This window comes from Vulpes lagopus, chromosome 9, assembly GCF_018345385.1.
Source record: "Vulpes lagopus strain Blue_001 chromosome 9, ASM1834538v1, whole genome shotgun sequence".
In the NCBI taxonomy this organism is placed as follows: Eukaryota; Metazoa; Chordata; class Mammalia; order Carnivora; family Canidae; genus Vulpes; species Vulpes lagopus.
The window spans coordinates 27,694,119-27,766,207 of NC_054832.1; the positions used below are offsets into that span (position 1 = coordinate 27,694,119).

The 72,089-nt window shown below is 34.3% G+C and overlaps 1 long non-coding RNA gene across 1 annotated transcript; it reads left to right on the plus strand.

Annotated features, from left to right (window-relative positions):
- Positions 1–28,170: 28,170 nt before the first annotated feature.
- LOC121498752 lies at positions 28,171–47,028 on the plus strand. The gene is made up of 3 exons (XR_005989879.1): positions 28,171–28,213; positions 36,262–36,484; positions 46,881–47,028. It is a non-coding gene; the product is annotated as an uncharacterized LOC121498752 (long non-coding RNA).
- The last annotated feature ends 25,061 nt before the right edge of the window (positions 47,029–72,089 follow it).

Below are 72,089 nucleotides of genomic sequence, written 5' to 3' on the forward strand. Positions count from 1 at the left end.
TGTCTCTCTGAGGCTATATAATGGTAAGATGAACTAATCACTCCCAAAGATATCCAGATCCTGATCTCTGAAATCTGTGAATATTACTATAAAAATGAACTTTACAGATATGACTCAGTTAAGGATTTTGGGATGCAGAGATTTTCCTGAATTAACCCGTGGAACTTAAATATAATAAAAACAAAACAGAGGGGGAAATACTCCTACAGAAGAGAAAAGGTGATGAGATAACCTCAGCAGAGAGACAGAGATTTGAAGATATGCTATTAGCTTTAATGGGGGAAGGGACCACAAGCCAAGAACCGCAAGGAGCAAACTGCGGAAGCTGGAAAAAGCAAGGCAAACTCTAGAAACTCCAGGGGGACCAGAGCCCTTCTGACCCCTCTATTTAGGCTCACTGAAACTAATTGGGACTTCTGGCCTCCAGTACTGTAAGAAAATAGATTTGTGCTATTTCAATGCACAAAGGTTGAGATAATGTGTTACCACGACCCTAGTAAATGAATATGGTATCTGTCAAGATAGGTTCAGGCAACTTTCAAACGGTAAATCTATGAAGAAAGTGTTAAAAGAAGTCAAATATATTTACCTTTTAGTCAATAAAACAAGAAACTTGTGAAGAATTGACAAAACAAAGAATTTGGGGCTTGGGGCAGTTAAGTTAGTAAAGAATTAACAAGTTTGGTTTATTTGACCTTCTCAGCCTTGGATTCCCTGTCTCCTTTTCTCCTGGTACAGAGAGGGCACCTTTCACATATGAGATTTATTGCCTGGGACGCCTGAGTGGCTCAGTGATTGAGCATCTGTCTTGGCTCAGGGTGTGATCCCGGAGTCCTGGGATACTCCCACATCAGGCTTCCCACAGGGAGCCTGCTTCTCCTTCTGCCTATGTCTCTTCCTCTCTCTATGAGTCTCCCATGAATAAATTAATAAATTCTTAAAAGAGAGAGAGAGTGAGAGACTTCTTTCCTGCCTTTAGGGAGACAAAGGTCATCAGTGTCCTTCTTGCACAGGCTGCTTCTTATGTAACTTTAATTCAAAATAATAAATATGCCAAGGTGGCATATTTTGGAGGAGCATTCCCTGACCCTCATCAAAGCATATGAAAGATGGTAAGGAATTTTAGAAATAACATGTTGTGTTTTTAATAGCTCTCTGTGGTGTTATCTCTACTTTTAAGATGGATTGTGTCTTTAACGTGCCAACGTTATATTCATGAAAAGTCATACATACCTCTGGTGAAGCTAGACCTTGTTATCCATTATTTACTAATCTTGTTCCTTCAAGCCTAATTAATGGCAGAAGAAAGTTTGGAAATTAAAGGTTGCCCTTGTGACATAGTCACCAGTTTTTGAAAGATTTGGAAATCAATATCCTTTATTAATTAGTAGTGATTTTGCTTTCAACTAAGCAGATAATAAAAATGGGCATGTCTGCCTCACATGACATAAAATTAATAAGTAACACCAAGGCAACCAATTCTGCCCTTACATACAAATCTTGGCTATGAGACTTTGTGCCATTGATCAAGGACCTAGATATCCTACTTCACCTTATGTAATAATGGCTGATTGGAATGATGGAAATGATGAAAAAATGATGGAAAAAATATTCCAAATATCCTCAAATGCTTTTGGGTTTTTTTTGTTTTGTTTTTATTTTTTTTTTCCTCAAATGCTTTTGAACAGTACTTCCTATCTTCTGCACTTCAGTGTATCCAATCTGAAGAGATAAAGCCAGAAAAGAGTATAATGTTGAAAAAAAAAAGGCACAAAAAATAGTGCCAAAACCAAGAATGGTAAAATTGATTCCACCTTTTCTGCCAAATCTAATGTAGCACTGAATAACCTAGACTGATTGAAAGATTTGTAAATCAATGCACTTTACTATTAGTGTCTCTCCTTTTCAGTTTATCTGCTAATAAATGTATCACAAGAAAATGCATTTTTTTTTCTTTTTCTGCTCTAGCTCCTTTGTAGCAACTGTACATCAGAGGTCCTGAAGAGCCTCAATTATTTATGTAAACAGATTTTCCATTTGCATCTCAAGAACTGGTTGAGCCCCAGGTTAACTTCTCAATAATATTAAAATTGATATATATTTAAACTAGAATTGTCTTGACTGTTAACTCCACATTAGAGCCTCATAAAAACAATGAGCAAAGTTGAGAGGGGTGTGCAGTTTTCCAGGAAATCTTTAACGTGGGGTATGGGAGGGCTGATAAAATCCATCTGGGTTTACAGAGTGAAAGCATGTCAGAAAGAGGAAATTGGGATGAAAAGGACTGGGGCTGGTGCTGAGAGGAGTGTTTCAAACATGCTAAGTTGATAATTTGATGCAAACAAAAAACCCATGCAGGGAGGGAGGAATCATGTTCCAAGCAAATTTGTATTAACAATGATCTCCTTATCCATTCCTTGCCTCAAATATGATCTTTCCACAAGATTTTCTTCTCATCCCTCTTAGTTATCTCATCTACCACAATAAACTCAGCCATCATCCTTTTGAGAGCTTCCTGAATTATTGTATGGTGGTTCTGAATTACATAGAAATGGGTCTGAGGGCAGCCCTGGCGGCTCAGTGGTTTGGCGCCACCTTCAGCTGGGGGTGTGATCCTGGAGACCCAGGACCAAGTCCCACATCGGGCTCCCTGCATGGAGCCTGCTTCTCCCTCTGCCTGTGTCTCTGCCTCTCTCTTTCTCTGTATCTCTCATGAATAAATAAATAAAATCTTAAAAAAAAAAAAAAAGAAATGGGTCTGAATTTTGCCATGTCAACTTTCTAAAGCAATCCTGTTGCAAGATAATACAACTCTTGTCTGTATAATGGATAGAATATTGGCCTTAACCATATAAGTTCATTGTGAGAATTAAATAGGATAGAGAATTAAAAAAGGGTATTTTAAATGTTTAATAAAATTTCAACCAGAGTAAGTAATCAAAAAATATTGAAAATTGTAATGATTATACCTACGAAAATTTGCTCTTCTATTTCCATTTGAATCAACACACTGATTCATCCCTTTATTACTTTACATCTAAATACCTACAATTGCTTTTTCTTTTTACCAATGTCTTTTTGAATTCTTCTCCATGGTCAGTATTTTAATAAAGAATATTTAAAAAGGGAAAAGAAGAAGGCACTACTAATATCACTATAACATTTTCTGTGCATGTTTTAAATAATTTAGTTTTTAGTTTTTACTGCAAATTATATTATATAATCTTTAATTTTACATAGCAATTTAAATATGGTATTTCCCTCATTATTAAATAAACATTGCATAAAGATTGCTTTAATGGTTTCATAGTATTATTTTATGTGAACGTATTAGAATTTATTTAACCAATTATTTTGTTTTTATTATTTAAAGAATACTGCAGTGACTGTGTATAAGAATTTTTCTTGTTTGAGGATTCTGTGCAGCTCTTTTTCCCTCTTAATGCAAATTCCTTGAACTGATATTTCTGAGACAAATAAAATAAGCTTATACATTATACATTTTTAGTAAATTTTCTTTCCAAAGAATTCACAGCAATGTTCACTCTCAGCAGCCATATATATTTTACTCTATTCTCATATTACTGAGTGACACTGTCTAAAAATATTTGATAATTTTGTAATGATGAAACTGCCTTTTATCTCATATTCCTCACTTCAGTTTTCCTTTCAACCTATCCAGCTTACCACCACCAGATTAGTATTCACAATCACTGACTTTATAAAGTAGTTCCTATACAAAACATCCAATAACTCCCCCTTGCCATGCAAGCTCAGTTTTTACCTTAGAATTGAATACTTCCACAGTGTGATCATGACTATTTTTCATGTCTTATCTACTTAACTATACATAAAATTGTCATTTCAGTCCCCTTTGGGACCAACCTTCAAAGTTCATTCTATATTCTCTGAAGAATCCCTCACTTACATGAGGTCTCTTCATATCTCCAGTTCTTGTACTTAGCTGACTTCTTAATATCAACCGTTGGATGTTTCAAAGCCACCTAGCCCTAACACACCCAAAACAGTACTAACTAAAACATATCCCCATATCTTTCCCATTTCTAAACATGGCAACACCATCCATACAGTTGCTCAGGTCAGACACTCTCTTCATCAAAATCACCATCTGAACTACCAGCAAACCTGTTGTCTCTATCTGTATGATATTAAGTCCTAGCATGTTTCTCCATGCCCACTGCAGCCACCTGGCCCAACCTACTTGCACACTATCTGAGTAATGCTGCAGCCTATTGGCACATCATCCTAACTCCATGCTAAACTTCTCTCCCCTTCTCCTCATATTGGCCAGACTAACAGAAAAGTTTAAAGAAAAGACCAGTTGAATTCTACCAAATCATTTTTTTTTAAATTTTTATTTATTTATGATAGTCACACACAGAGAGAGAGAGAGGCAGAGACACAGGCAGAGGGAGAAGCAGGCTCCATGCACCGGGAGCCCGACGCGGGACTCGATCCCGGGTCTCCAGGATCGCGCCCTGGGCCAAAGGCAGGCGCCAAACCGCTGTGCCACCCAGGGATCCCCCAAATCATTTTTCTATGCATGTTTTTACTTATTTCAGTTTGTGCTGTAAGAATTTTATATTGTCTTTTTAAAATTCATCATTAAAAGATTATTATAACATTATAACATATAAAAATTATGTCATTCCATAAATAAATTTTTCAGTGGCTTCTTAGTATACATGCAATAAAATGCAACCTCTTAATCATGATTTATTAGGTCTTGAGCAATCTGGTCTTGCCAATCTCTCCAGCAACATTGTGTGCTACTCTACTTCATACAGTGTGCTCCAGGTATATTAGCCACCTCTCACACCCTCAAATGCCAAGTCCTTTCTTGTGGTAGGAATTCTGCATATGTTGTTTCTATATGAAAAACCCAAGTCAGCCTTTTCTTTGATTTTGAATTGTATGCTTGTTTTTACAAGGGAAATATGGCTGTATGCCACCCCTATCTAATAGAATTACTCAAGGGGATTCAAGGGCTCTCCGCTTATCAAGGCAAAAATAACCACACAAAAATAGTAGCACACACAAGCTTTCTTTGTAGAAACCGACAGATCTGCATACAAGGTAAGTCTCTCACAGCATGGAATCACCCAAGGTTATAGTCCTAGGGAGGGGATACCATCCAGAAGAGGAATACAAAGGGACTCTTAAGGGAAAGAGAGATTGGCTACAGACCTTAATGTGTCTTGATGGATGTTGCTCAACAACATGGTGTGAAGTTTCCAGGTTAGAGAGCTTGGAAGGGCAGAGTATTTTGAGCCACATTACCTAGATTTATCTAATGTATGACTAGTAGATGTTAAGCATAGTTTCCCTAGATAAGAAAATCAGACAGCCCTAATGGCTAAAACTCTGCTTATTTGGACTCTGTTCAAAACAATTGTATGTATAAAATTTTTATTTTGGCAGAGAGATTATGAACTAACAGCTCTCATCCTGTTATAAAGTAAACAGCTTAAGGACCAACATACAAAGACTATCTTTGGTTCATTTCTATAGAAGGTATTTCTTTGAAAATTTTAGTATAGCATAGGGAATTATTACGAATTCCTCCATTGAGATTCTCCTATATATATGATTACCCAAACTTTTGAGTCCAAAATAACCCATAAAGTCTATATTTTTAATAAATGTAAAAAAATCTTTTTTTTTTTTTGAGAGAGAGAGAGAGAAGGAAAGGTGGGTTGAGGGTCAGAGAGATAATCTTAAGCAGACTTCATGCCCAGTAGGGAACCTGACACAGGGCTTGATCTCACAATCCTGAGATCATGACCTGAATGGAAATCAAGAGGTGGATGCTTAACAGACTGAGCTGCCCAGGCACCCCCTAAGTAAGCTTAGCAGGAACTATATCACATTGAAGTTTTCAGTTTTCCCTAAATCAATTTTCTGGTTTTATTTTTTTAAGATCTGATTTATTCATGAGAGAAACAGAGAGAGAGAGAGAGAGAGGCAGAGACACAGGCAGAGGGAGAAGCAGGCTCCATGCAGGGAGCCTGATGTGGGACTCCATCTGGGGAACTCCAGGATCATGCCCCAGGCTGAAGGCAGACACTAAACTGCTGAGCCACCCAGGGATGCCCAATTTTCTAGTTTTAAAACCAAAGTCATGGGACTGAGAGAATGTAGGAATTATGATTATTAATCATCTACTTGATATTAATGATCCTCCTAAAATTACTCTCCCACAATCTTTACTTTTTAGAATATTTCTTATCTATCCTGACCTCAGTTTGGTAAATGTCAGTAATATTGCCTTACTTAGAATTTTATAGCTATCCATTACAACACTAAATATATGCTAGATTTTCTGACATTTCTTCATTTTTGACAAAACTTTAGTTAGGTGAGGCAAAAAAGGGAGAAGACACAAATAACTAAAGTGAGAAATAAAAGTGGGGGTAAACCTCTGATCTTACTCAAATAAAGAGGAGTATGAAAGAATACAATGAGCAGGGTTATGCCTCCAAAATTAGATGAATCAAATGAAGTGGAAAAAAATTCCTGGAAATATGCAAATTAACTAACCTGACTCAAGAAGAAATAGAAAAACTTAATAGATCTATAAGAAGTGAAGAGATTGAATCAGTAATCAAAAACTTCCCAAACAAAAAACATTCAGGGCCAAGAAGTCTAGGACCAGATGGATGGTTTCACTGGTGAATTCTACAAAACATTTAAGAAGTAACACCAATCTTTCTCAAACTCTTCCAAAACACAGAAAAGGAAGGAACACTTTCTAACTCATTCTATGAGGCCAGCATTACCCTGATACTGATACTGAAGCCAAATAAAGACATCACAAGAAAAGAAAACTGCAGACCAAAATCTCTTAGGCAAACAGTTATAAAAATTCTCAACAAAATGCTAGCAAACCAAATCCAAGAATGTATCAAAAAGATTATATAACCCAACCTTGTGGGTTTTATCCAAGGAATGCAAGGATGATTCAACACACAAAAATCAATTAATGTAATATACCACCTTGATAAAATGAAGGAAAACAATGACATGATCTTTTCAATAGACACAGAAATGGCATTTGTCAAACTCCAACACTCTTTAATGATTATAAAACACTCAGAAAACTAGGAATTGAAGGGAATTTCTCCAATATGATTAAAAGATATTTATTTTAAAAACTCAAAGTTAACATCAATTCAGCTTTCCCCTCCTAAAACCAAATTCAAAAAGGTGAGAGGATGGGAAGTTGGGAAGTGGTTGCTGAATAGGTACAGAGTTTCTGTCAGGGGTGATGGAAAAATTATTTTAAATGGTGCTTGCACAACACTGTGGATGCAATTATGTCACTTGTATATTTAAAAAATGGTTAGAATCACATATTGTACGCTATATATCATTTTACCAGAGTAACATTTAAAAATGCATTACTAAAATTAATTAAACCAAATATATATAAAAGATACTTAAATACTCAAACTTTAAAATGATTTTTAGTGAGTTTGTAGCATTTATTGGAAGTTACTAATGCTTAAAACCACAAAGAAGAGTATATATTTAGTACAATGCATATTAGAAAAATATAACTAGGGGCACCTGTCTGGCTCAGTCAAAATAATAGTATAGATTGTATGGACATATGACAAAAAATTAGTTTCTAGCTAACACAAAACTATCTAAAATGCAAGGTATGATAACTTTATAAGGCATAAAAGACAGGAATTATAATTCCTATTTTGCAAATAAGAAGAAAAGAGACTAGATAAGTAACTAGAAATGTACGTTTATTGTATCCCTGGCACACTGAATAATACCTAGAACAGAGAAAGCACCCAGTGAATATTTTTGAATCAACAAACACTGACTCAGTATCAAATGGATCCAACATTAAAAAATATATATATATGATGCCAAAACCACATCAGGTATTTAAGACCAAGAATAAATCACTAAGATTGAAAAGAGTAGGCAGATAGTTTGGGAAAGCAACTTCGAAGTCATTCTCCCTTTAACTAAAATCATAGCTTATTGGCAGCAATCTATCCTTCCATGGCCATCAATTTTGCATGTGGCTAGATGCTGTTTTAAGTATTAAAGACACTTATTATGAATATGCTTTATCCTGCCACAAGCAGCTTCCATATAATTATAAAAGGTATCTCCATCCCACTGGTTCTGTAAAGCTTTCCATAATGACTTCAGACCTCATTGATCATGTCTTGTTGAATGGGAATCTATCACACTGATTGGCTCACTTTTATTGTTATTTTTCTGAATACTAGGTCATGATAAAATAGGAGCTATAGTATTTTGGTTTGCTTTGATCCCTAGCAACTAGAATTTTGTCCATCAAACAGTAGCTTCAAATTATTTGGGAAAAAAAGATAGTTGAGGTTGGAAGAAATATAACTGAGAAGAGCGTGGTTTTTACTCTTTTTTCCCTCAAAACAGAGAGCAATAGATTCAAAGAAGAAAGATAATTAGTAGTCACACTGTGCTTTTAAGACGATGGTTTTTCTGGCAGACGTCTTACACAAAACACTAGAACATTGGTAAGTGACTAAATATGTCCAGCTACAAAAGCAGTCTTCATGCTACACAGAAAAGAGGAGAAAAATTCTATAATTTACTGTTTATTATTAGTAGAATAATAATACGAAATCAATTTTGTACTCAAGATTGTTGGACTGAAAACAAAATCCAGAGAAGAAGCATCAGGGCTAAGTTCTTGGTTTTTGTTTCCATGTATAGCAGTATGGCCTCTTAAAGGCAAAAATAGAAATGGAATGAGCCTGTAACCATAGAAACTGCATGTGGCAGTTAGGGGGAAATGCACTTAAGATGTAAAAACACCAAGTGAATATACAGTACATAACAAAAACATATTCATAGTTGTCAAACTGAAGTATAAGTGTGAATATTGTTCACAATAGTTTGGGCTAGTAATCTTACTTCTTAAGGACACACCTGCTAAAAACATAAATTTTACTGTCTAACTCCAAAGATTAAAAGGGAGGGAAAAATCCTCTTTTCTGATAGTTGTAGTCTTTGAGTATGCTAGAAAGAGATTAATGGGAAACATATAGGACTTAATTAGGTTAAATTTTACTTAAAGATATATTATAGTCTTTAATCAATGATCAAAGACTGTTTATTATGTAACAGTCGCAGTGAAAAACTAGTGCTGTACTTAACTTTCTAGAAAAATAAATGATAGCATTTATTTCTCAAGCCAAACTAACGAAGACCTGGGCATTAGGAAGAAGAGTACTAATAAGGGGAGTATAAAAAGGATCAAGGGTAGAGAATTGATTAACAGGGAAAGGAACATGCCAAAATTGCATAGAATTTACATTTTAAAAATTATTAGTATACGTATACACTATGCTTTTCGATTGTAGACCTTACTAGAATAACATTTAACAATCAGAATAGTCTTCTGCTTACTGTCTAACTCCCCAAGCAGACAGTAAACTCCTTGAGACTGAGAATCACACCTGTTCATCCCTATATCCTTAGTGCCTAGCACTGGAGTAGGGACTTCTGCCAAATTACTAAAAGAATAAAAAGACTTTCTAAAAATCAAACAAAGTGGTTATGCTCCAGGGAAGAAAGGTGGTAAACTGGGGGGAAAGAAGGTAAGAGACAAAACTAAAGATACTAGAAAGTCGTTAGAGTTCCCAGTCAAAGAAGAACAACAACCACATATAGGCATGTCTGAAACTATCTGGAGATGTATATACAAGAAGCCTTTTGGTATTTGTATTGCCAAAGGAACCACAAAGCCTGTGACTGCCCCCAAAAATCCTAAGTCCTTAAAATGCATTGACAGAAAGCAAATGAAAGCTCAACAGCCCACAAAAAGTGAATTCTCTCCAATGGACATGTACAGGGGACAAATAGTAACCTTGTATAATGTGAAGCAGGCCAGGAAAGAAGGCAGACAATATATAAAAGGCACCATTTTTACCTGTAACACAGACCCAGAGAGCATCAGATCTGACAACTGAGGCTGTTATTCCATTTCTGGAGTAGGCAGAGAAGATGATTTTTGCAATTTCTGCTCAATGGGATTTGTAAATTTCCATGAACTAGTGACTAATGTCTGTCTTCATTCTTTCCACTTATCAGTAGCAGTTTTATGGCAACTGTCCTGTTCTTAATCTGTCATCCCATAGTAAGGGTATGCTAGCTATGGGTGGGGATCCACAGATAATTTATGTTTTATCTTATGGTGGGTGAGACCATGATGATCAATATTGAGACATAATGGAAAGAATGACAACTTATTCCTGGACTTTGAACTAGATACACTCTGATTGTTACTGGGTAAGAGATGAATAAATTCTGTGTGTTGGAAGAAAGGTACATAGACATTTGACCCATCACAGTAATTTTCTTTAGAAGAGATGACTGAGTACTCAACAGTATCTGTTCTCCAGTTCTTCACTCATAGTTTTTGCTAAGAACACAGTCATCCAGCTAAAGGCTATGTTTCCAGCCTCCCTTGCTTCTTGGTATGGACATGTTTCTATAGGCTGGACAGTGGAGTGTAAGCGGATCTAAAGTAAGCAAGTGATTGATCATGTTCTTAAAAGGAGGATGTTCTGCATTCCTTCTTCCTTTCATCCCACTGGTGGAACTCAGATACAATGGCAAGTGCTACAGCTGCCACATTATGCTACAGGACAGATGTGTAGAGAAAAAAGAGAGAAGAAGCAGTTTCAGGTATGGTGGGGGTCACCATATCATCAGCCCTGAACTTCTATTTTCTAGTTCTTGTTATAGAAGTTCAACCACTATTTCAATTATTAAGTAACAATGAGCTATTTACATAATTTTCCCAACCTTAAGTTTCTTCATAACTGAAATGGAGATAATAATGCAGCTGTTTCTCAAGGTTGTTGAGAGGAATAAACAAGATAATTCGGTGAAAACAGTATGGTCTCTGGCACATGGTAAGGTTTCAAAAAATGATAGCTAGTATAACGAACTTGGTTCTACTTTAATTTAAACTCCTTGGAATACAGGAATGACTACAATTTTTAAAAAATATTTTATTTATTTATTCAGGAGATACACTGAGAAAGAGGCAGAGAAAGGCATAGGCAGAGGAAGAAGCAGGCTCCCTGTGGGGAGCCTGATGTGGGACTCACCCCAGGACCCCAGGATCATGCCCTGAGCAACTGAGCCACCCAGGTGCCCCTAAGAATGACTACAATTAACAGTGGCTTTCTGCCTCCTTCATACCTGGTTCTTCTCACTCGCCAAGCTACTCTTCAACATTTTAAAAGATGATTGATTTTTAGTAAAATGAATAAAAATTTACATTGACTCTTAATTACCAATCATGTTATTACTCCACACACATCCCTCCACACTAGTGAAAATCTCACAGAGCTAAATTAGCCATTGGCTCCACATTCAGATTGTATACAAAGTAAGACTTTTTTTACTTCTTTGTAGGCCAATTTTATTTCTGAAAAATCCTTCATTCTATGTTTTGGGTAAATATCTAGGAGTAAATTATTTTCCTATATAAACCAATAGTAATCATGTCACTTAACATTGCCTAGAATTTATCCTTTTGTGACTGGCTTATTCACTGAGCATAATGTCCTCAAATTTCATCCATGTTGCATACTACAAGATTTCCTTCTCTTTTAAGACTGAATAATATTCCAATAATATTCCACTGAATAATATTCCAGCTTACACTCCACTGTCCAGCCTATAGAAATATGTACATGCCACATTTTTTATTAATTTATCTTTCAATGGACATTTTAGTTGTTTTCCACAACCTAGCTACAGTACACTTAAAAATCTGTTAAGAAGGCAAATCTCATGTAAAATGTTCTTAAGCACAATAAATTCTTTCTTAAATTGTCTTATTAGCTGGCCTTTTTTTTTTTCCAAATATCAAAATTTGCATTTAAATAGACCACCATATCTCCAGACGGGGAACTATTTCCCTTCTTCCCACATTCAGCATGTATTTTCAAAGCTTTATATCAACTAATTCAAACATGCTTTAGTAGCCATTATGTATTTTAACAGAACATTTCATTAATATAAAGTAAAAACAGATCAGACAAGAATTATTTTGAGAGAAAGCTTCACAAATGTTTTCTGATAGTAAATATCATTTACTGACTTTATGGGAAGAGCTATATCTCACCACAAACTTCAGCACATAAACTTTGAAGAATCAACTTCAGTAAATAATACTGGTGGTGATGTAGCATTATATAGTGGTCTATATAATGGATATCAAATTAGTCACTGAGAAGACTCTTCTACTTGACTATCTCCTTCTCAGTAAGCTATTTAACTACTCAACATATAATTTTCCTTACTTGTAAAAGAAAAATGGGAATAGTTTAACTCAAACTGATGTAAAGATTAAAAATTATAATGCATATGTGGTGCTCATTGGATGCTGGAAAACAGTAAGTCCCTGCACATTCCACCTAATATCATACTTTTTAACTTTTTATTTTAAAATAATTATAGATCTATGTGCAGTTACAAAGACATGTACAAATAAATGCCATGTATCCTTTACCCAGCACCCTTCTATGTTTACATGCTGCATGTAATGTTGTAATTACAGTACTAATACCAGAAAATTGACATTGGTAGATTCCACAGAGCCTACACAGGCTAACACAGTTAAACACACAATTATTTGTGCGGTATGTGTGTATACGTGTGTATGTGTTTATAATTTGTATACATGTAGCTCTATGCAATTTTACTCACATGCACAGCTTCCTCACATCACCAAAATCAAGATATTGAGTTGTGCTATCACCACAAGCGTCCTTCATGTTACTCCTTTGTAGCCACACCCACACCCGATCAGGCTTCCCACCCCTAACTTCTGGCAAGCAATGATCTATTCTCTATCTTTAATTTTTTGTTTCATGTTTTAATGTCATGTGAATAATAGAATAAGAAGAGCTACATGCCAATTGTTTCTTTAACCAACAGTTGTGTTTCCTAAAATATGATAGAAGACCCTCATGTTGTAATATAGCTGAAATGTTTACACTTTGTTCTTCATACTTCTGGTCATTTCTTGAAGAACTCTTTTCCATAACTATCAAACACAAAAATATAAATGAAGAAATAGTGCATGCAGTAGGATACCACTTATTTCAAGGTTTTATTTTTAGTTCCTATTATTTTGAAGGTCTTATGCTTAGTCTAGGATTTTAGAGTCCAAGGCTTACAAAAAATTAGCTAAAGCTCTTAGCTAATTTCCACAGCTAAAGAAAAAAGAAGAGTCTGTGTTAACATCTTTCATTTCAATATTGATTGTTTATACTGAGGAAAGAAGACTAACATGCTACTAAGTTCCAAAAGTGTACTAAGTACTGTGCTGGGGAACACTGTATGCATACTTTTGCTTTAGTCTTTGTAATACTTCTAAAAGGGAATTATTATCATCCTAATTTTAAAGCTCAAGAATCTAAGTCTCCAGGAAATTAAATATTCATATTATGTTTTTTTGATGTCACATTAAATTCACATTAATATTCATCTTAATATTTATACATTATGTCCTCTACAGGCAATAAAATCTTTATATTTCTATTAGTTTTACCTATAAAATTCTCAACCAATGATTACTTAAACAAAAACATGTTTATTGTGTTTAATAAAGTAGTTGCTCATTAGAGCAGGAATACTATATGAGTCTCAGTTTCTGATTATCTAGATTATCAGTCTCTTACCTCCTGCCACAGATTTTAGTCATTTGATGGATAAGGTTATAAGGACATATAGAGATCAATAATTCCACATTTGACAGCTCCTACAGTTTCTTAGTTTGACAAATTTATAGAATCTGCAGAATCTTATGGCTGTTACACTGACATCTGCCCACTTATTCATTAGTCAGTACAAATATTGCCCCTATTATTGCTATCAGTAAAAAAAGGTAGTAGTGTAAACTGCATTTCAGGCTGTAAGAAATGGTGAGCATAGATTACCACCATTTGCAACTCCCATAAGTACTACAAGAAGGTACGAATGGCAAAACTTTAAGACTGATACAACAATAAAGAATTTTTAGAGAAAAGATGTATCTCTGATGTTCAAAATTTCCTTGGACTGAAAAATTTGTCTAAGTACAAAGTCAGGGTGAAAGTGTCTATCTGTAAATCTATTATGGTAGGTGATGGGCTTCTGGATGCTTGGTGGAGAGTGTGTATGTGAGCATTTGAAACAGGCTTTGCCACTAAATTGCATTCAAGATCAAGCAACAGTCAGTTGCTGAGTTCAGTGCGTAACAATTCTGTCAAACTCTGAAAGCCTTTCACTTGGCTTGAGAACCATGCTCAGTAGTATTCACTTCCTATCATAATATAGGAAATTCAAATCATTTCTCAGAATACCAAGTAATTATCCATGTTAAGAGATTTACATGTCAACAATAAAAAAATTGTTTTTTTCACTAACTTAATCTTATAGTCTTGATACCTATCAATAAGTTAAAAAAATTTTTTATATGCAAGATTTTAGGTTTGTTTCTAGCAAGTCAATATCCCATAAGTCTCTTGGTATGTCTTATTACATGGTGGATAAAGAGAGAGACTTTTTCTAGATCCAGATGATCTGAGTTTAAATCATGGGTCCAGTATTCACTGTCATATAACTCTGGACAAGTCAGTCCACCTTTCTGACTCTTTTTTTCCAATCACTGAAGTGCGGGTGAGTAATGCCCATTTCTCAGGGATCCTATATTAAACAAAGTCAATCACCTAAAGGGTACAGTGTCTTTCCTGGTCCATAGTAAGCACTATTAAAATGGAAATATTACTATTACAATAGTGAAAGTATATCAGACATTCTATTAATCCTCAAAGACTTAACATGAATCAAATATGATCCTGACTGCAATAAGCTCACTGTTTAGTAGGTGTCAATTTCTAAAACAGAAGTTTACACAAGATATAGCTGTTAACAGAGCAGAATAGCCAACTATATCCAAGGAAATTAGCCATGGATTTCTCGAAGAGGTGTCATTTGATCTGAACTTTAAAGAATAAACAGGAGATTAACAAGAAAGGAGATGAGTCAGGTATCCTGGCAGGTAGGAACACCACCTGCAAAGTCAAAGAAACAAGTAATTGCCAGAGAAAATGTGGTGCAGTTCTGCTCAGCAATCAAGTATCAGAGGAAATTGATGGGAGCTGGGGCTAGAGAGACTTGGGATCCTGGTAATGCATTCTGTATTAAGGGGTATAAACATTTTGATTAGAAAATTGGAGGAAATTGGTATTTAAAAGGTTTTTAGTAAGAAAGAGACATATCCCTTGAGGGTCAGTGAAAGAATTAATTACAGGAAGGCTTAACAAGAGAATTAAGGGAAACTAATCTCATGAAAATAATCACAATAATTGAGGTAGAACTAATGTTTCTGAAGTTTTATATCCCCATTTTATTCTCATTGAAAAAAACTTATCTACAGATTGTAGCTTCTAGGAAAGTTATTAAAACAAAATCTAAATATAATGAACACACTGAATTAGCAAACCAGGTGGTGTGGAGGAGTGATTTAGGCATGTCTCAACCACCAAACAGAAATTAATCTATTTATATGTGTTATTATCGTTATTAAACAGAAAAAAAGGGACAGGATGTTAAGTGTGCATTTTACAGATTAAAATATATATATATATATATATATATATATATATATATATATATATATATATATATTTAAGTATCCTAGAAAGTTGCAAAGAGAAATATAGACTACATTTGACTGAGATATTTTTGAGAATTCTAAGAGAAAATAAAAATGTGAAGTTTCAATAGAAATTCGTTTTAAATGAAAAACATTCAAAAGGTTGCTGAAAAGATAATAGAAGTGCTACCACTGCCATCTTTAGAATGACAAAATTGGTTTTCATGGATACAATAAAATATTTCAAAGTATTTTATCTAATTCTATTTACTGGCTAAATAAAATTTATTATTCTACTAAAACAGCTAGGCTTCTTATAAGATATATTAAACTAGATATACATTTCTGATATTCTATTGACAATTCAATGACTGATTCTTTTTTTTTTTTCCAATGACTGGTTCTTATAAGAATTTTCCAATGTTTTAAGGAACTCCTTTATAGAAATATTAACCAAATAGTTTAGCTCTTAATCCACATACACAAAAACTCCCATGTGCATTATTGTAAACTACTTTTTAAAAAGCAGATCCATTATTTTGAAATATCAAAAATACCAATAAATATTAAGACTAGAATGGTAAAATTGCTTCCCTGGTCATTTTAGGAAGAATTTTCTAAAAAGTAATACATCAATAACAAATTAGTTGAAAATACAGATGGCAGGCTCATTTATCAGTTTTCATTTGCACATAAATGCCATATTTGTTTATTCTATTCTATCAGAAATGAAAGTCAAGACATTTTGTCAGTTCTCATAAAAAATAATAAAATTTGTTTTTGAAAGTGATTAATTCTATTTTTAAAAAAAGCGAGTATAGATAAAAAGCTGGTTTGTCTGTATGGGACCAGGAGGGTTCATCCTAGCCACAACATCTCAGTATCATGGCAGGTGGCATAGTTTAAGTGGGCACAAGCCTTCTGCTAGGGTCTGACTCTATTGCAGATGCTACCTTGCGTACTGTCACTTCAGGTTCCATGATTTGGGCAAATTAATTGACCTCTCTGCTCTCATGGTTTTTTATCAAAAGAAAAATGGAAATAAAAATAGTAGCTAAGCCATAGGGTTGTTATGAAAATCAAATAAGTTCATATTTTAAAGCACTTAGAAAAGTTTCAAGAATGGAGTCAGCACTATATAACTATTAGCTATTATTATTTATAAAAAATAACTGTTTTGCCCCCACCTTTGTACCCAGGTATGTACACACACACAAACATACACATCAAGAAAGCAGAAACAATACAAGCAAAGATAAAGATACAAGGCATTTTCAGACACAATGTAGTTTGATTCTATGAGAATCAAGCATAATAGGGAAAATGATAGGAACTGTGACCAGACAAGAAACTGAGATACAGGTAACATATGTAAGAAGAGCTATCATTCTCAGTAATTATTGATCTTGCTTCACTTCCCCCAAAAGACAACACTAATTTACACCTTTATTTCAAAAATAAACATAAGCATTTTTCAAGCAACAACTAAGTATGTGAGTTAGAAGGTAGGTGCCACAGCACATCCCATAATAAAACGATAAAAGAAAATGGTTATAGTTTCAAAAACTTTAATCTATTAGAGTGCATGAAATAAAAAGAACACCAGTCCCTCAAATAAAAGGTTGAATATGAATAATGTCATAACACAATTACAAAATATTCTCAATATTTACTCTTCAGAGGAAAAGGAAAATGGGAGAGAAAGGGAGCAGTTGTAGGAAGTCGAGGTATTCAAGGATGTGCACAAAAGAGGGGTTGGACTTTAGTGTCTGGAAATGTAATGTACAGCATCCTTCCGTGTTTTAAGTGGAATATCACTATATCTCCCTCTTCAGCAACATAAAGCCATAAATCCGCAGTTATGCAATTTCCACCAGAGGTTTGGTTAGGATTGTTAACACAGTTCAAGTTGTTTTTCTCAAAATCCTCTTTAAGAGCTACCTTTAAATTAAATTAATAATATGATTGAAATATCTTCTAACTTCCTGATATCAGAAGCCTACACCAAATGTGGCCTTAGCTGGCAGGGATCCCTGATCTTTCTTGGGCAGAGACAACAAAGTCTAACCTCACATTAAATATTTACCCACACATTTTGAAAAATTTATGACTAAATTACTTGATGCAATTAAAAAATTGAAAGGATACATAAGATACATAAATTTGTTTTGATGGTATTTCCACAATTCCTATTAAAATTGCATATTACGATGCATGAATTTAAAATGTCATTTGTAAATAAAAATGAAAAGCAAATGTTTACCAAAAAACTCTTCAGTTTGACTTGAATGCTATAAACTTTTCAATATAAAAGATGCTAACCAGCAGATAAGGTCATTTTCTGGGCCAAACATACATTATTCAAAAGGATAGCACTAGCAGACCATGGTGACCTCAAGAAAGCTAGAAAGTGCAGCCTTGCATACTGCATTCCAAATGCAGGAGCAGAGAAAAAGTAACCCTGATGTTTGATTCTAGAGAGATGTATTTTCCTTAACCTTTGGCGCTCTGCTCAATATTAAGGGTTTCATTCTCTAGCAATCTTATTTCCCCTAGCTTCTCTTGCTCAGAATATCTTCAGATAACAAGATATAAAAGATTTTAATAGCAAAGAAGGGCAACTATGAGGCTAAGACCTGGCAGGAATTTGGGGAATGCAGCATGATGTAGGAACAAAAACACAAGATTTTGAGAAGAACAGAACTGGGTTCCATCCCAGCTCTGCCATTTATTCGAAGGGTGACCTTCCCAGGTAACTTGACTTCCTGATAAGCATCATCATTAAAGTGGCTGACAATGCCCTCTCTGAATTTATAGAGATGGTTAAATGTGTTAAGATATTTGGTCTTAGTTTACCACTGTACGAAGAGTCAGTAATATCAGTTCTTTCACTTTCTATGGAAATACAAATGTAGAAATCACACGTATGCAACTGATTTTTTAAAATAAAACAAGTGATCTAATTACCAACTTTTAATCTCCCTTTTTAGTTCTCATGCTTGTTGATCCTCCATTCCCTTACATAAAATTTCTTCCTTTAGGTACTTTCCCTTCAGTCTCTTATCCTACATCTCATATAATTATTTCTCTCTCCCTATTTTTTTTTGCTCTTCTCCTTATGGAATATCATTAAATATTAGATATGTTGGTATTCCTGAGGGTTCCATCCCAGTTCTCCTTCTCTATTTTACTGAACGACTTCATTTGTTCATATGGATTAACTTCAACATTTACATCAATAGCTCCAAAACCTTAGCTCCTGTGATTCATATATTATTTGAAAATATCTAAATTGTCTCCAAGTTAATATATAAATCCAAACTCATCATCTTTTATGCCAAACTTAATCTTCCGTAGCAGTCAACCAAAGTAAAACCTCAGCTGTTTTATTTTTTCTATTCCTTCACCTACAATACTCAATCCATTACCGTGTTCTGTTGATTCCATTTTGGTTTTCTTTCTCACTATTTTCATTGCTATTACACTAGCTTTAATCCTCAACAGCCATCTCTTCTATTAAAAAAAAATGTATCCATTCATCTCCACATCTTTAATTCTTTTTCCTTCATTATCCAGTATGGAAGCCGCTAAACACATGTGGTTCTTGAGCACTTAAAATTTCATGACTAGTCCATATTCAAATATGCTATACATGTAAAATATACACTAGATTTTGATGACATAATATGGAAAAGAAAGTATAAAATATCACATTAATACGGTTTGTATTGATTATACATTAAAATCACAACATTTGGGGTAAATTGGATTAAATAGAACCTTAAAACTAAATTTATTTTTATTTCTACTAGAAAAAAAATTAAGTACGTATGTGGATTACATAAAATTTTTTTAAAGATCTTACTTATTTATTCATGAGAGACAAAGAGAAAGAGACAGAGACATAAGCAGAGGGAGAAACAGGCTCCTTGCAGGAGCCCAATGCAGACTCATCCCTGGAAACCTGGGATCATACCACTGAGCCACCTAGGCGTCCCTGGATTACATTCTTTTTTTTTTTTTTTTAAGATTTATTCATGAGAGACAAAGAGAGATAGAGACATAGGCAGAGGGAGAAGCAGGCTCCTCATAAGAAGCCCAATGTAGGACTCAATCCCAGGACCCCAGGATCACAACCTGAGCCAAAGGCAGATGTTCAACCTCTGAGCCATCCAGAAGCCCGTATATTCTATTTACATTAGACAGCACTGTCTAATCCACTTATCCATTTTCTTGCCAGAGTCATCTTTCTAAGATACAAAATGGATTGTGTCATTCCTATTATAATCCTCTTGGGTAGGTTTTCAGTATCTCTGAGGCAGGGCTGCCTCATTATGCAATTCTAGAATACAATGAGAATGGTGCTACTTCCGGTGTATAACTCCACCTGTAAAACAAGCTTAAATTCTCTACCATGCCTTCAGAGTCCTCTAAACTTTATTTCACCATCTTTGTCCCCATCATACCCTGCCCCAACATCAAACTCTGACCATTTTACCCACACTTGGCTACTTCAAGTTCTGAGCAATCTATTCACTTTTATGACCCTATGCCATTTAATATGCCGTTTTTAAAGATTGGAAATGCTCTTATCTAAGTAATCACTTACATTATCACAGTGCAACTGAGGCTTCCACTCTCTGTAAAGGCTTTTCCTTCAAACCCCCTCCCCGGAAAAAACTGATTAAATTCTTTTGTTCTCAGTAACACTTAGCACATGACTATAATTTGTGCTTATTACTTACAAGGATTGATTTATATCAATGTCTCATATTACTATACCAAATGGCTCTGTTGTGAAACTGTGATATATTTGCTAAGCCCATTTTTTTGTCTCTACTTATATTCCACTCTGCAGTAGTGTAATTACTCTTTTTTAACAGAAAGAAAAAGACTTGGCTATACCCAGAAGACATTGGGTATTTTGGCTTTAATTGGAAAACTAGGGATACCTGGATGGCTCAGTGGTTGAGCGTCAGCCTTTGGCTCAGGGCATGATCCTGAGGTCACCGGATCGAGTCCCACATCAGCCTTCCTGCATGGAACCTGCTTCTCCCTCTGCCTATGTCTCTGCTCTCTCTCTCTATGTGTCTCTCATGGATAAATAAATAAAATCTTAAAAAAAAATAAATTAAAAAACTATAAATTCTTCAAAAGAAAAAAATTTTGCAAGTTTTCATCTAACAACATAACAATATCTCCCCTTCCTTTTTAGAAAATTATAATTTCATTCATAAAAAATACAATATGCATTGGAAATACTATTTAAAATTAGAAAATTATGTTTAATCAAAATGGGCACACAATATTTTCTATAACATACTAAACTAGATATTGTGTTGGAAAGTCCCTCTCGTCTAAGGACAGCGGGAAATAATCAGTGAGAACTTCTCAACCTTGTTTCTGGCTTGCGAAGACGTATCTAAAGAGAAAATGCATTCGTGAGCCAAAAAGGAACCCAAACTATCTTTAAGGGGTTTCTAATTAACTCAGAGTTCATGTGGTTTACAACAAAGCAGTTAATCTACCTTACCTGCCTTTGAGCTTCAGACTAGAAAGATGGAGACAAATGTTATTCTGAGCAGAGTGGCTGAGAATGGTTCCATCAAGACATGCAGCTGCCAGTTACTTAAGGACAGATTGTAGTCTCTCACAGTTCCACAAGCTTTTAGGCCTATATCCTTCTGGTCCAGTGCCAATTTTTAAAGTTTATTGGACAATGAAAAAGGCACTGAGGGACTCAATCAAATTAGACTTCTTGAACTAAGTATATACACCTTGGAATTCTAACTGGGGTAAAAGATGGTGACTTAAATTTCTACTATGTGAAAATACTTGAGTTTTGTTGAACATAACAAAATACCAATTGTCATTTCCATTATTCTATTGCTTATAAAAATTTATAACACATTTAATCATTACTTTTCATATTTCATGTATTATGTGAAGACTTTACATGAATTCTTTCACATGGTTTTCCTTCATTTCCCATGAACCATATAGACATCAGTTAGAGTTCTTGGGTAAAAGGGGTAAAAGTTACTACTGCCTAATTAAGTAAAATTAAATTTAATAAAAGACATTTGGATCATCTCAGATTTCATTGGAGCTGAAGAATCATCAATATTGGAAACAGAAAAACTGACATCCTGAGATTGAGAAGTCAGAAAGACAGAATCTGGACATTTGCAAAATGGTCTACTGAGGATACCACTGCTACAGTGCATGACCTCCAATGATCCCCTTCATCCACTTACTCACTCCCTCACTCCAGGGCTCACATCTGAGAATAGAGTATCTTCTGACTATGTAGGTCATGTAGTCTTACCCATGGGAGCAGAGGGAGGATCTGTCTCCTTCATCTTCCCATACTTCTTACAGAAATTACCTTCGCACCAAAACTACACACTGTTAGGGCATGGGAGGTATCCCCAAACAGAAAATTAAGATGCTATTGCAAAGTATATAAAAATGCAGAGAAATCAGAAATTACAAAGATGCATTATACTGTATCCTCTTTGCTGCCCAGAATTCACATTTATATCTCATACTTTCAAAAGTGCTCCAACAAGACAAAGTAAAATTATCCCCTATAAAACTGAAAATGAGCTCAGCCTTTTCCTCCAAACATTAACTTTGGTTTTCCAGTATCTTACTTAGTACTATGACTCCAAGATAACAAAGGGTCCTTAAGCATAATCAGTAAAAGTACCTGATTTTCAGTCTGTGTATACTATACAAAAATAGAAATTTGAATTTATCATTGTTTTTCTTTAGTCCATTCAGAATCATCAATGATACTACCCCAGCTGCAGTTCCTGAATTCTCCCCAGCCTTCATAATATTATCTATGGAAGCTGCATGTTATCAGAGAGACTTACCTTCCAAATATGCTCTGTTGTAGGGGAAAATATATTTGTTTTTTCTATCACAGAGAACAAAGTTGACAGATTCTCCTCCCAAAATGCAAATAGAAATTTTTGCACCTTATAACCCCATCTTGGTTAGATAAAGAATAAAAAATTACCCAAATTTGCCTGAGGGTCTTTGGCCCAGCATCCAATTTTTCAATAGCTCTTCTGATTCCACAAAACAATAGCTAGAACAAAATTATGGCTGAGTTTTAAAAAGATGAAGAACAGAATTAGAAGGTTTTTAGAGGTCTGCAGAATTCATGGGAATTGAAATAATTTGTTTGAGAATAAACAGGAACTACCAAATCTCCATATTGCTAATAAGCAGGGAACTCTATCCCTCCTTGGTTGCAATGACTTACCACAGCTGCATAAGGTGTCTCTAGAGGTCTTCAGAGAACTCAACTGAGAATCTAGAGGGCTTGCTCTTTTGTTAACATGGAGCCTTTGTCTCTTCAACACCTCATGACCACTGAAATCTCTGCTTAATTCCTTAGTTTTTCAGCAACTACTTTCTGCTTGCCACTGGCGTCTTGTCCATGCATGAGTACTAAGAAGTTGGCCTTAAAGAAAAATTGTGAGAGAAGTGCCAGGTTTACTATTCTTCAACTTCTCTCTCTTGCTCTCTCTGGGTTACTGACATTTTGAACCCTGGCTGCTTTGTACAGTTAAACTGTGGCAAGTTTCAGAATTTATGACTTTTAGCTTATTGTGTCTATAGCAAAAATAGGCAAATGTCTCAGGAGCAAAATGGAGGCAAATATAAGCCTCACCTCAAAGTTCTATCCCTTATTCTGGAATCTTAGCTCCTTTGTTTATCTGCCTTGGTTGTCCTCTGATGCTTTCATCAGTTGATTTTATATCTTGTCCAGATTTCAAAAATATTGTTTCCAAGAGGATTAGTCTTAAGAAGTTGCCCCTTTACCAAAAGGTGAAGACCTTCCAGTTGCTGAGTTTTATTTAGTTGTCTTTGAGAAAAAGGAAATAATTCAGACTTTTGAATTGGGTTACATTATGGATGATAGAATCATCCACCAAGATAGCAGATATAGAAGGAAGAAAAGGTATATAAGAAGGCATGTAGGGAGTGCTAACTAATAACAAGAACTGGTATTTTGGTTCCTTTCTTTGGTAGAAAGCTAAGTCATACATGTGGATCACGTACACACACTTTTAAGGAAACATAATGATATACTTTCTTTATGTGGACACCTGATCACATAATTGCAAATACTAGGATTTGCCACCACGAATCTCTGTATCTTGAAAATTGTCAAGATTTCTGGGCAGTTATCCTGAAATACTCTTCTCAATCAAACTTGCAAACTCAAGCATTTTCGTAAAATTATACCTAGTCTAAAATTGTAACTTCACAGTCCTTCTAGGGCAACTCTTTATGTGCTTTGGTTCAAGGTACTGAAATAGGTTTATATTCTAAGAGAAAAAAAGGTAAATGACATCTCTGATGGCTTATCTATGTTATTTGTTCTTGGTAGTTTATGTTTGGTCAAATTGATATGGCAGAACAGATAGCTCATAGAGCCTGGGAACACAGATTTTTGAGCCTATTTGCTGTTGCCTAATCCATGATCTTATTTTTATTTTGCTTATTAGATAATAAATTTAAAAATGTACTGATACCTTCAGAACTCAGGCTGCTTTCTCAGGCTATCTGTAGTCTTCCCAATCTAAGTACTATCTTCTATCTTTTGACCAAAACTTTAATAAAAAAAAATAGTGAGTCTGGAAAGATTTTATGTATTAAATTTGTCATATACTGAAAAGAGTTCACAGAGGTCTAAGGGGCAAAAATCTTTTCAAATGGATAACTGTTCGAAAGGTCATAAGGTATACACAGAGCCTTTAAACTAATTAGATTGAAAAGCTTGATTCAGCAAATGCAGTTTACTTACTACAAACCACATTTGACCTCCCCAAGTTTAGAAATGATTTCCATTACTTGTGACATTAGTATGATGCCTCTATAACTTTTCATCAATGTAAGAGGGCAAACCTTCAACCCTGGAAATGATCTATTGTACATCTCTTTACAATCATTAGCAAATGCATAAAATTTCTGAGTGCTTTATAGTAGCATGTACTTACCTTTAAACTTGCTTTTGTAAAAGGGAGAATTTCTCTTCCTTAATATGTTAGGGCACTTTTCAGCCTTGAGGACAAACAACATCTTTGTGGAAATTACAAGCAAAGGAATCCATTTGTTTTCCTATTTTCCTATTTTAATCTTAAGTAAGAGTCACACTGCGTATATCCTATATGGAACTTGGAAATTCAATTAATTGAATAGTTAACTGTATAACTCTGGGAAACGAACTAGGGGTGGTGGAAGGGGAGGTGGGCGGGGGTGGGGGTGACTGGGTGATGAACACTGAGGTGGGCACTTGACGTGATGAGCACTGGGTGTTATTCTATATGTTGGCAAATTGAACACCAATAAAAAATAAATTTATAAAAAATATATAAATAAAAAAAAATAAAAAAAAAATAAAAAAAAAATAAAAAATATATAAATAAATAAAAATAAATTATTTTTGTCAATATTGAAGCTGCTGCCTTGGCTCCTCCAGCTGACTTAGTAGTCTTTAAATTGTAGCAAGCACCTCTAGCCCACATGATTGACTAACTAAAACATTCTTTCTATATCTGTAGATCATTCACTGTTTTATAGAAAAACTCAGAATCAAATCCTCTTGTATTACCGCCCCACACCCCAGGGCACCAATATACACCCTCTAAGCACCACCATAATCTGTAGCTGGCATCACTGAGTTTACATGCAATCAAGAAGTGTTGCAGGCCAATGTGATCACCTTTTACTGATTAACTACCCTAAAGTTGCTTTAAAACTCTTTGGGACAAGCAGAAACCTTGGAGTTGGTTTTTGGACAGGAGTCTGTCTTCTCTCCAGGTGGCTGGCCTCCTGAATGAAGTTTATATTCCTTTCCAATCAAATCTTGTCTCTTGATTATTGGTTTTTTGAGTGATGACCAGCCAAACTTGGGTTTTTCAGTAACAATATTACATAGATCTCATTTATCTTAAATATGTGACTAGGTAAGATGCAAAGATAAGAGAGGTAAAATTAAGAAGGGGTAGGTAAATAGAAAAGCAATTTGTCTTAATGTATCTATGGTTTAACTATATTTTATTTCTGTTCATATTCCAACATATTACCACATAAGCCAGAAAGGTACATTATATATTGTGAGAATACAAACCAAGTTAGGTGGCTGCCTGGCTCCCTGTGGAGCCTGCTTAGGATCTTCTCTGCCTCTCCTCCCACTCTCTCTCTTTCATAAATAATAAATAATAAAAAAAACAGAGAGGAAGGCAAACATAAGAGACTCTTAAGTATAGAGAACAAACTCAGGGTTGCTGGAGGGGAGGTGGATTGGGGGATGGGCTAAATGGTTGATGGACATTAAGGAGGGCACTTGTTGGGATGAGCACTGGATGTTATATGTAAGTGATGAATCACTAAATCCTACTCCTGAAATCAATACTACACCATATGTTAACTAACTTGAACTTAAAATAATTCTGATAAAAATAAATATATAAATTTCAATGGAAAAAGCAATTTGATCTGAAGTCGGTGGAGTTGAGTCACTTGCATTCAAGAAAGAAGAGGTCCCTGAATCCCACTAGCATAGTCCCAAAAGAACCTTATGTGTTTGTTTTGAACAGTTCTTCAATTCTATTAGCTACTCCAATATACTTGCTATAAATTATTCACTTTTTCCAAAGCCTTCTGTGAAACTAACAAGAATTCAACTATGAAGCTGATAGTAGGCTGTCATTTACCCACTTCATTTACCCACTTTCATACATGTATCACTCATTCATAGAGAGGCAGGATAGGGTATGATAAAGATAGTGGCAAAGAGATTTCTGTGATCTACTCTCAACTCCAAAATTTGTTAACAATACAACCCTCAACAATATATAATTTTTCTGCATCTCGGTTTTCTCATTTGTAAAATAGGACAATAATTCCATATACCTGATACAATTGTTGGAATTAAATAAGCTACCATAACTAAAGTGTTAATTTTAAAATCGCCATATAGAAAACAATCTAAGAGCGTTATCACTGTTTCATAGTCATTGAATCATAGACTTTGCAGTACTGAGAAAAAAAAGAGGATTCAGAGCTAACAGTAAAACCAAAAGCAAAAATCCCAGCACAGGAACACTAAATGTTAGGGTTCTGGGACAGATAATGCAAAGAAATTTCCATAGATAAGTGGCTTTAATGGCTGAACCTCTTTTGAAAACTCATGTATTTGTTTCCTAAAGTAGCCCGGCTTTTAAAGAATATGCAGTCTAAAAATCATATGCTTTTCTCATGATGTGACACTGGCAGAGATAAACATACTGTTTTATACTGAATGGGAATTAAGCCTGTAAATTACCAAAAATCAAATGACACCATGCTTGTCTTGGCTATTTAAGTTCCTTCATTTTCTTAAAGAAGATGAAGTAGAGGCAGATATATTTGAAAGAATTTCTACATTAAGATTGCAGCATGATGAAATTATGCCAAATAACAGAAAAAAATTCCTTAACTAAAACATTAATAGAAGGAAAAATAGCCAATAACCCAGGAAACATAAAGCTGTAGATAGGTAGCTAGCAACATGAATGCTTTATGAAATGAAGAATTATTTTAAAACTTTAAAAAATCATTTAATTAAATATTCATAAAATATTTCACTTTATGCTCTGTGGTTAAAACTTAAGATAAAATACCTGTTAGTCATTATTAGCAAAACATAGATCATCATTTGATGCATGGCTATGTTGGATAAGCTTTCTAACATTAGTACAAATTAATCTTTATAATATAAATTAAAATAATGAAAAGATATGTAAAAGTAAGACTCCTATCCTCAACCAACTTAAACATTTTGGAGTGATAGATGTGTATAAATGGACAATTAAATCCAAGTACTGAGTTATAATGTAGATAGAAAGAAGATAAAATGTACACAAAGAAAAGAGTCCCTGAGTCTTCCTATGGGAGTTTTGAGAGGAAGAATTTTCTCTACACTCCAAGGTCCTTCTAGCCTGACTAAGAATCAAATTAGCATGAGACAGATTAGCAAGAAGAAATCGAATTTAATTTCATACATATGTGAGATCCACACAGACATGAAATTCTAAAGACAGGCAAAATGAGTTATAAGTGTCATCCTGAACTAGGAAGAAGGGGAGAGGGGTCTGGGACTTCAAAAGGAAGGAATGTAACTTATAGGAAGATGAAAAAAAGTTAAAATTTAGTAAACAAATATTTTCAGGGCCATCCTGAAGCAATGGGACACAGAGGCCTTTGATCAAATAAGCCTTGCTAGATTCCTCCCTGTCCACCATACCTACTTCATGTAATAATGTAGTTCTCTCAGTAATAGCTCTCTTTCTGGAGACTTTCTTCCTCTATCTAAATTCTTTTTAGGCAGTTGAGGGAGATGTAAAGAGCTTTTCCAGGATCTGCTGGGTTTTTATTGCTTTTAACTCAAAAATTATCTTTTTACCAAGGTGGTCCATGTTGGGGCAGCCTGTCTTTGGCTCCTACAGGAGTCAGGTAAGTCCACAGAGAGTGAGACTGTAATTTATGTCAAATGAAGAGCAATACGTGAAAACATGACTGAACATTTCAACTTTAAAAAGCTAAAAATTATATGATATCTCTGAAACTATCAAACAGAATTCCTGAGGAGAAAAACTGGACAAGTAAGCAGAGACCAAATAATGAAGGCTGTTGCTAAGCCCAGTGTCAGCATCATACCTTACAATGAAGATACATAAAACCACTTTATGAAAAAAAATTTAATATATTTAAAGGCAAATTACTCTACCTATACTTAGTATAATCAGAAAGGATCCTGGATTAAGAAGAAAGTGACCTTAGTTCTAGAGCACTGGTTATTTTTATTCTCTAACTACCTATTAATAGAATATGACTTAAAATCTAGTAATAGAAGTGCTGATTATTGCATTCTCTATTCTTCTGTTGAAACATTATGTGAGCATCCGAGAGAACATTTCTGAGTAGCAATAAAATTTAGGATGTCATATTCTTATTTATGTTATTAACATTAACATTTTATTAAGACCATAAAATATCTGGATTTAAAGTTTGTAATTTGTATTTTACTATCCAGACCATCTGTTTCTATGTATTTGGAACTTAATTTGAACGACAGTAATAGATAAGTAAATTTCACTTTCTATATCTCCTGACTAATGACAACTGAAAACCATTTTCATGGTAAATTATATAAATATATATATAATTTATATATAAATATTTGTAAAATTTATATAGAAGTTTAAATATTTTATATATAAATATGTATATAATTTATTCCTGATTTCACTTTATTTTTTTTTAATTTTTTTTTTAATTTATTTATGATAGTCACAGAGAGATAGAGAGAGAGGCAGAGACACAGGCAGAGGGAGAAGCAGGCTCCATGCACCGGGAGCCCGACGTGGGATTCGATCCCGGGTCTCCAGGATTGCGCCCTGGGCCAAAGGCAGGCGCCAAACCGCTGCGCCACCCAGGGATCCCCTGATTTCACTTTAGATGGGGAATAATTGGTAAATGAGAAATGAGATACAGAAGTTACCTCATTAATAAGAGCACAGTCTATTAGCTAAACAGCTATAAATTAGGCTATGGCTTTGATTACTCCAGTAGAAACCTAAAATAACAGTTGATTCAACAAGATAGAATTTTAGCTCTTTGGGTACAAATATTCCATCATTAAAGTGATGATTTCATGATGCCAGGAATACAGTATCTTTTATTTCTTTGTACCATTATGGAATGTTGTTCTCATTTTTGTGATTTGAAATCACTCAACTACATGTAAATATTCTGGCCAATAAGAAAGGAGAAAGCAGAAGAAGTAGTATGCTTCTGTTTGTATCTTCCTGGCCAGCATTTAATCGCATGAGCATTCTTAGTTTCAATAGACACTTGTAAGTTTAATTTTTATTATGAGTATCCATGAATCTAGTAAAAAACTGGAGTTTCTTTTCCTAAGGAGAATGGATAGCAGGAGTAATCCCATATATGTCACATTATATGCTCATTGCATCATTATCTACAGTAGCCAAGATACGGAAGCAACCTAAGTGTCCATCAGTAGATAAATGGATAAAGAATATATGGTACACTCATGCTCACACACACACACACACACACACACACACACACAGATACACACACACACAATGGACTATTACTAAACCATTAAAAAGAATGAGATCTTGCTATTTGCAGCAATAGGATGGACCTAGAGAGTATTATGCTAAGTGAAATAAGCCAAAGACAAATATCATGTAATTTCACTTCTTAGTGGAATCCAAAAAAAACAAAACAAATGAACAAAGAAACAAACAAAAAGACCCATAAATACAGAAAACAAACTGATGGTTGCCAGTATGGAGGAGAATGGAGATGGGAAAAGTGGGTGAAGGGGATTGGGAGATACAGGCTCCCAGTTATAAAAACAATAAGTCATAGTAATGAAAGGTATAGCACAGAATATATAGTCAATGGTATTATAATAGTGTCATGGTGACAGATGGTAGCTACACTTGCACTGAGTATAGCATAATGTGTAGAGTTCGTACCTGAAGCTAACTTAATATTGTACATCAGTTATATTTCAATTAAAAAAAGAATTCCATAAAGAAAACAGGTGATAAGCTTGCTACTAAACATTAATGTGACATGTAAAATCTTTCAAGTATTTTTAAATCCTCTAACAAATTTCTTTCATTCTCAAATATTTAACAAGGAAGAGCAAAATGATTTTTATTAATTATAGTTGAATCTATATATTGTAGATGAGATTTTAAATAATCATTTTTATTTATTTTATCTATGAAAATTCAATTTGTTTTCTTCCATATCCTACAGATTACTGAGAAAATATCTAACTGGGACAAAAAATAAAAGTTCAGCAAAAGGAATAGTTAACAGACTCTTAGTGTTTTCTATGTGAGAAGTGCACCACATCTTGTGTTAGGTAAAAATACTTTGTGAATCTAATCTTTAAAAGTAAACTTAGGGACCCCTGGGTGGCTCAGAAGTTGAGCACCTGCCTTCAGCCCAGGGAGTGATCCTTGGGATCTTGGGATTGAGTCGTACATCGCACTCCCTGCATGGAGCCTGCTTCTCCCTCTGCCTGTGTTTCTGCCTCTCTCGCTCTGTGTCTCTCATGAATAAATAAATAAAATATTTCTTAAAAAAAAAAAAAATAAATAAATAAACAAATAAATAAATAAATAAATAAGAACTTAAATTAGGACCTATGGTTATCATATGATGAATAGCCTGTACATTTTTCTACCAAGAATTCTCTACTGGGAATTTTAATTGAACATTATCTTGGTATCTTTCAAAAGTAAGCCACAACCATCATAGAGATGCATAGCATTCTCTACCTAAATAAAATAAGAGAAGTGATAAATCATGCAATGCACAAAATGGGTCATTAGACTTTATTTGTAGACTACATGATGAATAACATGGTCTCGATTTTTCAAAATAAATTTTAAGACATCAAGCAAGACACTTAAAAAGACTATGTTATTCATTGTAGCACTTCATGTTTAAGAGCTTTGAATAAATTTAAGCAGTAAAGAGTATGCATTTTCTAAACTGTGAAGTGGAAAATTACTTTGAAATTCAAACCAAATCTAAATTGCTTAACAATAATCTGGATTTTAAATTAGAAATTATGCTAAATTATATGATAATGTCTTAAGGCCTTAAATTTATGATGTATACCAAAAATAATCCTAAACAGTGAGTTCTGACCATTTACCATTCTGCCTTGAATGTCAATATTGAAAATATTGTAACAGTTGCATATATGAAGAAACTGAATTCATCTCACATTTCTATATAAGTCTGCAAAATTTGTCAATCTCAACCTACATGGGAAGATATAATTTTTACAAAAGATCCAACATGCAGTTGTTGAGAGTACAGACGCTAGAGCCCAACATGCAGTGGTTGAGAGTAAAGATGCTAGAGCCATATTTACTACTTCAAATCCTGGCTGTTTTATTGGCTGATTTAACCTTTCTGGGCTTCTTTTTCTCTATTTTTAAGACTAGGATATTATATTCTTAGAGTTATTGTGGAAGTAAAATTCTTTAATATAATAAAGCACTTAGTGCCTTTAAGTGTTATCTATTATTATCATCTTAGCTATTACAACCAGAATTCTCAACCTTCTGGAGCATAAATGTATCCAAAATTAGGCAAATATGTGCCAACTTTCAATAAAAATCCTTCTCATATTTGATCTTTTCCAAGAAAGTTCCAAAGAAATACATACATTTAAGGTAAAATAAATGATATAATAAAAGTTTGATACAAATTGGCCATTTAAAGAAATCCTATTGTTAATTCTTTTACAAAACATCCAATCCATAAATCCTCTGAATGTATTATAATTTTCATATAAAAAAATAAAAAATAAATAAAATTTTCATATAGTCTGCTCTAAAGAAATATATTAAAATCTGAAATTACAAAAATATACATTTGCGAGAGAATTAGTTTCCTTAAGAAAAAAAATTTTTTTAAGTAGGCTCCACATCTAGCATGGAGCCTAATGAGAGACTTGAACTCATGAACCCTGAGATCAAGACCTGAGCTAAGATCAAGTCAGACGCTTAACTGACTAAGCCACCCAGATGACCTGAAAAAGTTTTTATTTAATAAAATTTATACAATAACTACATAAGAGAGAGCATTTTGGTCAGTTAAATTGATCAATTATTTAAATGTTTTATTCTTAGAATAGTGTCCATTATAAAACCAACATAATCATTTTAACAATTATAAAACAGATAACAGAAAATAAAATTCCAATGCTCTAACAGAATTGTTTTCAGCATGTTCTTATTTCCCTATATTATTTTCTTTGCATATTATACTTAGTTATAATCACAGTTGCATATAAAAATTTACATCCTGGGTGTTATTCCGTATGTTGGCAAATTGAACACCAATAAAAAATAAATTTATTATTAAAAAAATTTTACATCCTACTTTTCTTAAGTTGGTAGCATAAATTTCTTACTAGTACATAGTCTTGGGGATCCCTGGGTGGTTCAATGGTTTAGTGCATGCCTTCGGCCCAGGGCATGATCCTGGAGTCTCGGGATCGAGTCCCACCTCAGGCTCCCTACACTGAGTCTGCTTCTTCCTCTGCCTGTGTCTCTGCCTCTCTCTCTCTGTCTCTCTGTGTCTCTCATGAATAAGTAAATAAAATCTTTTTTAAAAAGTACTTAGTCTTAGTAAATACTCTATGATTTTTAATAACTGTATAATATTTCTTACAGAAGATTTATCTCAATTAACTATTTCACAGCTTTCTTCTCCTTTATTCCCTAACTTAGTGACATCCTAAATGCCTAAACCAGAAACCTGGGAATCAGGCCTGGCTGCTTACCTACCTCTATCCTTCAAATCAAATCAATTAGCAAACTCTAAATATTCTATTTTCTCAGTGTAAAGTGAATATAGCCATTTCTCTGCATCCATGCTGCTGCCATCTCAATTCAGGCTACAATTTTCTCGAGTATCAATTATGATAGCAGTCTCTTAACTAATCTTCCTGCCTCTGTCTTGCCTGTCTCAAATCTATTATCTATTGTGTAGCCAGGGTGATTCTTCTAAATGACAAATCTGAGCAGGATGTTTCAGGCTTAAAATGTTCCCCAATACTCTCCAGGTAAAGTTCAAACTCTTAATGTGTCACACAAGGCCTTCCCTGATTCCCTGATCTATACCCTAATAACCACTCTAGCCTTATTTCATCATGCTATTCCTTTGATTGCAGGCTGTGGTCATAATAAAACATTCTGCAATTCTGACAAGGAGCCCTTGTTACCCTGGACCTTTGCACATGTTATTTTCTCTATTTGATTTACTTTCGTGCTCTCCTGTCTACCTTTTACTTCTAACAACTGATAATTCTTTAAGATTAATTTGAGATTAATTACCATTTCAAGCAACCTTTGCTCACACAAGAATGAATAAGAAGTTCCTTCCATGGGCTTCCTTTAAAGCCTGTGATTACCTCTTAGCCAGCATTTACCATATTCTATTGTCCTTATCTCATTACAAGTCTATCCTCCATATCCAACAGTGAACTGTTGAATTCCATATTCAACAGTGAATCAAGGTCTAAGATGACATCTTGTCCCTCTTTATTTATATTTCTGCATTACTGAGATATAATTGACGTATAGCACTGTGTAACTGTAAGGTGTACAACATGTTGCTTTGATACACTTAGATATTGAAAAATGATTACAACAGCATTACTTAACACCTCCATCAACTGCATAGTTACCGTGTGTGTGTGTGTGTGTGTGTGTGTGTGTGTGTGTGTGTGTGGTGATAAACATTTAACATCTATTCTCAGAAACTTTCAACTGTATAATTCAATCTTGTCAATTATAATCACCAAGGTGTCCATAAGAGTCTTCAAAGCTTTTTTTTTAATCTTATAACTTGAAGTTTGTACTCTTTGACCAATATCTCCCCATTTTTCCCAGACTCTGAATCCACCATTCCAATCTCTATTAGTCTCTAAGGAAGAATCTGTTTCACACCTTTCTCTTGTTTTCTGGTGTTGCTAGTAATCTTTGGTATTCTTTGGCTTGTAGATTCATCACTTCAATCTCTGCCTCATCATATGATATTCTCCTTGTCTGTCTCTGTATCTCATTTTCTCTTCATATAAAAACATCAGTCATAGATTAAGGGTCCACACTTCTCCAATATCACTTCATCTTAACTGAAACTCATGTTAATTACATATACAAAGACCTTATCTCCAAAAATGGTCACGTCCTGAGGTTTCAGGAAACACATAAGTTTTGGGAAAACATTAGTCAATCAAATACAGTTTTGTTTGCTCTCGTTGTTATTACTAATTGAAGATTATTATGAATAAAGAAATGAAAAAATAGCAATGAATAGAACATTTTAAATGCAGTTTGAAGGAAGAATACATAACACATTCATGCAGTTATACTGAACCAATCATTTGTCCTTCAAAAAAATTAAGGAACACTTCAACCTTATTTCATTCTTTAGCAAAATTATCTAACATTCCAAATTGGCCTCAAGTTAATGAGACTTAACTGAATTTCTTTTCAAAGTTCATTTCATCTTAACACCCTTTAATAATTAACCTTATTCGTTTTTAACAACTCTACTGAGTTATACTGATATACAAATAATCACACATTTAATGTGTACAATTTGATAAGGTTAGATACATGCAAACACCCATTATACTATCACCACAAACAAGGATTGTTTATATATATATATATATATATATATATATATATATATATATATATATATTTCCAACACTTTCCAATGTTTTCTGTCCCTTTATTGTTTTGGGTTTTTTTGTGGTAAGAACATTTTACAAGAGATCTACTCTCTTAATAAATTTTGAAGTGCACAATACCATATTGTTACCTAACTCCTACAACTTAATAGCAACTAAACAAGTGACTAAAAATGGGCAAATAACTGAACAGACATTTCTCCAAAGATTATATACTCAAGGCTAATCGATTTAAAAAGATGCTCAAAATTACTAATTATCAGGGAAATGCAAATAACCACAATGAGATACTACCTCACACTAGTTAGGGTAGGTATTACCAGAAAAAAAAATGTGTTGGTAAGAATATGGAGCAATTGGAAACTCTATACCATGGGTAGGAATATAATATAAAATGGTAAAACTATTATTGAAAAAAGCATACAGTTTCCTCAAAAAATAAAAAATAAAACTACTGTATAATTCAGCAATCCTACTTCTGAATATATATCAAAAAAAAATTGAGGGATCCCTGGGTGGCACAGCAGTTTGGCGCCTGCCTTTGGCCCAGGGCGCGATCCTGGAGACCCGGGATCGAATCCCACGTCGGGCTCCCGGTGCGTGGAGCCTGCTTCTCCCTCTGCCTATGTCTCTGCTTCTCTCTCTCTCACTGTGTGCCTATCATAAATAAATAAAATTTAAAAAAAATTAAAAAAAAAATTGAAATCAGAATTTTGAAGAAATATCTGTACTCCCATGTTCATTGTAGCATTATTCACAATAGCCAAGATATGAAAACAAACTCAAGTATTTACTGACAGATGAATGGATAAAGGAAATGTGGTATATACATACAATGGAATATTATTCAGGAACAAGAAAAAGAAATCCTTCCATTGGTGACAATATGGATGAATATGGAGGACATTATGCTAAGTAAAATAAGCCAATCACAAGACAAATAATGCATGACTCCAAACTCATAGAAAGAATACAATAGTGCTGCCAGGGCCTAGGAAATGGGAAGCTATTCAATGGATATAAAGTTTCAATTATGAGAGAATAAATAATAGTAAAGCTTATCCTTTATTTCCTTGTAAGTGAAAGAATATAGGTTAAGAATTGTATGAGATTTGATTTAACTATTGCAAAGTGGTGACAAGTTTAGAGTTTCCAACAAATATTTCATCTCTGATTCATGGGAAGAATAAAGTGTTCTGACCCTTTCCTTCTTCCATTAACCTTGCAGAATAAAATGTGCCTTTGAGACCATTTCCCAACTCTCACACATGCAAGAATATGAATAAATAAAATAATGTTTACTATTAAAGAAAAATCCAGAAAAATGGAAGGAAGAAAAGGAGGGAAGGAAAGCAGCAAGAAGCAAGGAAGAAACCAAAGGAAGAATGAAATAAATATTAACTTTTGAATTTGCCTAATCATAGCATTTGATTGTTAACTCTCAAATACAGGTAAGTGTGCTTTGATATTCAACACAATGGTGACCCCCAAAAAAAAGGCACCAAATAAAACATTTACTTCTTTCCCATTATTATTAATAATTATTTGCCTAGCACTATTTTTTAATTTGATTAAGATTTATGTAAAAAAACGGTAATGTTCCCAACCCCAGATTTTCCCATTAAAATGAGTGTTCATATGTCTGTGATATTTTTAATATATGAAACTATTTATGCAGGATGAAAGAAAACCAGAAATGGTAGTATCCATTGCAAGAATACAGAAATTTACTTATTTATTTAAATGAATATTTTAAAGAAACTGAATTTTGAGGGAATCATGAAAGAAGAGTTTTAAGGAATTGCAGAATACTCTCAAAACTTAGTGGTATAAAATTATCATCAGACCAGCATTATTTCAATCAATGCAGGTTTGAAAATCATGAATCTTGAGGAATTTATCAAATATAATCATGAAAAAAGTTATAGTACATGGATATACTCATTCAATAGGTTTGGAAAAATGACTAGCTGTTAGTCACAGGCGAAAATATCTAAAAGTTTCTGAATGATTGAGAGTTGATTATATTTATATCATCCCCACCAAATAATCCTTAATGTTCTGCATAAAGCTTTGCAGTTGGCAAGGATCTAAGTCATTTGAATAATAAAGTTTTACAATAGAACACAACAAATCCACATGAACATAAGTAAAATTAGCCAAATGTATATAAACATGAAAGAAAAAAAATCTCCACTAACAATAAAATGATAGTATTAATCAAATAGATACTGAATATTTATGTATACTCATCTCTTTTCTAAAAAGTCATTGTTGTTGATTTTGTCCTTTCTGATTCTCCAAGCCACCATAATCAGAGGAACCAAGTAATCAAAAATCATCCCAGCAACATGATAACTAACTCAGTGTTAGTCTCTAAGTTCTCCTATTTAGTCCTCTCTCCAATTAGGTTGACATGAAAATCAGTGTGCTCCCTATGTTGACCACTGGTCATACAAGTGCCCGAATAGTTTTCCCTGCCTGTTCTGAATCCCATGACTATGTTACCCTCTGTAGATGGGTTTATGCTTGATATGTAGTACCCTTATTCTATTTTTGTACACTGACTGGTTCCCATTCACATCTGAGGGCTAGGAAGGCATTTTAGTTTGGCAAATACAACTTCCAGGAAATGAGCAATGTCCCTAATCCAAGTTGTGATACCAGGACCCAAATGCTCATAAAATAACATATTGTGGCCCCTGACAGCCTATCTCCCTTAATTTTTTCCTGCCTCTCTGCTTGACATAAATGGTGAGAAGAAAGAAAGGACCGGGACAGAAAATTGGAGTGATGACCCAAATAAACATAATAGATGCCTGGAAATTTTCTGTAAAGAATGATGAGTCTAACCCAGCCAATCCAAGTGTATTCATATCTCAGCTAGCTTCACTATCCAAAAGATCAGGTGGGAGTGAAATATCCAGTAATATAGACAGAGTATCATTTAGTGCAATTCCTGTAGCAAGGAGATCCAAATCAGGTTTATAGAGTATGTGACCAAGGCTAGGGGCCAGGTACCTTAGGAAATTAGGACAGTCAGGGTAAGGCTCTAGACCCAAGCAGAGACTTTTTCAAAAAAAATCAAGAGCAAGAAACTTGAACATAAGATTGGTCAAACTGACTTGCATTAACAAAGGGAACTTTGGTTTAAATTCTCCATGCATATTAGGAATAGAAGCAATAACAAATCTCAACAGTGATAACCATACTTTTGCCTGAACTCTTGCCTGAGAAGTCGGGACTCAACCTGATACTTAAAGAATAAACAGGAAAGTGAAGCTGAGTAACCAGGGTACTCCTCACTGGAGGCAGAGATGATAGCCAAGGCCCCAAAAGAGGAGAAATTGTCCTGTCATTTCTGGGAGACAAGAAGAAGACCACCTGCTGTTATATCTATATTAAGCTTATTTACATTTAGATGATAGAATCCTGATGAATAAGCATTAATTAGTACACAATTTGGGAAATTCTAATGAAAAGGTGGACCTCCAAAAGATGAACTAATTTTATTACATTTAACTACTTTATCTACTACACACCATTAAAATGCAGTGAAAACTGAGAGTTTTTAAAATAGATAAGAGGCCAAAATGGATTTGTTTTGCTTGAATTATAAAACTCAAAATTCAGTTCTTCAGTTGACTTTTATGATGATAGTGCTAAAAAGCGGAAGGAGGCTATAACATTTCACCAGAATGGAAAAATTGAAAAAAAAATCCTTTTGGTATGCTCATTCCTTTTGGTATGCTCATATAAAGTAGCAATAATATCATATTTGGTCCCATTCTCTAATAGTCTAAACTAAAACTAAGTCATCATTTTTTATTTTCTCAAAAATAGAGATCTTTCTTAAGAGACTGTAATTTCAAAGTTAAACTATTCTGACTTCATAATACAGTCAAACACCTTGAGGACATAAATGACACAGAACTCTCATAACCTATAAAACATATAAAGTATATTGCTCTCATAAAGATAAAGGTTACATTAGTAGATTGCCTTTAGTAACATGCCCAAAGGTTACTATAGCAACTCTTCTATGCAAATCAGCACACGTGGTCCCTCACAATTCTCAGATGGTTGAAATAAAAGAATTAAACAAATGGAAGATCACTGGACTTCTCAGTAGTCAGTATTATTCCTTTGCCAGACAGTTACTAAATATCTGTAACACACCAATTTACTCACCCACAAGTATGTGTTATGGCTACTGGCATTGTTTTTCCTCCAATGATGTGGATTATATAGCAGCTCTACCAAAATAATTACATAATATAATTATAAATAGCATATATGTTATATAAATATATATAATTATATAGCAGCTCTACCAAATTAATCTCAGAAAACTTATTGTTTTTGCCACTCAATCAGCTCCCATAGAGAAAAGAGATAAGCCAAACACTGTGACCTTAAAATTTTAATGACAAATGACAAATCCCAGAGTACAATGAACACGGATTCTACAACCAGATATATCTGGGTCTAAATCATGCCACAAACTGCTTCATAAGTGATCCAGCACACATTATTCAAATTATCTAGACCTCAGGTTTCTAGACTTAAAATATCAATAGTGTCTACTTAGTAATTGTGAGAATTCCATATAATCCACATAAACACTTAGCCTGACATATTGGTTGGAATATAGGAGGATCACTATAAAGTCTAGTGGAGACTACTATTATCATAATAGATTTTCAAGGGGAATATGTTTTTGGAAGCATCACTGCTTTAAATAAAGCATAGCAGAACTGTTTTATCCTGGGCACATAATTTGAAGAGTAAACATTAACTCAGCCCAGTTGAAATCATCATATATTGATACTTCCACAGTGAAGCTCTTGCTAACACTGAATCCATCTAAAAATTGGCTGTTTCTATCTGCAAATATATAAATATATTATGTAATATGTGTATGTTTATATCTGTGCAAATGTATATATATATATAAAATATGTATATATTTACATTTGTGTATTTATATGCTCATGCCATTTGTGTGTATTATGTATGTAAATGTATATATGTGTATATACATAAATATGTACATGTGTGTACACTGGACAAGGTTAAAAGCCTTTCTAAGAGCTCTCCAAGGTGCTGACTCCAGGCCAACCCCATCCTTTGTCACTCTTCTCTATTACAAGATACTACTCAAGTGGTAAGAGCATCCAACGCCATAAGAGTTCCATAGAGAAACTTCACTGTCAGCACACATCTTCCCACAGACAGCACTGATGTCAGAGAAACATACTGGATACTTTTGGAAGCATTGCACAAAGTCTTTTGCAATAAATGAACACAAAAATTTTCCTATCTCAATAGCCACAGATGAGCTAATAAGCATACAAAGAAGATTGCAGTTTTGATCCTAGAGTGATAGAAGTTGAATCTGTTGTCAGAGTAATGGACTGTTACTCAAGAAACCATTCAACCCTATTCAATAACTTTTTTCAGATTTCCTTTTCATTAGTGATTAAATCTAAATGCTTTCATTCAGTGAAAACTTAATTGAATCCACAAGAATGAACTCATCCCTACATGTATTATCAAGTGTAAATGAGTCTAAATAAAGTCCATCGCAATAAGTATATCCAGAAATAAATGTAAAAATGTAGTCCATATCATCCTAGTCTGGAATAGCAAATTAATTCATAAATCAGACATTACAGCTGAAAACACTGTTGTGAATGAAAATACAAATTCCTAAGGTACAAAAGATAGACCTTCTCCTTTGTATATCTTTCAGTTTAGAACATGCTTTTAGAGTGTCCTGCATAGTTCAAGACCTTACAAAATATTTGTGACTCAGTAGCAGCAGGTAATACTAGTTACCTATTACTTTCCAACTACTTCTTGTATCTTCTCTACTGATTCAACTACAGTGAAGGACAAGTAAATCTTAACTGCAGTTTATCTTACTTTTTCCCATGACTTTTAGCTTTATCTTTATAAGAAACATTATTTCTAGATAGTTCTATTGTGTTTTTAAAAGTTTATAACACGGATTTAAAGGTATTCAAAGCTATTTGGACATCAATTTAAATGAGATGCACTGAAGAAGGCAAAAGGAGGTTGCCACATTGCAATTAGATCACAGGCTTGGAGGGTTTCCTTGAAGTTGGCATCATATGCTGATCTCCATTTTCTAAAAATGTAATTCTGAAAAAATAAAAAATAAAAATAAAAAATAAAAATGTAATTCTGCAATGAAAAACCATAAAGAAAGGCATTAAAGCAGTACTGTGAATGGATAGCTAGTCTATGTTAACTATTGACTACTGCCATAAAATGCATTTTTCCTGATGCAGCTGAACTGCATTTATTTCCTGAGAGAATCCAGGAGGTCAAATTCATTATTGTGAAACAGAATCTAAAATAGAAGCTCTACAATCAGAAGTCACTGCTTTAGTTATTGGTGGCATGGTTCAGATGGCTGCCAGCCCTTACAAATGAAGAAGCTACATAGTTACCTCTATAACATGCTCAGTAAAATATACCCCATGGTATTTTAGAGTTACCAAAAGCAGCTGACAAGGTCCACAGGAATAGTGGAGTGAAGAGTTTGCAAAGATTTTCAAAAGCATCTTTTGTTGACTCCTGGGGAACTTTCCACCATATAGGAAGAAAATTCTGAAGGCCATCATAAATTTTACTTAGATGCAGTTTAAATTGACAATAAATGTCATAAAAGGCTCCATATTGCAGCAATAGTACTAGGTTACACCATCATATACTCCCCTAAGAAATACCTGATTGTTTTCCCAAAATGCTGCTTCCTGGAGGAACAAGATCCAATATGCTACATCTCTGAGAGAAAAAAAAAGCCCCAAGAATAAGAGATGGCACACACCTCTGCAGTGTCTTAATTATACTAACATATTAAGCCCTTATGACCAGTGCTAATAGGCAACCTATTATAGAAGTGCTAAAAGCATACCTATCCTTGTGTTCAATATGGTTTAACACGTGATAACTAACTTTGGAACAATCAGAAAAATAGTACAAATGTTCTAAACACTGAAAAAAGCCTTTAACCTCCATTTTCATAATTTTATCTGTCAGGCAGTTTACATACATTCTTTCAGAAATGGGAATTTTTTTTCTCACATAGTACAAGTGAAAAAGCTGAGTCAAAGAATGTAAAGCAGGGATCCCTGGGTGGCGCAGCGGTTTGGCGCCTGCCTTTGGCCCAGGGCGCGATCCTGGAGATCTGGGATCGAATCCCACGTCAGGCTCCCGGTGCATGGAGCCTGCTTCTCCCTCTGCCTGTGTCTCTGCCTCTCTCTCTCACTGTGTTCCTATCATAAATAAATAAAAAAAAATTATAAAAAAAAAAGAATTTAAAGCAGTTTGTCTAAGGTTGTTGAGAATCATGATTTGAAGCCAGAGTTCTTATGCAAGAGAGCTTTTCACTCATCACACGGTTGTCAGAAATGGTCTTTCTTAGCCTTAATAAGATAGGTATAAATATGGGAGGGGAAAAGAGGGAAAGAAGGAAAGGAGAAAGATAAGTAAAAAAGAAAAAAGAGAAAAAGAATGAAATTTTAAAAATAAAAACATGACTGCTGCAAGAAGAAACAGTGCATTGTGTTTTAAGTCAATATAAAGACAATTTGGATATACATCATAAGATATAATAAGACTAATTTGGAAAAAAAATAAGGCAGCCAGAAAACTAAAAAAATATTTATGTGATATTAAGTACATAGTTATGATAATAATAAAAATAACATTTATGAGTCCTATGTGCCATGTCCTGGGGGCAGGACTTTATTAAAACTGCATTATTCCATTCCATTTATAAAATAACCCTATGGGTTAAAAACTATAAATATGTCCACTTTACAGATGAACAAAAACTGAGGCAGAGAAACCTGAAAACACTTTGCAAAGTCTGCATGTCTAGGTAGTGGTAGATCCAAGGCTTGAAATCCAAATAGCTTGATACAGAGACACTGCTCTCTCTCTATATATATATACCAGTCTGTCAGCCCATATCATTTATTCTATTCTTGTTATATTCCCATTTTTTCAAGATTTAAAATATGTCATTAGATATAAGGAGGTAATAAAAACATTCAAAGCAATGACCCTATTTTCCCCACAATAATAATTATTTTGCTTTTCATTCTATCAACAGAGAGTCCTTGGTTGTATTATCTACTTATATATCATACAAAAAATATTATAAGAATGCAAGAAACAGGAGTAATATTTTTTCTGAAGTTCTACTGTTTGTATTTTTCTCTTAGAACGAGTAATAATAGGAGATTTCCATAGTGCTTGGGAGCTTCTAAAGCACTCCCAGAAATTCAGCCTATCTTGCTCTTCACATTACGCATTAGTATTAAACCATTTCACAAATTTAGGAATTCGAACTTAGAGCAGATAAGTGTCTTACTCAATATCACACAGTAAGAGTTGAAGGATTTTCAACCTAAGATTTCTTACCTTGAAACCCTTTCGAACAATTCATCATTTTTAAACTACCATGTATAAACTTTTATAAAGAGTAGACATTTAAAAATATATTTAATCAAACCAATTTTAGAAAACATGATAGATATCTTTGTCTTATGATGGATCTCCAACTGTTTCACTGCTGAAGCAAGTGCCTATCAATACAAGAATATATTTAAGTTATTTGTGATATTGATATAAAGCCATGGAAATAACTACTTGCTGTTTTGCTTGGGGAAAATAAAAGCATACAGTCCTATTTAAAAAAAAAAAGGAATGCTGATGTCATGGTTTTATTATTAGCCTTAGGAAGCAAGATCTAAACAAAAATTTGGTGTGGGGACTGGCAAAAGCTTTCTCCTTCTTATTCTTTTATTTTTTTTTTTAATTCAAAGCTAGCTTAGCATTTTTATGTGGGAATGTTAATACAAGAACCTCATTTTAATTCAACAAATTAGCAGTACAATGTATCACAAACTATGTTTCTGCAACATTCTCTGAAGTGGAGTCATTCACAAATTGCCTGGGTGGTTCAAAACATGACAAAATGCTGACTCTTCCTATCTGTTTTACATACATTGGTGTTTTATACTCACAAGCCAAGAGCAGCAGTAGAGAGCTTGGGTATCCCTAATTACCAGTATTTTTCTCAAGAAATTTAGGTCAAACATGGAGCAAAACTGCTTGCAGCTAGACAATAGCTTCCGTTTGATGCACATTTTGAAAATGATAGACTAAGTAAACCACGGTGTCCTCCTAGAAGATATGCAGCAGAGAACCTGATTCTCTGCGGAGACGGGTGGCCTGGCAACCTCTGACTTACTTTGGGATGAGGAAAAACTTTGTGAAAATTGCAAAACTCTCCCCTCTTTTCCTCCTATCCATACTTCTTTTAAAGAGAGAATGAGATCCAAGTACTGACAAGGGCTTTGAAAATGTGTTTAGAGCATACCACTGAACAACTTGAAAAAGAAACTAACTCCATATATATTTTAAAGACAGCAATTTATTTAACAGAGTCAATTCCATGAAGACAGAAAAAAATGTCTTCTTACCTTTAATAAGACTTGGAACATATATCTCTTTAATGCAAATCTTTTTGGCATAATAATTATCCTTTTGCCATAACCTATTAGCCACATTTATATTCTAGCAAAACCCTTTTCATTTTTTTCCCTTTTTTTCTTTATTCTCAGAATTATAATTGTATTGTCTTTTATTATTATTATTAAGGAACTGAGAAGATTGAAATCTTAGTTCCCTCTCCCTCCAAAAAAAAAGAAAATTTAACATGATTGTTAATTATTGTGATAACAATTTAAAGTTAGTATCTGGATATTCCCCCAAAGGAAAGATTTCATATAATAGTATTGTATGCAATTACCACAACCTTACCTGACCATAAGAACCAATATTCCATCATAGATGGTCACTATAAAGAGAAGCAAGTGCTATTCTTCTTACTGCTCATTAGCTGAATCCTTTTCCAATGTTTGCAAAGCCCCCACCCTATGAATACTCTTAGACTGTAGAATCTGAAAGTGATCGAGATACACATCTGAACTCCCATGCATGTAGTAAGCACATGACCTAGGCCTACCAATAAGTGTACTTACCAAAGTTTTGAAGCAAGAGAGAGTGAAACAAAAGGGTGGTGGAATAACTGGAGGTAGTGATATTATTTGGGGTCCAGAGCTAGTGGTGTTGATGCACAGGCTTCCTTGACGAATATTCATCGATGGCAGCAGGGTAACTAAACTGTACCATTTCTGGGGCAGACTTTTTCTAGCTGCATCATCCTCAATGTAAGTATCCATTCTTCTTATTGATTACATAAGTACCAATATTCTCTTAATAAAATGTGTTTCCGCTTAAATCATCCACAGTTTTTGTTAGTTTGTTTTTGTTAAAAACAAAAAAAAAAACAAAACTCTCAGAGCCCTGCTTGATTCAGCAAGATTGTTTTGCTTCCATTTAGGAGTTCTGTCTGTGTACTTACATCCATTTTGTGAGCTTTTGAATTCAAGGGATCTAAAACACTACAAACAAGGCAGCAAATGTGGATTGCCGCCCAGTATAATACCTCAAATATATTGAACATTGAGCATTTAAAAATTAAAAATAAAACAACTCTCAAAAATTACAGATACCAAATATTATATATAAGAAGAAGATAAAAAAAGAATGTCATTATCTTGTAGTAACTAATCTGAAACAGGCTTAAAACAGAAGTTAAACACAAAATGCCCCATGATATTCTTTTCATTAAATATTCATAAAGTGTGTTTTAAGAACTTAGCCAAGGCAGATTTGACTCTTTACCTTATCTCATTTTTGGTTGAAAACTCCATCTTTAAAGAGATATCAATCCTTATGCTTTTTAAAAATCATAATAAAGTCAAAGTAGAAAAATGCTGGAGGAAAAGATATTTTTTTGTGGCTTAGGTTACAAAGAATCTCTTTGGGGGAAAACATACTTTAATTTTCATGAAAGAGCACAAGTAGAGAAAAGAACATGGTATATTTTTACAAAGGGGGTGCCAGTAGTAAAATCTATAATAGGGGGGAAAAATCTTTAAAAAGCATCACTCAATTCTTTCTCTGATAATTGGAAGAAAGTTTGGCCCTCCAAAGTCTGTATTCTAAGTATTCTATTTTAAACTTATTGCATATTTTCTAAACCTATTCGGTTTAACCAAACCAGCATAAGCCATGGTTATTTTTACATGGTCAAAAGGATTTTTCTGTACTCAGTTTCATTTCATTTTGGTATACAATGCTTACCTCATACCAAGAAATCTATCTTTTTTAGAATCGAGGTACACAATTCACCTACTTTCATAAGTTTCTTAGCCTTATCTGTGTCTAGTACTATGATGCTATGATAATTTTCTTTAAAAAATGCATTATTTGGGATGCCTGGGTGGCTCAGCCATTGAGCGCCTGCCTTCAGCTCAGGGCATGATCCTGCAGTTCCCGGGGATTGAGTCCCCCATCAGGCTTCCTGCGGGTAGCCTGCTTCTCCCTCTGCCTGTATCCCTGGCTTTTTCTGTGTGTCTCTCGTGAATAAATAAAATCTTTTTTTAAATGTATTATTTTTTTTCATGAAATCACCCTTAATATTCTTCAGATATGCATGCTATGGCTAATATAACTAGAATTGTAAGACATCTTCAAAAAAATAAGATAATCAATTTAGTACACTGATTATTATCCTCTGAAAAGAAAAATAAATCCACAATGTAATGGCAGTATCTAGTGAAAGGCATGACTAGAAATCATTGATCACTAATGTCCAAGTAAAAAAGTATGAGGTTTCTTTTTCCAAAAAAAGTGGTCCAAATTATTTAAGACTTATATTTTCTACTTATCTTCCAGATGATTTTATATGAAGAGGAAGATTAATGCTACACAAAACATTTCAGCGGACATTTTCCACCTACTGCTCTCAGACTACCCAGGATGAGACATCAGTATTAAAAATTTTTAAAGTAATACTTGAGGCACTTCCAATTCACAAATATGTGGAAATCTGCTAATAAAATATTTGAGAAAATTAGTCTTGAGAAATTAGTCTTGAGAGAATTCACTTAAAGCTCACTCTGCACGTGTAAGTAGATGAGGGCGACCAGAAAATGGGGAGCTTTAGCAGTGATCACAGCAAGAAGCTTCAACATTTTTAGCTGTCTTAAACAATGTTTCTTTATTTGAAGGGTGTGCTCCAAAAAAATTCTAGGGAATACTTTTCTTTCATGTTCCTGGACAGACACTCATGGAGGTGGCGAGGTTTGGATTCTCATTTCATCAGCTAAATTAACAATAAATAACAATGGCTAGGGCAGCCCGGGTGGCTCAGTGGTTTAACGCCACCTTCAGCCCAGGGCCTGATCCTGGAGATCTGGAATCGAGTCCCGCGTCGGACTCCCTACATGGAGCCTGCTTCTCCCTCTGCCTGTGTCTCTGCCTCTCTCTCTCTCTCTCTCTCTCATGAACAAAATAATAAATAAATAAATAAATAAATAAATAAATAAATAAATAAATAAATAACAATGGCTATTTTAAGTATAGAAGGACACAATTTTGTGACCATGAGAGCTGGAAATCCAGGCTGGAAAAGAATTGAAGGGAGGTGGTGGGAGATAAGCATTAAGGAGGGGACAAGGAAAGGTGGAATTGCTAACTTTAAGCTTCTCTCCTGGGCATTTCCTGATGCTGTGCCTCTGAAACTTCCAATCTCAGAGGATAAATTTGGATTTAACTTTATAAATTGATAAAGAAATTCTATCTAAAATTTTTGTTATAATAAATTTAAAGCAGGAAGCCCCTGTTTGCATTGCCACCTGCAATGATTTAGAAATAATACATTCTTCTTATGGCTTTTGTGAGAAATGACCAAATTTCTTGCTAAATGTCCCCAGAAGAAATAATTGCAACTTTTGCTAAATCCCCCTGATTCTTGCAAAGGAAAAAAAAATAGTTCGAAATACAGTTCCATGGTATTATTTGACTGAGATACATGCATACCATGCCCAAAGGGACCATTTATGGGTGGTTTTGGTTACTTATATTTACTAAATATTTATGTTAAGTGTTACTGATTTGAGCCTAGTTGAGATCAGTTCCTAAATGACACTTAAATTACAAAACAGGACATAAATTACTCCTCTTTCAGAGGGGAAATACATCTTGGAAATATTGTTACAGATTTTTAGAGTCTTACCATCTTTGCACTAGATTCATATACGTACATTTTTGCCAATTGATTTCAAGACAGTGACAGCTTACAAAATCTTGTACATATATATCCACTTTTTTTTCCTATGAGAAGAATGTGTTTCTCTTTTATAGCTATGATTCAAATAATAAGGGCTATATAATTTGCCAAATCAAACCTCTTCTGGATCACAAAGGCTCTAGTTATTCCCTTAAAACCAAGTGTTTCATAGATGAACAGTGCTCTCCTGTGATCAAAGAAAGGAACTGCTTGCATCATAAAACAGGTAATTACTGTCTTTTTATTGCCAATGTGTCCCCTCCTGTTTTCCTACAGTTATTAGCAGGATTATTTTTTATATGTATTATGTCCATTATCTCTCTGAGGAAGCCTTCCTTTTTCCTTTCCAAAGTAAACATGCTACTATACTAATTATTTTATTCACATAATTATAATTGAAGTTCTTTTAGCTCCTTTTTACCCTTGTTCAAGTCATACAGAAACAATAGCTGTGAAAAGAATAAATCTTTCTAGAACATATTACATAAATGCTGGCAAATTGAAAGATACATTACTTGCAAAACTGCCCCACATAAACCAACAGGAGCTTATAAAATTAGAACCTTGAATTCTGCAGTTTGGTCAGCCCTGCCTTTTATCAGAAAGTAAGAAAGATTTATGCCATAGCTTCAGGAAAAGAGCTTCTGAGGATACTTGCCATTTTAAATGCCCACAATTTGCAAAGCATCAAATAGCACTTATTCTCAAACAATTTCTATTTCTATTAAAAAATAGAGGTTTAGGCTTCCACCAATGCTATTTATATTCATGAGAGGAGTTTCCTGAGGTTTCTGTAAAACTACCATAATTTCCACTGACACATTTATCTAACAGTTGATGTCATTTTGGAGAGAAAAGGAGGGCAGCTAGGAAACTTGTTCCCTGTGAGCACTGATCCAGAACACACTGCAAACAGGTCTGTCAAAGCAGCCTTCTTTGGGGAGAGTAAACCCAATTGCTACATAATCAGGCTCTGGCACCTAGATTAATGTCTTACAGAAAAGACTAAAATGTGTGCCTCTCTTAAGATGGTGGACATGTATCTGTCACATAAAATAGTGCAGAATTTCTGAGAAACTCTTTTATCGTATCAAAATTGATATACAGTTAGTTACTGATTATTTGGATTACATATGGATAATACACACATATCAATATATAAATAATATAAATATTAATTGTGGTGAGGTGATATATACCATCTGTGGATATATTTGGGGTCACAATCACAGCTGGCAGACATTAGAGTGACCACCTGCCATGCACTTGCCAAAGTCACTACTGATGGTGCTAACAGCAGTGGAACAGGGATCAATTTCCCAGAGAGAGAGAGAGTAAGTCAGACCCTATGGGAAAAACAATCTCAGGGAGCATACAAGAATTAGACTTGTGTACTAAAGTGTAGATCATGTTAGTTGAGCAAAGAGAACACCAACATCTAGGGAAAGAGCTTAACAGACACACTAATGTTCATTAATTAAATCAATGCCCCATTGGATCAATTTGTCACCTGAGACTTTTAGGAAGACAAAGAGAATTTCCTGGACATGAAATCACAAGGCAGTAAAATCTCAGGTATCAGCAGTGATGGTAAAATTGGGGGTAAAATATCAGAGGGGATGGGGAGTAGTACAACCCAGAAAGTAAGTCATTTTTTCACATTAATAATACTCTTTCAAGTAGCAAAAATAAAATAAAACAAAACCTAGGAACTATTTTCCAGAAAAGAGAAATCACCTAACAAAACCCATATGTAGTGGTAACTGCACATCCTGCTCCTCTCTGTACCACATCCCTACCACAATATACACCCACTTAAAGTTTCCTGGTATTAATAATTGACATACGCAGCAACAAAGTGAATATTAATAATATGACTTCTTGGCAGAGTCACTTGGTTCAGAAATGGGAACATGACCAAGGTCTAGCCAAGGAAACTCTCTTCTAAAATTTGGTATTACGGGTGCCTGGGTGGCTCAGACAGTTAAGTGTCCAGCTCTTGGTTTTGGCTCACATCATGATCTTGCAGTCATGAGACTGAGGTCCATGACAGGCTCCATGCTGAACGTGAAGACCGCTTAAGATTCTCCCTTTCTTCTCCTTTTGCCACTCCACCCCCCACTCCTCCTGTCATGTACACTCTCCCACTAAAATAAATAAAAAATAATAGAAAATAAAGTAAAATTTGGAACTGAAACTAATAGAGAACATAGGAGCCTCAGAAATTCTTAATTGCTATTTTTCAAAGTAGGCTAGCTAATCTAGACAGAGTGTGAGGACAAAATTAAGGAGAAAAGAAGGAAGCAGATATTCAAAATATGTTTAGGTGAAACAAGGAGAAAAAGAATCTTTACTGTCTTCAAATCATTGGTCTCAGTAGGTCTTGGTGTCCACCTGCGTTCATGTCTTAGGCTGTAATGCACATCATGCTTTTTTCCTTAAACCCCCCATTTTTGTATAAACTAGTAAAAATATGATTCTTGTGCTTGCAACCAAAAAGTTTGAACTAATGCCCTTGCTAAGAATTTCAAAAATATGCTAGTTAACTGGGACCTATAGATTGTTCTATGGATAACTATCTTAATACTAATGGCTTGGTAACTATATAAAGATCATTCCATTTACTAAATTGAGCAATTATATTCATTTTATTGTCATATGTCTCAAAAAATAATTATTTCAGGAACTATTGATATGAAACAAGTAATTCCCAATGACAGGTCAAGGTTCAGGGCCAAAAATGAGTATACTAGATAACCAGTGAATCTGTGACAACTCTATTCAAAACCAATCACTCATATATGTTATTTATATAAATAAAACTTAATTTCATCTTTCTAAAGTATGACCTAGCAAATATTTGTATATTTGTAAGAGCTATTTAACAGTGCACCAATAGTCTTCAACCCTACAAGAATCCCTCATCAGCCCATGCTACCTTCCCCTTCTGCTAGAAACATCTCAGAATTTAACCAAGGATAAATTTATTTTGGGATTTTTATATATTTATTTCTCTCTTCTTACCCACACACAACACTCATATTGATACAGTAGGATCTAGAGGACAATATCACACATTAAGAAACAGCAAAATCAAACCAAAGAGACTATCTGTGTGTGAAATGTGGGTGTGTTTGCGTGAATGTAGTAGTGCACACCCAAATTAGTTGTAATTCTCAAGCTATCATAATAGTTGTAAATATATATTTCTCTAGTTAAAAGCCTAATATTATCTCCTGGGATAGGAAAATTACAGGCTAATCACAAAGCTATAATGAGAATAAAATCTGGACAATGGCCTCTTTGAAGGAAAAAAAAAAAAAAAAACTTGTCTCCCATATCCTCAGAGCAGAAAGTGAGATGTTGTAGCTAACTGGGAAGATAATTGGATTAAGAGGAAAAGAAGAGCCAGATTTAAACCAGATTCTGTTTCTACTGTGTTGACTTTGACGCACTAACCTTATCAGAGCCTTGGTTTTAAAGTGGATGAAAGAACTCTTGCCATGTAGAACTGTTTTAAGGTTTAAATTTCTTCTTTATCCATTAAGCAACTATTTTGGAAATCTCTTTTTCCTATCAGACATATGCATGTCTTATGAATGAATGGTAGCAGAAAAGAGAGAGGAAGGAAGGAAGGAAGGAAGGAAGGAAGGAAGGAAGGAAGGAAAGGAGGGAAAGAGGAGGAGAAAGGAAACTAAATTACTTTTTATTCTGGATTTCATGCTAAATTTATATTAAACAAAAATTATTGCCTGCTTAAAACCTGAATCTAGGGGCACCTGGGTGGCTCAGTAGTTGGAGCATCTGCCTTTGGCTCAGGTCGCGATCCTGGTATCTGGGATTGAGTCCCACATTGGGCTCCTTGCGTGGAGCCTGCTTCTCCCTCTGCCTGTGTCTCTGCCTCTCTCTGTCTGTCTCTCATGAATAAATAAATAAAATCTTAAAAAAAAAAAAAACCTGAATCTAGACACTACTTGGTAAAACAAGAAAAACTATATACAATAGCAGTCAAATTTGTCATGTGAAAATGTTTTAAAGCCATTCTTTCATATTAAAAGGAAAGGGAAAAGGAGACCATTTTTTCTTGTTTGGTGTTAAAGCAGGATTTTAGAGATGCTCAACTCAAGCATTCAGACAAAAAGATAAAGAGTAAAGGATTGTAATTAACTTGAATTCGCAGAATGATTACCCCTCTATGCCACATTTCCTTGCTTCAAGAGCCCTTGCCAGAAAAAAAAAAATTGTTTGTGATTCTTTCTTGTTAAAAAAAATCTATTTTTTAAATTATTATCTTTACTCCAGAAGGGAATAAGACAAGAACAAGAACTTAAACATTTCAGTTATTCAAGATGAATACATTCTAGAGATCTGCTGTATAACACAGACCCCTGCTGTAGTAATACAGCATTATATATTTTTAAATATGTTAAGAGGATAGATTTCATGTTACATGTTCTTATGACAAAACATACACAGACACAGAAAAACACAAGAAATTTTTGGAAGTTGTAGATATGTTTAGCAACTTGATTATAGTGGTGATATCGTAAGTGTATGCATATGTTCAAATTTATCAGGATGTTTACATTAAGAGTGTGCAATATTGGGATCCCTGGGTGGCACAGCAGTTGGCGCCTGCCTTTGGCCCAGGGCGCGATCCTGGAGACCCGGGATCGAATCCCACGTGGGACTCCTGGTGCATGGAGCCTGCTTCTCCCTCTGCCTGTGTCTCTGCCTCTCTCTCTCTCTCTCTGTGTGACTATCATAAATTTAAAAAAATATATATTTAAAAAAGAGTGTGCAATATTTTTAAATCAACTATATCTCTACAAAGCTAAAAATAATAAAATAATTGAAAGAGAAAAAAGATAAACAGAATGTGTTTACAGAAGTCCCTCTTCTTACACATCCATACAACTCAACAAATATTTGTAGAATAGGATGGGTACTATGGAAAGAACTAAATACAGAACTTAAGAAGCCATTGCCTCTACACAGAGTTACTCAGCCTATTGGAAAGATGCAGCAATAAGCAACTGATGTAGGGTGCCTGGGTGGTTCAGTCGGTTAAGCACCCAGCTCTTGATTTCAGGGTGGTAGAACTGAGTCCTGCATCAGGCTTTGCACTCAGTGCAGAGTTTGCTTAAGATTCTTTTTCCCTCTCCCTGCTCATGATCTCTCTCTCTCTCTCCCTCCCAATAATTGAATAAAATCATAAAAAAAAAGCAACTGATCTGATGATCCCTAATGGTCCATTAGAATGAACAAAATTCAATGAGACACACAAAGATGGCAATGATTAGGTTTGTGAGACCCACAAAGATGGCAATGATTAGGTTTGTGAGGACCTCACAAACTAGATTCAAGCTGCTCCTTGAAGTATGAGGAGAAAAGAGACAGACCTGCAACCAATGAACACCCTGTTTTTTTCATTAAGATAGAATTTGTAGCTTAGTGGAAACTTTTAGAAAATGATTAGAAAAATAATGAGGTCTGCAGTCAGGGCATGCCAATGGCTGAAACAAGGTAAACCTAAAGTTCCTGGACTCAGTTTTTTGTTCCTTCTTCCATCTTGCATTCTTCAAAGTCTCAAAGAGAAGAAGCACAGAAAAGTAGGAAGAGGGATAGATAAGTCACATTGTTAAGTGGCTCTTGGTCTCCATATTAGAAATAAATTTAAAGCTCTCTTTGGTGAATGGGAATTACCCTTTCACGAATATCTTTGGTGCACCAGGATTCACATATATTATCTTATTTCAATCTAGCCTCTAGTGACAAAAATAGTCACTATGTAAGGGCATTGTTATTGCTGTTGGTTGTTATTATCAAGTTCAAAATACATCTATGACTTTTGTCATTTCTACTATCACAACAGAAATTTTATACTCCCAGATTTTGTCTAGGAGTATAATCACTTATCCTTTATTTTCTGCAAATATCAAGTAAAGAGATATAAAGAACTGAAAAGGGGAAAATGTTAATTCAGTGAAATAGAGGTCCTGAGAATCCAACAACAAACTGATGTGTGTCAGACATTTTTTCACAGTTCTGAACATTTCCTCCATCTTAACATCTGCACGTAAAATAGGAATAAAGTCTGTATATGTTTTCCATTTAAAATTAGTTTCCTAAGCTTATAACAAAAGGCTATCAACAAGTATGAAACATCTGAATTGTTAAAATATGCTTATTTCTCAGATCAACAAGTTAAAACAGAGAGATTTAGTGGGCAAATTAAAATAAAATTCAAAAAAGAAAGTTTTAGAGGACCAAAGGAGCCACACATCACTTACTTTCTTTATTATCTATTACTTTTCTATTGGTTTGATTCCCCCTTTCAATTATGTTAGAGATGTGGCTACCTTGATCAAATTCAAGGTTTCCTGACCAAGTGTTGTAAATAAATAATGATATTCTCTTTTACTCTCTTCCTCTGCAGCTAAGGAGATACACAAGGATATTTCCTTTCACACAGCTGCTGAATTATATTTATGTCCTTCCTGTATTTTGTCTTTTGGCTTCTGAAATGCAGTGTTCATATGTTTCAGAGTTCTCTGGGTAGAATCTGATGTAATTTCTGGCAGATGCTTTCAGAGGGTTCCAGGCTGTTGAATTCTGGCACTCGGGGCTTGGGAGGAAGTCAAGCAGATCTTTCATAATAAGGGATTGTTGAAAGGTGCTTTATACACTTCACAATAGCTATGCAGCTATTCTGTGGCACATCCCTCTTAGCCTTGGTGTCTCAACAGTTCTCTCACCTGCAACTGAGTATCCTAGTAGACCTTTATAATCCCTAGAGTATGCTAAAATCCTAGTAACCCAGTAATTACTAGCAGCTTGACAGCTATTCGAGCATGGCTGCCACTGAGTCACATAAGCACACATCAAGAACATGGAAAGATTTTTGAAAAGAATGGTCACATCTCTTTCAAGACATTTTTCCAAAAATATGTTACATACCCAATCTATTTTGATTGCTGTGAGTTATGCAATATTTTTGCCTCACCTTAATTTTTATTTGAGATGAATGATTAAATTCTTTCCAACCCTTTTGTTTTCTTGCTAGTGTAATGTATTATTCTTTGGAGATCTTCCCCATGAAAATTATGTTGAAAGTATGTGCCATAAAGCAGTCACATTTTTTCTAAGTTTAAGAAGTCACTTGGAAAACTCATCATTGTTATTTAATCTCCAAAAATAATTAACAAGTTGATATCTGGTACAGACCACAGAGCTGCAAAAGAACATTATGTAGTACCAAAATGTTACCGTTATCACCTACTATACCAAAAAAGGAAAGAGAGCAGGATACATTGTTCTTGAAGTTTCTCAGAATCTTTTCAGACACTTGATCTTTACCATGTTTTTAACTTTAGTTTCTGGGGAGACAAATTGTCCCAAATCTCCTTTTAATAAGATTGACCTTGTTCGTTAGCTTGAGGCTGAGTGTTAAGTAAATGAGAAAAATATATTATGGTCCTTGCTTTTGCTCCCAAGGGACCAGTTTAGATGCCATTGTAAAGCTGTTCTTTTTAAAAATATCTCGAGTTTATTTTAAATTCTCAAGTATTTTATTCAAAGAGAGAGAACATAGAAATTAGCTAACTGAAATAATGTTCTACTAACTCAGATTTAAGCGTAAGCTCCTAGATAAAACTGGTGTGTGTGTGTGTGTGTGTGTGTGTGTGTTTTCACTTGACAGCATTCATCAATAAGGTGAAGCCATTTGCCCAGAACTCTGAAGCACTAATCTTCTCTCTCATGCAGTATGAAGTTACTCTTTAGCAAATCAGAAAAACTATATATTATAAAACTTTACCAGACTTATGGATTCGAACAGGCATGCCAATATAGCCTAATTATCCTGGCCATTAGCCAGGGAGTAAGTTCACACAATTTAAGGTGGAATTCTTCATATTTTTTAACAGCTTTATTGAAATACACTTTACATATCATGAAATTCACCCATTTTAAATTTACAAATCAATGACTTTTATCAACTTTACTGAGTGGTGCAACCATCATCATAAATCAGTTTCAGAATGTTTTCATTCCCCATGACATTTCCTAGCCCCTCTTACGGGTAAGCCTCATTCTAACTCCAGTGCCAGGAAACCACTAATATACTTTCTGATGCTTTAAATTTGCCTTTTAGAACATTGCATATCAATAGAATCATCCAAACATGGCCTCCTGTGTCCAGATTATTTCGCCTAGTATAATGTCTTTGAGATTCATTCATGATGTAGCATGTGTCATGAGTTAATTCTTTTTTCATTGTTGAGTTGTATTCCATTATATTGAGACCACATTTGCTTATCTATTCAGCAGTTGATCAATATTTACATTGATTCTAGTTTTTAAAATTTTGAGTAATGTTGCTTTAAACATTCATGTGCATATATTTCTATGCACATGTGTTTTCATTTCCCCTTAGTAAATACATTCTGAAGTGGCTACACTAGCAGTGCATGAGGATTCCTATTTCTCCGTATCTTTGGCAGTGTTGTTATTGCCTATCATTAATTATAAACATTCCACTGAGTATTACATAGTATTTGATTGTGGTTTTAGTTTTCCATTTTTTTTTGATTAATGATGTTGAACATCTTTGCAATTGGTTACTAGCCATTCACATATACTCTTTAGTGACATATATATTCATATCATACAAGTCCTTTATCATATATGTGTTTTGATAGTATTTTCTCCTAGTATGTCCCTTATCTTTTAAATTTTTTTTTATCTTTTAAATTTTTAATAATGTTTTTTGAAGAACAAAATTTTTAATTGTGATGGAGTCTAACTTACCTTTTTTTAAATAGACTTGCTTTAATTATAGTGTCCAGAAAAAGTCTGCTTACGGCAAAATCTTGAAAACTTTCTACTATGGTTTCTTCCAAATGTTATATTGTTTTAGAGCTTACACTTAAGCTTATGAAAAAATTTTTAGTTAATTTTTGTGTATGATGTAAAATGATTGCATAAATTCATTTATCTGCATGTAGATACTCAGTAGGTTCTATACCATTAACTATCCTTTCCTCAATAAATTTCTTTGGCACCATTAAAATTTTTTCTGGGATTTAAACTGTGATTCAAGCACATGCTAGATTTTGGCCTTGGGCAAGTTATTTAATAATTCTAAGTCTCAATGCTCTCATCAGTAAAATCTACACTATAAAATTCTTGTGTATACTCCCACTTTGGGAACTTTAGAGTTAAATGAGTTAATAGATGTTTATAGAAGTTTTATAACAGGGCCTACAACACACTAAACACTCAATAGTGAAACATGAAAATCCTAAGGGATGGCAATCAAGTAACACAATGGAACGTGACTTTAGAAATGATGGGGGAAAAAAAATAGAAATGATGGGGGAGGTGGTGTTGAGTGTGGGGGTGGGCTAAATGGCTGAAGGAGGTCAAAGGGTACAAACTTCCAGTTACAAAATAAATAATTCATTTGGATGTAATGTACAGCATAGTGAGTATAGTTAATAATGGTGTATTGTATGACACAGACAGTACAAGCTTCTAACAGCAGGTCACATTAACCAGAGGAAAACTGACAAGACCTGGGAGCCCGAAACACTAGGCAAGTAGTTATATTTATTTTCTGCTCCCCATGTTTTGAAATAAGTGAACTAAACTAATGTAACATTTCTGGCTTCTCTTTCCATTCCTATCTAATTAAACTTCCCTACAGGAGAAGGCAGATCCTATCAATTGATTACTGATGAAAAAATATACTAAGCATACTCCATTGACTTTCTTTGTTTATTATAGAACCAGCTACCCAGTAAGAAGAATGCATAGTCTCCTCCATCACAGAAGCAGACCTTCAGGGGTCTGCTGGCTTCCACTTCACCACTGAGCAAGTAGTTCTTTAGACTTTAAACACAATATTCAAAAATCCAGTTGGCTATATACATAAACTTTATTCTCTACTCTCAGCTTTTATCAAAAGTTAAAGTAGCATTTTTGATCTCCAAATGCCAGACTCCCAGTTGATTCTGATCCATGGATAGATAGCCTCTTCAACACCATCACAATACACAGCTTTTAGGGCTCAAGATGATAGGACTGGTGCAAGAAAGTGGATTATAGGCAGGGAAAATGAAACCTCCATGTCAATGCCCAGGGATCAATGATATGAGGAAAAAAAAAGAACTTAAAAAAAAAAAAAAAAAAAAAAAACCTGACACCATGAGGCCAGAAAACAGAAATACTTATCCCCAAATCAGGAACATATATATCTTCAAGCATTTGAGATTTTCAAACACAAGGCACCCAAAACTGTGTGTAAATCCTGCTACTCAGTGAGATAAAACATTTCCTTTTTCTTCTAGTTAAACTGATTTTAATTCCAGGGGAAGGGTAGGGTAGCAATCAGATGGCTAGGTACATAGCATAAACATCCAACCAAAGGCATAGCATTACTAGTTCTCAAACTTCATGATATATAATTGTGATGCTTATTAAAAATCCAAGTTTTCATGAGTTACCTAAAGACACCCTAATGTCATAGGTCCAGGTAGAACTCGGGAATGTGCATTTTAAAAAACATTGATTCAAGTAATTTGCACTTTGATAAACATTTGATAAATGTATGAAGTGCCACAGTGTCATGTGGCAAAGAGAATATCTGCCTTTGCTCTTATTGTCAAATGAACTAAGAGTCTGCTTGGAACAGTTCTGCAGCACAATTGGCATAGATATACCCCCCCAAAAAAAATCTTTCCCAAAAATTGATAGGAAATTGATTTCTTGCATGCAGAAAGTTTGAATATTTTCTTCTGAAAAAGTGTCGCTTTCTTATCAGTGTCCTAAAAAATTATCATGTGTAGGCCCCTTTCCCAAAAATTGATAGGAATTGATTTCTTGCACACAGAAAGTTTGAATATTTTCTTCTGAAAAAGTGTCAATTTCTTATCAGTGTCCTAAAAAATTATCATGTGTAGGCCCCTTACCTACAAACAACAACATCTATTAGACTAACTTAATCCCTTTGGCAACTACTATTTTGCTAGTTCAGTTTCTCAGTCTGGGGTTTGGGGGAGAGTACTGAAATCTGCCTATATATAAGCAAAAAAAAAAATCTGAAAATGCTAGTTGTTTGAAGGACTGTATAAGTCTACGTATAAATTTAAGTCACAAAATGCTTCATAAATTCAATGTGTTGTAATGATGAGTTCATCTTATTGGAAAATATCTTGTTTAAAATTACAAAATAAATGAACCCTTGCATGATAATGAAATTAATAAAAATAAAATAGTGAATTTGATATGTTTTAAATAGGACTCTGATTTTTTTGACCTTTCAGTTTTAACTGTAATATCTTTAGCACAGCCAGGGATTTATGATGTAAAAGTAACTTACTTCTAGAAATTTTCGAAAGCCTAATATGCCATTAAGTATTATCCCTGCCTATTACCACTTCTACAGAAGATGCAACTGGTAGTAACTGAATGAGTAGCAGCCAGTTAGATAAGCCTTTGTTCAAATGTTCAGAAACTTCAACCCTTCAAAGCTAATTTAGCTTTGCTATTATATTCCAAAAAGACTTTAATCAAATACACATAACATTTTATTGAATATATGTATTTAGATTTTTTTCTTCACTAGACTACAAACTTCTGGAAAACAGGCCATCTACACTATTTTTCTCTAGGGCACCTTGAACTATAGCACTTAGCTCACTAAGCAACTGACCTTTAAACTTGGAACACCTTGATTTCAAGTTCTGATCCTGATTCTTATCAGCCATGTGATAAGGCATTTTGCTTAATATTTTAAACCTCTACATTATCATCTTTAAGAAGGAGACAGCAAGACTGTCCTCATATAGTTGTATGAGTCCTTAAATGAGATCATATGTATAAAGCTGTACCCTGCACGTGGCAATTATGATGAGATAGAAAACTTGTCAGTTGGGACCTCAAAACCCTAAACCCATGATAGCCATCTTTTGCTACAATTGGCGGATATAGGACGTAGAACAAGGACAGTATACATAAAATAGCTATTACTCACAGAAAATAACAATTACTCATTTATCCTTTGACTCTAATTCCAGTGCCATCTCCTAGAGAATTTGGTCAAATCACTAATACCCATAGGCATTCTTTTACATACTCTTGACAAATCAAAGTGGCGAGACTAGACAAAGGCAAATCTTTTACTTATGCCCTACCTTGTCTAAAGAAGGAGAAAGACTCACAATTCTGCTTAGTTTACATAGAGTTCTAAGACAGAGAAACAATTCAAAGAGGGAAAATGAATTCAAAAGAAAAGATTATAAAAAGCCCAGATGATACAGCATTGGAGTCATTAATCACTTTACTCATCAAGCAAAAACTAAATCTTAGCACTAGCTTAAATTACTTCCATTTTTTGAGAATCCAGCTCTTCCTTGGGTTTGAAATATCAGAGGAGCTGCCTTGAGCACCCCCTAGAGGTTAGAGCACCAGGAAAGAGAGAAATTCAAATTTCTAATTGGAAAATTTTATTAAAATTGACAGAAATTTATCAAACACTAAGAAAAATATGCTTAAACCCTAAGAAAAATGCACCTCAGGATATTATGAAATAAAAGACACAAGAAAGGAATTTCAGATGTTTTTTTAAGAAAAATAAATGAATAATAAAATACATGAATTAGATAATCTTGAGACTATTTTTACCTTTAAAGTCAGCAATCCCTTGAAAATAATCAATAATCAATTAACATTTTAATATGAATTTATCACTGAATAAAATTAATCCTTTCTTCACATTGTTAAATCATCTTTAAAAATTAACTTATATTTGGAATCCTGATTCTTAACCATCACTATCTGATTTACCATCTCTTTACATCTCATCAAAAAGCCATGGAAAAGAAAGAACCCCATTGGAAAGAAAGAATATTAATCAACATATTGCCAGATCCTGGAGAGAACTGCATCTATAATACATGAATGAAGTTAGGCTAAAGTCATAACTATGCTTCATTCACAATTAGATATTGAAACAGATAGCCAAGGATAGGGAGAAAGTAAAAAAGAGATTTCAAAGCATTTTACTTCACATTTCTATAAAAAATCAAGGCCAGTATCTAAGAAACTGAAGCAGTCCCTATTGCAGAAAAGAAGGACATTTTCTAAAATTGTCAGGACCTGACGATATGAAGAGCTTTCTTCACTTAAAGATGAAAATCTTTATAACATAAACAAATAACAAAAAAGTATAATAGAAAATGGCTCTCTCTGGGAAAACAATCTTACTCTTTGTCTCATCATAGTCTCAACAAATTGTATTTTTAAAAGTCAATTTATAAAATACAGATGACAATAGAGGTGAATATAAGTCTAATCTTAATTGAGGAATGAATTTATAAGCTTAAAATTATGAAAAAACCTTTCAAAGAAAGAAGATGAAAATATAATAAATATTGGACAAAGAATTAATAACTTCAATGTAAAATAAGTTGGCATAAATTGATAAGAAAAACGCTAAAATCCCCTAGTAAATAACAAGTACATGGAAACAACTACATAGAAACACACACACACAAACACACACAGGCAAATGCAACTAGCTAATAAATCAATGAATACTTAAATCAGTAAATTCATTGGCAGTTGAAAATCACTATGAAATGTCACACTTTGCCAGTTAGTACTAGGAAAGGGTGTTATGAACTGGGCACTTTATTTTTATATACTACTGGTATTCTAAATAAATATATACCACTTGACTAAATAATTCTATTTTAGGAAGTATGTAACCTAAAACAAACAAAATATATTAATAAAACTTCATTATAAGAGTTAAAAACTTAACCGTGCAACATTGAAAAATAGTAAAATAAGTTATTCTTTGTGGATATAATGGCAATCAAAATCATTAAATGTCATGTTTTGAAGTAATGAAATGATGTAATTTTGGCATATTAACCAAAAGAAGCACTAGTTCATCTACATGAAAAAATATGAATGTTTATAAAAGAATTATTAGAAATATTCTATAATGCTAGGTGTGTTTATACTAGAAGTTAACTATTTTTCATTTATTCCTCTGTATTCCAAATACTATGTCTAATAATTGATTTTATTTATATACTTACTTATATTTTATTTTTCATTTGTTTTAAAATAAAAATATTCACGGCATCTCATTCAAAAAGGTGAAAGTCTCCCTCCCAAAACCTGACCTCCAAGTAATCAGATGTAACCAGAGTTTTTAGTTTATAATAATTCTTTTCAAAGATGTTCTATGTATATAAAATTCTCTTTTTTTCAACACACATGATAGCATATTATGCACACTGCTCTGATGTATATAGAGCACTTGGCTGTATTTGCTTAAGCATATATTTTGGAAATCACTCTACATAAATCCATAAGATATAAATATATAATACTGCTTTCTAGATGTATTCTGTTTTGTTCTTAACACCGCATGTTATCACATTGTAGATTGTTTCTAATCTTTTTTCAGTATAGCAGGTATGCAATTTCCCACATATGAATATATCTACAGGATATTTAAAGGAATAGAATAATTAAATCAAATCATATGTGCATGATAATTTTAATAACAATTATCACAGTCTCTCTGAAACATTGAACCAAAGTACATAGCTACCATTAATGTATGAATATTATTCTTTTAAACATGTTGGCCAATAATGTTTCTATAAAATTTTTGTATCTTTTCCAGTTGGAAGAAAAGTAATATATTTGATTTAATTTGCATTTTTTTCTTGTTATAAAAAGAAACAAAAACATTTTAATGGATAACTTGAAGATCACTTCTCTAATGATTTTCCCTAGAAATGATCATCGCTGTTCTAAACCCCAAAGTTTTCCCTTATATTTGGACTATTGTGGTTTTTTATTTGTAGACTGCTCACACACTCCAAGTAGATGTTCAAATAGAGCTTCCCTGTGAGCTTAATTTTCCTATTGAATTTACTCTCCCAAGTGCATGATGCCAAACACATTATTTTGGAAGAGGGTAGATATTTCTGCAGTTCTCACCTTTTAATGGGTTTTTGTTTTACCCTAAAGATTTATGCAGCTCCAACCTAAAACTGCACTCTCTCTTCCAATAGCATGTTAGAATGAGGAAATAGTCTCCTTTTCTCTTCCCTCACATTGAATTTCTTGCCCATAGAAATTATGTCCAAGGAGGAAAGCATAAACATTCTGATAAACACAAACCTGAGCATTCTTAGCTCAATTACTGACCCTAAGCTAGGCTGAACACTCTGAGGATTGGTGTCATAATTTGCTTAAATGTCATGTGAATGCAAGAACATTCACCATATCTAGAAGGCCTGCTCTCTTGGACAAACCAAAAGAGAATCAAAGAATCTGTCTCAGAGAAGCAGAGAAACAGAATTCTCATGAATGCTTTTCCTCCTACCACATTATCACCTAAGCAACATGTGAGGAACTTTTCAAAACAGTTGCTATTTCCTCAAGGAAAATGCCAAATTAAAAAACAAAACAAAACAAAACAAAACAAAAAATGTGTTTGTCTTTAAGTGTTCTCAGAAATCAAGTGCCATGTGATCATCTGAGGCTGGAGACTGGGACCCTTTCTGATTTGTATCTTAAATCTGAAGACAGCTCATTAATAGGAAGAAGCTTAATTTGTGCATAACAAATCAAAGAGGAGATTCTAAATTAAAACCAAAAAATTGTTCCTGTTCCACTATAAAGGTCAAAAAATTTAACATGACTCTAGATTAGTTTGTTTATATAAAGATAACTACTTTCTTTAATCAGGCTTCTCTAGATAGTTAAGTATTTTAATCTGTATCTGCCACAGAAAAGAAGCAGAAGTGCAAATAAAAGATTCTTTACCAACATGTTTTATTTCTGTTTTCCAAAAACATGGTTGATGTTTCTTATTCCATTTTCAGTATATCAAGTCATGTCTTTATCCTAGCTCTACCCTTTACTTATCAAACCACAGCATTAGAGACATTGAAGAGTATAATCTTCCCTATTATATATAACCTTGCTAATTCTCAGATTCAAGAAAAAAAAAGTACTTACTAAGTACAAGGTGTTTCAAAGTCTTCCATTTTCTTGAGTCTTGAGAAAATACCTGAAAATCCTACAAACCCAATCTGTCAAATCTTAGTTTTCCCCCCAAAGTGAAAGAAAGGCTAGTTCCTGCCCTAAATTCTTTTTTTTTTTTTTTTTTTAATTTATTTTTTTTTTTTATTTTTTTTTTTTATTTTTTTTTTAAATTAATTTTTATTGGTGTTCAATTTACCAACATACAGAAAAACACCCAGTGCTCATCCCGTCAAGTGTCCACCTCAGTGCCCGTCACCCATTCCCCTCCAACACCCGCCCTCCTCCCCTCCCACCACCCCTAGTTCGTTTCCCCGAGTTAGGAGTCTTTATGTTCTGTCTCCCTTCCTGATATTTCCCAACATTTCTTTTCCCTTCCTTTATATTCCCTTTCACTATTATTCATATTCCCCAAATGAATGAGAACATACACTGTTTGTCCTTCTCCGATTGACTTATTTCACTCAGCATAATACCCTCGAGTTCCATCCACGTTGAAGCAAATGGTGGGTATTTGTCGTTTCTAATTGCTGAGTAATATTCCATTGTATACATAAACCACAGCTTCTTTATCCATTCATCTTTCGATGGACACCGAGGCTCCTTCCACAGTTTGGCTATTGTGGACATTGCTGATAGAAACATCGGGGTGCAGGTGTCCCGACGTTTCACTGCATCTGAATCTTTGGGGTAAATCCCCAACAGTGCAATTGCTGGGTCGTAGGGCAGGTCTATTTTTAACTCTTTGAGGAACCTCCACACAGTTTTCCAGAGTGGCTGCACCAGTTCACATTCCCACCAACAGTGTAAGAGGGTTCCCTTTTCTCCGCATCCTCTCCAACATTTGTTGTTTCCTGCCTTGTTAATTTTCCCCATTCTCACTGGTGTGAGGTGGTATCTCATTGTGGTTTTGATTTGTATTTCCCTGATGGCAAGTGATGCAGAGCATTTTCTCATGTGCTTGTTGGCCATGTCCATGTCTTCCTCTGTGAGATTTCTCTTCATGTCTTTTGCCCATTTCATGATTGGATTGTTTGTTTCTTTGGTGTTGAGTTTAATAAGTTCTTTATAGATTTTGGAAACTAGCCCTTTATCTGATATGTCATTTGCAAATATCTTCTCCCATTCTGTAGGTTGTCTTTTTGTTTTGTTGACTGTATCCTTTGCTGTGCAAAAGCTTCTTATCTTGATGAAGTCCCAATAGTTCATTTTTGCTTTTGTTTCTTTTGCCTTTGTGGATGTATCTTGCAAGAAGTTACTGTGGCCAAGTTCAAAAAGGGTGTTGCCTGTGTTCTCCTCTAGGATTTTAATGGAATCTTGTCTCACATTTAGATCTCTCATCCATTTCCCCTAAGATCAGGAACAAGACAGGGATGTCCACTCTCACCACTGCTGTTCAACATAGTTCTGGAAGTCCTCGCCTCAGCAATCAGACAACAAAAAGACATTAAAGGCATTCAAATTGGCAAAGAAGAAGTCAAACTCTCCCTCTTCGCCGATGACATGATACTCTACATAGAAAACCCAAAAGCCTCCACCCCAAGATTGCTAGAACTCATACAGCAATTTGGTAGCGTGGCAGGATACAAAATCAATGCCCAGAAATCAATGGCATTTCTATACACTAACAATGAGACTGAAGAAAGAGAAATTAAGGAGTCAATCCCATTTACAATTGCACCCAAAAGCATAAGATACCTAGGAATAAACCTAACCAAAGAGGTAAAAGATCTATACCCTAAAAACTATAGAACACTTCTGAAAGAAATTGAGGAAGACACAAAGAGATGGAAAAATATTCCATGCTCATGGATTGGCAGAATTAATATTGTAAAAATGTCAATGTTACCCAGGGCAATTTATACGTTTAATGCAATCCCTATCAAAATACCATGGACTTTCTTCAGAGAGTTAGAACAAATTACTTTAAGATTTGTGTGGAATCAGAAAAGACCCCGAATAGCCAGGGGAATTTTAAAAAAGAAAACCATAGCTGGGGGCATCACAATGCCAGATTTCAGGTTGTACTACAAAGCCGTGGTCATCAAGACAGTGTGGTACTGGCACAAAAACAGACACATAGATCAATGGAACAGAATAGAGAATCCAGAAGTGGACCCTGAAATGTACGGTCATCTAATATTCGATAAAGGAGGAAAGACTATCCATTGGAAGAAAGACAGTCTCTTCAATAAATGGTGCTGGGAAAATTGGACATCCACATGCAGAAGAATGAAACTGGACCACTCTCTTTCACCTGCCCTAAATTCTAAAAATGTTCTGCACCTCGCAACTTAGTTTTCTTTATATCAGTTTCAACTTTAGTGTGGGCTGTTAGGACAACTGCTGCCAAAGAGCTCACCATTGTCCTTGCTTGAACATGTAATTAGGTCATTCCATCTACAATTCTGACATCCCACCCATCATTCCACTCACCCTTGAATCAATACCTTTACACGCTTCGATTTGCATACCCTTCTGCTATGATTTTTTTTTTTTTTGAGATTTCTCTGGAAGGAAACTTAGAAATGATATGCTTTGCCCACCTAATTTTGCAGTTGAGAAAACTTCAGTCCTGGAAGAAGTTAAGAAAGCAATGAACAACTATATAGCCATTTTATAGCCATCATCTACCAGTTAGTGACTAACCCGGGTTAGAATCTAGGCATGTATGCCGGCTGTAAGCTCTTTTGCACCACACGCATGCCATGTCCTTACTCATTCTCCTCCCTTCAACAAACTACCCCAAAATATTTTCAACTTTCTTTTTTAAATGTGGAATGTATTCAGATCATACTGGAGAATACAAATGACTTAGCCACAATCATTACTAACAGTTTTATTCGAGAATAATTCAAGGTAAGTGACTTAAGGAATTGTTATGGGAATACAAAATAAGAACCAGTAAGATCTAGCTAGAAAGAATCAGGAAAGACTATGTCTACCAAATGCAAATTATTCTTGATTCTTTATGGCCAGACAAAATCTTTCTTCCCGACTTCACACGTAGTTATTTCATTTACCAACTGTATTTCTACTTGAATATGACATCATCATTATAATAATAGCTATTAATAATATTATAATACCATGTGTTAGTTAACTAAGTTAACTAGTTCTTCCTTGAAATATTACAATGAGGGCAGCCCAGGTGGCTCAGCAGTTTAGTGCCACCTTCAGCCCTGGGTGTGGTCCAGGAGTCCCAGGATCGAGTCCTAGGATCGAGTCCCACGTCAGGCTCCCTGCATGGAGCCTGCTTCTCCCTCTGCCTGTGTCTCTGCCTCTCTTTCTCTTTCTGTGTCTCTCATGAATAAATAAATAAAATCTTTTTTAAAAAGAAAAAAAGAAATATTACAATTATTTCTCCCTACTCATTCAATACATTCTCCACTTCCAGGCTAATCTTTTTTTTAAATTACCACTACCACTTTAAACATGTCATTACCTATAATAGTGGTTTTAAATTTTATTGAGACATTTCCATTGAAGAACTAATTTCTCTATTGAATAAGAAGAAGATAGAAATTCTTGAGAATGTCAGTGAAAACCCTTAAGATGTAACATATACCTATGTCACTGCTTCTTTGCTAACTTCTCTTCAAATCTTACATTCCTATATGCAATGTTATTTATGCTTCTCCAAATGTAGCTTTGCCTCTATGCTTTTTGACATTGCTATTCTTCCTGGAATGCCCTTTCCTTCACAATTTCCAGCTACCTCACAAGTGGCCAACATCTTTAATGTCTTGAGTTTCACTTCCCCTTTAAAGACTTTCTCACCCATGTGGTAGAACTGAATCTATCTCACTTGATTCAAACTCTACCGATTTCAAGCATCTACACATAACTACTTTGCAAGCTTGACTTTCGCTACTAGACTATAACCTCCTTAGGACAATAGCTGTAATATACTTATCTTCCTATATTCAAGTGGCTAGATAGTATCTCTCACTGAGTGATTACTACTAAAAGAAATGAATTAATTAAAAACATTTACTTTGGATCCAAAGAGTTAGTTCACTTGTTAATTTAAGAAAAGGAGAGACTTAAAGTTGAGAAATCTCAGCTGGCCTAGAAAAGGAGACAACTTTTACCTAACAGCAGAGTTCTAGCAAAAGAGCTGAACACAAAATGAGTGACACTGGAAAGAAGAGACAAAACAGTTCTGAAAAGTCTCCAGGGCCATATGGCTGAAAAGGGAAGCTAGCACAGAGCTGGATTTAATCTGCAGGTCAGTCTCCAGGACCCTATAACATTGATGCCAACCAAAACAAAGGTACCACCTCAGATGAACACACTGATGTAGAACTTGAAAAACTCAAGACCAATTGTTGGGAGATGAACACAATTTTCCATCAATATTTTACATTTCTGTAGTTCCTGTCCTCTAAACAGAGGAATTTACTGTCAATTTAGGAATATTTGTATAAGGAAATATTCCAGAAAAATAAGTCTTAGTGACTGCTTCCTCCTCCAAGTAAGTAAAGAGAAAGACCTCTTTTCTCCCTCCCTAGAGTAAATTTGATTATACTCCAGAGTGAAAATAAGGTTTCTCTCTCTCTCTCTCTGAAGAGAAAGATAGGTTACCAAAATCTTATACAATATCATAGTTGTATTTTGGTTTTTGTCTTTTTTAATTTCTAGGTTCTTCTTCTATACTGTACTTTATTTCATGTACAGGTACCATCTGACTCTCACCAAATAACCCTATCTAAATTGAGACTCAGAGAAACAATGCAAGACAGCACTCAGGATGCTGCTTTTACTATGAGCAATTGAATAATGAAGTATCTTCTTTTTCTCTGGCCCAAAGCCTTTTTAAAACTATAACCAACTAATTTTATGTCTTGTAAATTGGGCTAAACCTCAGAATCTTCACAGTTTCTGACTTAACACCAACCTATATTTTCATGTCTGCTTATTAGTTTAGTGACTTTACCCATTCTTAAGCAAAGAGTTGAGGGCAGAACTACTGAATTGACAAATATTTCTTTTATTTCTGTAGTGTTTGAGGTGATGACCTAACTGTAGTTTCCTGAAATTAATGGAAGGTATTTTAATGTGGCTCTTCAAATAAAGGAAATTTATCATTTCTTACATGAAATAGTGAGAATTTTTATTATTTATCTATTTATTTATTTTAGAAATTTTTAAATGACAGGTGCTTATGCTAATGGAGGAAAATGGTAGAAAATCAAACTAAGCAAATAATGGTTCTGTCTCCAGTACATTAAATATTTGAGCTCCACTCAGGTATAGTTCTGGAGTTTCCAATGACAAGTTTTTCAAAAATGCATGAAGCTGTAGAAATCCTTTGCATGTGAATACCAGTGATGTTATGGTGTACTCATTTGAAGAGTTAAAGATGTAGAAAGATTTCATTACAACATTTTTTTTAGAGGGAGGTGTTGGGAGATGCAGAGGAAGAGGGTGAGAGAGAGAATCTTAAGCATGATATAGGGCTTGATCTCAAAACCCTTCAGTCATGACCTGAGCCAAAATCAAGAGCTGGATGCTTAGCCAACAGAATCACTCAGGTGCCCTAAAACATATTTTTCAATTATGTGATTATAAGGTTTAGTAAAAATTCCAAAACAGCAGACATTTAAAAGAAACAAACAAAAAGATTCATCTTTTCAATTTGGAGAAGAGCAATCTCTATGCTGAAGATGCAGAATTATGAAATATAGATAGAATTAAAATAAGAAAAAATTAGTATGAATTCCAATTTTCCTAATATTTACTAAGTAAAAGAAAAGGAATTTTCACCTTTATAAACATATTCTCCTGTGCACAAATTGGGATAGTACTACACTATCTTATCTTCCCAAGGTCCTTCCCAGCCTTACACACAGACTATGATGAGATTATTGATTTCACATTGAAACTTAATGCTTGCTTAAATTAATTTTGGATAGTGTCATTTTAAAAGTGACTTTGTACTTGTTTATTTATTTGGTTGAAATAAATCCATTGTATCAAACTTACTTAGTATGTATTGAAAATTACATAAAAGGGAGGGCCAGGTTGATAGAATTAATACTTATTTAGGATGATCAAATTCTAGATTTTAAACAACTGGAAAAATACCAAAATAATGATTTTATATTGTCTTTGATAGAGGACATTTAAGGTGAGTTTAACTTAATTAACTTTTATTGTTGAATCATGTTAGAAGGTTCTTTTCATTGATCTACTTTCTTTTATATGTTTTCAGTTTGATGTTCCATAGAGTGTAATTTTTTTAAGATACTTCAGCTTTAATGACGCTTACTTTTATTTCATCTAATGAAAACTCAAATGAATACTTTGGTGACCAAATCTGATTTTCCGACATACAGCATTGTACAACAGTGAAGTTGTTTTCTTTTTTTTAATTAAATTCAATTTGCCAACATATTGTATATAATTTCAGATGTACTGCTCAATAATTTATCAGTTGCGTATATCACCCTGTGTTCATCATATCATGTGCCCCCCTTAATGTCTATCACCAAATTACCCCATCCCCACCCACCCTCTTTCAGCAACCTTCAGTTTGTTTCCTATAATTAGGAGTCTTTCATTGTTTTTCTCCCTCTGATGACATCTATTTAATTTTCCCTACCTTACACTATGATCCTCTGCACTGTTTCTTATATTCCACATATGAATGAAACCATATGATAACTATATTTCTCTGATTGACTTATTTCACTCAGCACAATGCTCTCCAGTTCCAACCATATCAATATAAGTGGTAAGTATTCATCCTTTCTAATGGCTGAGTAATATTCCATTGTGTGTGTGTGTATATATATATACACACTATATATATATGATATATATATGTATCTATCTCACATCTTTATCTATTCATTTGTTGATGGACAACTGGGTTCTTTCCATAGTTCGGCTATTGTGGACATTGTTGCTATGAACATTGGGATGCAGGTGTTCCTTCAGATCACTACATTTGTATCTTTGGGGTAAACACCTAGTAGTGCAATTGCTGGGTTGTGTAGGGTACCTCTATTTTTAACTTCTTAAGGAACCTCCAAACCATTTTCCAGAGTGGCTGCACCAGCTTGCATTCCCACCAAAAGCATCATAGGGTTCCCCTTTCTCTGCATCCTCACTAACATTTGTTGTTTCCTGTCTGTTAATTTTAGCCATTCTGACTGGTTTGAGGTGGTATCTCATTGTGGTTTTGATATGTATAACAGTGAAGTTTTAACTCTTGATTATCCATGTACCATCTTTTTTGTGACTCTGATCTGTTTTCGGAAGTTATTTGAAATATATATGACATAGACTATCTTCAAGTCATACTCTTTAAATGTGGTAGTTAAAAATGTAATGAACTGAAGCAACACTCTTGCTCTCACAGCTTGAAAAGTAGCAGCACCATTTCTGTCCCTATTTCAGCCCTCCTAACAGGTAAGTAATAGGACTTTAAATAAAGGCATATAACAAGGGTGAGCTGAAGAGTCCTCTAAGAAACCTCTAACTCACTTTAATTGTAGCTGAGTGTCAGAGGACGTGAAATACAAAGAAGCCAAGAATGGAAAGAAAGATGAAGTAATCTTCAGTGTGATTTAACACTACCATAATAAAAAGCACTGGAAAAATAGTCATTTGGTTAATATAAAATTAAACTTATTAAAAAGTTCAAGAATATGCCTTAAGAAATAATCCCACACCATTAGGTGAATTGATGAGGTACCCTAATGGATATTTTCCTCATCAACTTTCTG